We start from the raw sequence: 72,089 nt of genomic DNA, 5'->3' as shown, positions 1-72,089 counted from the left end.
TGCTAGATTCGTGTTTGCACTCAAAAGTGTAGTACTCGAGACTAATGCTTATTTTCTCTATATATCTGGTATGTCAACAAGTTTTGCAGGTCATATTGATCGGTCTCGTTCATTTTGGCTTAGTAGCACCAAATACATAAAGAAACCCTTGGAACAACATCACAATGAAGTCAAATTGCATATTATTTGATTTCATATTAATGTAGCCCTTAGCGAGGCGATCGAAAAACATATAGATTGCCTAACTTGGAGTACAGATGAAGATGTTATGATGCTTAGAAATCCTGAGGCTTGTAAAACCAGGCCATCCAGTTTTATATGCTAGACCACCCGATTTTGACCAAATCAGGTCATCTAATTTGGGAGTCCGAGAGTAGAGTTGTAGATCTGTTTTGGGTTAATTTGTGACGCATTTTAGGCATGAGTTGACCTCCCATAGAACAAGACCTCCCGGCCCACACTCTAAATATATAAAAGATTAAGGTCGATTGATATAGACCCAATCGAACCAATCCACTATGATTTATTCTTTTTACTTCTACTAGCAAATATGCCTGTGCAATGCAACGGAAAACAAAAAAAACTATCAAATGTTCAACTTGTTCACTTCATCTTGCTGCACAGCTACATCGGTTGCAATAGCTTAAATTCGTATAGTGCTATTTTTTATGTTATGGAGTGGTTTTTGCACCAATCACAAACGAACGGGCTCGTTAATGTAAACAAAAACGACAATGTCACATATCTATTTACATTTTATCCTTTTTATAAAATTTAAAAGTTATACTTTATTTTATGATGACCATGACATTCAAAATATATAGATAAACATTGTAATTCGTGTATTGAATGAAATATAACCTTGATATAATTTTTCATTATAAGGTGCAAAAATAATTACTCGTAAATATATCATAACTTTAGTTTTCATACTATTCATGTGTAGATGGAGTTAGATATCAAGTTCCTTGACTTCTATTGAGGACCCACAAAAATATGTAATTTTAATATGTCATTAAAGTCGGCAAGGGATTAGTCGTCACCGTATCAAGAATTGGTCTCTTTGTTGATGAGTACGAAGTATGAGGAGACTTTTCTCGATTTCCACATGTCATCCCTTGTCGAGAGTTGCTCTGGTATATACAAACAACTTGGAGATTTGCATTGGTATATACGACTAACTTGGAGAAACATTTAATTGATTAGATTAGATGACAAACTTCTCAAGATTTCAGTTTACAGTTTGATTAGTTAAGCCATCGGTCGATTCATGTTAATTAGTTAAGTCATCGATCGATTCATCTTATAATAATAATTTATTTTCTAATCAAAATTACATGGAACAACTTAATGATAGAAATATTTATTTATTAGGTAATCAGTCGCAGTTTGTAGGGCCCATAATACTGTTTTATTATTTAATTTTTATCTATATAGAAAAGCAGATTTACATATTAGAAAAGAAAATTTAAAATCATGATAAGGAAGGCACGGGACGCCACACCCACAATCCACTATGGGGGAACGCTTTCCTTGAGATGGGACGTACAGAGCACTTTCCATGAAACAGGCCGTACGGACTACCGACTAGTACGTAACACCTCCGAACATGAAAAAAAACGAGAGAACAAACGGAGACGGAAAACAAAAAAAAAACGAACACGGACAAAACACTATTTATCGGCCGGACGAAAATTTATTTGATGGTAGAAATTTTTGCTATTATGTTATGAAAAAGTAAAAAGCCGAGTTGAAAGAGACGCTTTGCTATATAGAAAGTAAAATAAGATTTTGACTAGTTTATTTTCTATTTGAATCTAGGATTCTTATTCCTATTCAGTTTATTCAGGCGGAGAGATCTATTTGTCCTAACTATCAAGGGTTATATAAGTTTAGATGGAAGAAACTCTCGACTACCGGTAGTTAGGGGAGGTAGATGAAAAAAATGGATGGACGAAAAAAATAGCTGAAAATTTTGCTTATTTATTGTTAGGTATAGAAATGCTAATCAGTCTTCCCAACCTCCATTTATGTTCATCTATGATCTCCATGATTAATTATAGATGACTGTCCTAGGCCTACTATGCTGCTAGCCGACCTAGGGCACACCGGCGATGTCCACACTCTGATGAGGTCCCTCCCGAACGACGGGTTTTGGCGGACTTTGATAGTTTGCTTGTAAACTAGGTGTTCGTCATCACGTAAGTACAATATTTACCATTTATAGGTGTGCTTGTAAACCTAGTCATCCACCATCATGTAACGGTGAGATTCAACCCTTCTCGGGAACAACCTGAGAAAATTGGATCAACCGGTATGCGGTATGGTTTGCCTGTCTGTTGGTTTAGTTGGTGCTACAACAGTGTAGGGTTCCAATATACCATTTGCAATTGAGATTTATGGTTTCTGTTATGTTGGGCACTCAGTATTTCCAAATATCTATCAGTTAGTGTCCAATCACACCAAATTTAACAGGGCACTCTACATATGGTATGTAGATAACTACATGTTAATTTGAATTGCATTCTGGTGGGCGTAACTCTTGTTGTTCAGTAAATATTTTTCTCATGACTGGTCATTTTAGAGCATAGCTACCATGCATATTGTTTTAGTTAAACGATCTATTTATAGTGAAAGCAAAATACTCCTGCAAGCATGGCATTGTGCCTCCTAAAGGTACCAAGAACATATGGAAAACACTTTATGATGAGGAAAACAGAAAACACCATAGACTACAAGAATATTTAACATTAAGAGCCTAAAACTTAGGTTAAACAATCTTAGTATATGATGACATCTAACTATCAGTATGTTCTAGTACTTAAATATTCAATATTCTTTTAGATATTTTTATATGATGATCAATACTTAAGGAGAGATGATGGAGTGAGGCGAGGTAGAGAGGAGGACGGAAGGAAGAGCGAGGGGGAGGTGGATGAGGGGGTCATGGGAGAGGGACAGAGGAGGAGAGAAAGGGTGAGTTGGAGAGAGAGAGAGAGAGATGATGATGATGATATTGTTATAAAACGATGATTAGAACTATAGACTTTGCATGATCACCTATTTAGATGGAAAGAATAGGCAAATAAGTTTGAATCATGGTTTTTTCTCTAACAAGATGGCATGTGTGATTTTATTAAAGCAATTCTTTGATTTGAATGGTTTAAAATGTTCGCAAAGCTCAAGAACAAAATCAATCTTTAGATCTTAGAATACAATCTTATTTTCATTTTTTCAATTTATGGTAGGATGATATAAATTTGTTAGTGATGATTGACCAGAATGTTTCATATAATAAAAAACCGAATGTAGTGTGTTGAATGATTAATAACAATCCATTAAACCATTTTATGTATATTTTAAATATTAATTTTAGGTTTTTAATCCAATCTAAATTAGATGATGTTCCATGTTATTATTTTTTATAAACTCTAGGATTTGAATTGGTAATCACATCTAAACTAAATGTATGTTTTTATGTTCTTTATAAAATGTATAATAGAGTTATGAACTTGGCACTAAATTATATTATGCTTGAAAAGTATTACTATTTGAGATGGATAAAAGCAAAACACAGTATTGATTACATTATATCAACATCATAGAGGTATGTACCTTGGCTATTTTCCATATGTTATAAATAGCTAGCAAACATGCCCGTTGCAACGTGAAAACTTGTATCTCTACTTAGTTACTAAATATATGTATATTTTGCATTTAATCCATCGGCAATGAAGAAATTATTACATTAGAACATTGAACGTCTATAAAAGTGCAATTTAGAATAATGCCAGTCAAATTAGAAATTTCCTTATGTCCTGCAAAATAAGTAGAAATATATAAATATTTTTAATTATCCATGAAAGATCGAAAAAGTTAAGTGGAAAAGAGGAATCCCTGCAGGCAGCCCGCGTCGCTCATTGGGGCTCTGCCCTAGTGGTCGCGTCTGCTTCACCGTCGCTTCCATAGTCGGTAGCTACCTCGTCGCCACCTCCTCCCCACCCCCTTCTCCTTCTCCGCTTGCCTCCCCACCCCAACAGGTCATCGTGGCTGCCTCGCTGACCGGCCGCCACTGCCTCCCACGGCGCCACATCTGCTGGCGACGCAACCCCCGTTGCCGCTTCCCGGTTAGATTGGACAATAAACTAGCCCAAGATTTTTGTTCATGATTTAATTAATTAGACCTATTAGCTGATCTAGGTTATAATAAGAATATTTTTTATTCGTAGTCAAATTACATCAATAATTTAATAGTAGGAATATTTGATTATAAAGAATTAGGGAAGGAAGAAGGATCCAAAGACCCATAATATCGTGTTTATTATTTTTTATGTTTATAACCCATAATATTGCGTTTATTATTTTTTTAATGTTTATAAAAATCATGAGAGAATCAGGAAAACAAAAATGACATGCAAAATAATAATGGAGAGGGCATGAAACGGACTTGATAGTCTAGAAAAGAAAAAAAAAGAAAAAGAAGAAGAAAAAACAAAAAAGGAAATCAGGAAAAGAGGTGGAACTAAAACGAAAATGAAAAACGAATTAGATATAGTAACGGGAGAGAGTCTAGAAAAAAACAGAAAAAGGCCGAAACACATTACAGAATAGGAAAAGGAAAAAAAACTGAATTTACTATATATAGTAATTGTATCGGGTATGGACTTATTTTTGCGCAGGAGTATATACTCTTTGGTTAAACATAGACCATACACAACCCAATAGTTTTGGAATCGGACTTCGTATCGCGCTAGACAAGAGCTATTCTAATTCAGTATAAGCACGGGTTATATATATAAGTCCGGACGAAAGAAACTCCACGCGTGGCTTTGCCGGCCACTTCCACGACAGGGGTCACGCACTGGGGCATGACACAAGAAGACAAGCTTCCCACGACCTCTAGGGGCTGGGCGTCTCCTAGGCCCAAGCATCAGCCCCTAAAGCCGACCTCCTTCGCCACCAAGAAGACTCCAGAAGGTCCACTCGGGGGAGGCCGGTCCAAGCCGACACAGCCTAACACGTAGAGTGTTAGAACAGAGCAGCCGAACGATGCCCAAAGCTTCTTCGGCTCTACGACACTACCAAGGCCCACAGAGCGCCGCTGCAAGACCCTCCTAGACTTCGGCACATGTAGACCGTAGACTCAGCTCCCCGAACCGCCATGTACCCGATATATCTCATTATATAAGGGATAAGGTCGGACCTAGAGGGGGAGGATGATCCAAGACAAATCATTCCATTCCATTCCATTCGCTCCTGCTCAACACCGAGAGCAATGCAACCCAGAGAGGAGCACCGAGAGCTCCTCCACCGCATCCCGTCGTCTTCCTCCTCTTTGACAAGGGAAAGGCTCCACCGGCGGCGAGGCAACCTTACGATTAGCACCGAGCTAACCCCCTACCAAACCTCTCTTTACACTCCATTGTAACATATTGATTTTGGGTGCTTTTGAGTATAAGGATCATCAGATGCTGGACATAGGGCATCGATTGGCCTGAATCAGGATAAACCATTGCGTCCTCTCTGTGATTCTTGTGTTCTTGAGTCCACCCGAGCGACCAGAGACCCGTACTCTAACACTGACTCTAACAACTATGCTTGCCACTATTCTGACCCCAGCACAGCTAATGCGCCAGGTAGGGGGCAGCGTCAAGTGCAATTCAGGCTCTACGGTGGCCGGAGCCACCTGCCTTGTCACCGAAGCAAGCGGCACTGCCTAGATGGTGGTGTCCGCTTCCCTAGCGAGTTCTTCTGTCATGGCCGACGCCTTTGCTCTGGGCCAGGTCCACAACTCTGGGAGCCTAGCCTACGTCGCCGACTGCTACGACAAGCTTTATCCACTCCATGGGGTTGCGCCAGTGGACAACAAAACCCCAGTGTCACCCCCTCTGTTGGGACTTCTGAGAGCAGATCTCAAGGTCCTGGCCCAATAGATCTGGCGTGGTCTGGGTCTGAGCCCCACCATGTTGGACCAGTGCCAGATGTTTTACATGCTAGACAACTGTCCACCACCAGATCGCCACCAGTCAAGGCGCTCCCACCAGCCTCACCGCTTCTTGTACAGCCTCCTGGATCTACCCTTCAGAGTCCAAAGCGTGGCGGTATCTTTCCAAATGTAGCTAGAGACCTCGTCATCCATGAGGCCCCTCGAAGCCCCATCCTCTCTGGCGCGGTAGGGGCCGACACTCCCCTCGCTATGCGCCTTCTTTAGGACTCTCCAAGGGAGTGATCTGAGTCACCACTCTGGCAACACCGGGCACTGACTAGCATGGTGCGCAGACCTAGAGGCCGCTAGGGGCAGGAGTACAAGCTTCAAAAATGAAAACTTGTGTGGCAACACTCTGCATGGGCCCCCGCGAGTGATGGCAATGACCACGCTGAGACCCTTGAGGGCTCATGACTGACATAGGGGGAGGATGATGCGGCACCGACGTTCGACATGTCTAGCCTCCAGAACACATTTGGTGCACCCAACGGCAGCTACGACATGATAGGTCCCTCCACCCAGGCGCCTGGTCCCCTAAGAGGGACTGACCCAGTCGAGGGGAGCTTTGTCCCTTCTCCCATAAGGGAAGACCTTCGCAAAGCTACTCCCCTGAGGGCCCTGACACCTGAACCGAATCAGGACGCCACCGCCTCTACCCTCTGTCGAGCACCCAGGAGAAGGACAGAAAGCTACATGATTCTTCCCCTTTATTTCGTGTATTTCACCTTCCTAGATTAAATATTAAGTTTGCTTCCTAGTTGCCGCTAATCCCCCCTTGGTAAGTGTGAAGTGCCGCACACACAGTTCGCTGAGCTGACTCAGCCTTCCCATCCTGGTCTATTTGCGTTTCTCAGCTCCCCGACCTAGTGCCAATGCTTGTGCACCATCGAAAGGGGTCACTGAAACCTGTCCACCCATGGCATAGACAAGGATCTCTAGGGAAAGGAGGCCCCAAATACCGATCAGAAGAAGGTTGAGCGCACCCTGAGAAGCAGAAAAAAGGGGCGGTAAAGAAATGGCAAACAAATGAACTTAGTATTTACAAAAACATTAAATTTTTCTAGGGATAGTACCCCATAGTGCGACCACAGAATGCATGTTGGTTAATCTCTTTTCTCACACTAGAATGGGGGAGGCACCACTGTGTGGCTGTCACCCCTCATGGTCCAGCGAAGGGCCACAGAGGATTGCCTCTAGTGGAGCGATCGCAAGGATGACATTAGCAACTTCCTCCAGGCAGGGCATCAGGAATGCCATGTCAGAGTCCCTGGTGTTCCCATGGAATCCCTTCCGCCACTTCGCTAACGTCCACCAGGCTGGGGAAGCGAAAGTGCACCATGGCCAGTGTCGAGGCCGCTCCCTGCCGGACGCCCTCCTCAATAGCCTCGTGGAAGCATGCTGGCACTGGCGTGGAGATGCTTGTTCACCTCTGTCACGTTGTCGCACACCCCCTGCGGGAAGAGGGCATGGCAGGCCCCCAAAGCCACAACACAAAGCTCCCTCAACTCCATTCCCCAGGATTCATGGTGGGCTCGCAGCCTGCCCGCCTCCTCCTAGGTCCCACGAAGCTGCTCCATCAAGCGATGGACCTCCTCCCTCGACCCTACATCTACAAGAACAAGAGATGTCAAAGCTGAACACTAGAAATGCAGTTTGTAGGTCGGCATCAGCAGAAAGCAAGAGGGGAATGGAATGATTCATACCTCTGAGCTCTGCCTCAGACAGGTCGCCTCTGCCTACACCATGTCACGGACATTCTTTGCCATCACCGTAGCCAATAGCTCCTCCTTGGCCTTCCTCCTGGTGTCTTTGGTGGCCCCAAGGGCATCCTCCCACTCCTCCTACAGTGCCTCGACCACCTCCATGGGGAGTACGAATGGAGTGCCATGGGAGAGCACTCTCGATGAGGGAGCACACCGATCTGATCTAGCCACCAACAGGGGAGGGTGGCAGTAGGTAGGGCCTAGCATTGGGGAGGCTCGTCGCCACTCGAGAAACCGACCTCAACAACCTGTCCTCCTAGGGAAAACCCTGCACATGACAAGAACATCGGCGTCAAGAATGGCGATGAAGATGGGGAGAAGCAAGGGTGACTCCTACCTGAACCTCTAAGGGGACAACGAGCGAGCTAAACACCACCCACACCTGGTAGGACTCCTCTAGCGCCTTTATGACCAACCGCCAACCTCCACCACATGGGCCGCCGGAGCAAAAACCACCACTGGAGCTAGAGCCAGAGCCGCTGTCCGGAGGTAGGCCTGAACACTAGCATAGGCACGTCCGGCCTCCCATTAGAGGTGTCACCATCCACACCCAGTACCACCTCAGAAGGTGGAATGGGGGGCTCTTGTAACACCCTAGGTGTTTGGCTTCCACATTTGCACTTCCTTGTTTCAATACATGTGATGCTTGATTTTGGTGTGACCAATGTGTGGTGTGGCTAATTATCCTCTTAAACAACTTAGCTACACTTAGAATGTCATTAGGAACAATGTTCATGTTGGCCATATTGCTTAATTATGCTTTCAAGTAATGGTTTGACTAGTGTTGACCCCTAGAGCTCTTTTGTTTGACTATTTAAAAAGTATATCTTAGAGTGTTTGCATGTCTGAGCAACCTAAAGAAAAGTTGTAGAAAATTTTATAAGGAACAAAAGTTATTTTATGACCATCTCATGAAAATGTGTAGAACATGCTCAAAAAGGGCCCACAAGTCAGTTTTGAGGTCTATTTGGAAACCCAGAAAAATTCTAAGTCTTGGAACTGATTTTTAGTTTCATGTGTCGATGTTTGGAGCCTTGTATCTCACTAACCAAACCAAACCAGCTCTAGCTCCAATTGGAAAAGTTGTAGTCCTCACCTAGATCTCCAACTTTGTCAACTATGCCATGAGCTAGATCATCACGGTTTAGGAGTTATGGAGCATGGAAGTTGCGCTATCAGTCGGCACCATCGAACACTGAATCAAAAACTTCAGACCGGCACAGTGCCGACCGCGTTAGAGCTCGGCCACCGTGTCAGAGCTTGGCCACCATGTCGATGGCCACGTGTCACTGCTGTGCTCCTCGGCCAGGCCACAATGGGCCAGAGAGCGCCACATCAAGCCCCAGCGCGCGCCTGTGACTCCACCGCGCTCACATCCCATTTTCTGCTCCTCCCTTCGCTCCCCGCAATGTCCGCCGCAGCACCCGCAACAGCCACCACTGTCACCATTGCTTCGTGTGAGCTCGCCACCGCGTCATTGCCGCCTTTGGCTAGCCACGAGCTTCGCCTTGCTTTGTGCCATCATATCCACCCACTCGCAACGTCGAGCGAGCCTAGGTTAGGGCCTTTGGCCAATTCCAACGCCACCGCCATGACCGTTACCTCACCGAAGTTGGAGCTCACCATGGCTAGCACAACATTGCTCCTCTCCTCCTTCCCTAGCTCTTGTCTTGTATTCCACATCACGTGTAGATGCTTAGGTGATGATGCTACTGACATTGCCGGTCCAGTCAAGGCATGAATAGTTTTTGAGTTATTAATTTCCCTTTCATCATTAGATGATCCTTGTATGAATTTTAGTAATTAATCTATGAATCCAATGCCCATGAAATTTATTGGAGGTTGTCCTAGTACCTTAAGGATTCTAAGAAAAATATAAAATCTATTGCTTCACACTTTTCACTAGGGTTTCCTATTTATGTTATTTTAAGCCTTTATACCTTGTCATTTTTGTGTAGGATGTTATACTTGTTCAAATGATGTGAAATTTTTACAGTGGCCTACTTTGAGTATGTAGTACCTACTATAATTTTTGTAGATTAAATGGTGTAGTTGTCATATATGTTTATCATTCCTCTTAAATAATTAAATAAATTAAGAAAGGCATTAAAAGAAATGAATTGGTGGTGAACACTTTACTTTCTGGTGTTCTTGTGATATGTGTGATAAGTGAGTAAAGTTAGTTTTATCCATTTATATGTTTATAACATAAGTTAATAATTATTCTCTTTCATTATGTCTTTCTGGACAGTTCTGGGAACTTTGCAAAGTTCACCATGATAATTTGGTTTTCTGAGAAAGTGGTGAATGCAAAAGTTGTAGATAATATATGTATCTAGCTCCTATTAAAAATTTGGTGGCATTTGGCCCAGTAGTTTAGGAGTTACAGTCGTTCAAAGTTGAATCACAGTTTTGCTTGCTCTCTGTCTTGTTTGGATCTGATTATGTGGTTATGTAAATTCAACCTGGTAAAGGTTGGAATAATGCCTTGAGGTCTGAGAATGAATTGTAGGAAATTTCATAACCTTTCCAAATTGTCTTGTTGCTTGTCATTTTGATTTGTAGATCTCTGGTTATGATCAGTTTACTGTACCACTGTGTAGTTCCTGTTTTCCTAAAATACGAATGTTTGTGTGTATGCTTGTTGCAATGTTCTTGTGATTGTTTAGGTGATAGCCTAACTTGAGAAAATGCTTAGGTGCAGGTGCTAGGTCCTTAACTGAAGATGAGAAATTGTACATTAGGTCGTATAAACTTAGTAAGTTAAAGTGATTTGAATAGAGCTTAAGTCGGAAAATGCGGACTGCAGTAAGCATGTGCATTCCCCGAGCATTCCTAACTTCGTTCATGTGCATCCATGAGATTTATCTTGCGCATACATGCAATAGGCGTGCCGGAGGGAGTGACACTTCTGGAGTTCAAGGGAGCGAGCCAGGAGGAGGAGCCCGAGGTTCAGGCAATCGATGAAGCAGCCACCGAGGAGGAGTTGCCCGAGTGCCCTAACCACCACCCGTCCTCTTTCCTGAAAGACAAGCCCCAGAGCATATTAAGTCTCCCATGTTTTTACAAATATCTTGATTATCTTTTATTCGTTGATGATGCATTAAGTATAGGAATTAGTTGGAACCAATTGTTGCATTATATATCTATCCTTGTCTAGGTATTGCACTTGAATCCTATTTAAGTTTAGGAACGGATTAAATGCTTAGCCATGTTAGTACGGTAGAAGTCGGGTGATTTCCTATCACCTGCGAGCTTTAGGATGAGGTGGATCATGGTTGGCTTTATTTGCTATCGTGGAAAAGAACCATGTTAATAATGAATTAAGATCGGGTGGAGTCTTGTGTCGGTTTGGACATAGTGACTCCATCTGTGTCGTTTAAGGACCGATACGCTATACGTCCTTATATCATGTTGAACGCAGCCTAACATTTAGCTGGCCAAATAACTCGTTCCAACCGTGAAGCCTAGTAGCTCGATTTAGGCCAGGGACGTGAGCAGTTGGTCGCAATCTGGATGGCAGTAAGGATGTGTGGAGAACCATTGGCGAAAGCCCAAGGGCAGGTTAAGTCACCGAGCACTCATGGCAGAGTGGTTCTCTGGTTTTGCGGCACTGATCAGACCCGCGACTCCTAAATTGTACCAAAGGTGACTTGCTTGCGACCCTAACAGGAGAAGCAGGGTTTGTGTTAGGAATACCATTCCAGCTAGATAGGAATCGATTCGAATCGCCGTCTCTCCTGGATAGTGAGAACTTGACTGAGCAGCAGGCAACATAGATTCACTTAATTTAACGATATAATTAAACGGAAAATATTGATAAAGTTGCCACAGTTTATACCTGCTATGGTTAATAATGTTTGCATCTTAATCAAGTGATTGCTTAGTACAGGTGCTAATATAGATGATAGGTTAATGGTTAAAAGTCACTGCTAGCTCAGGTTAAGAGTTGATCATTATTACTTATGCTTTTCCGCAAAAAGAAAGTGTCGGCCAAATCCACTAAATTAAGCTATGCATGATCCTTGGTGTCAATTATTTTGGTTTTCGATGGGTAAGTTTAGCTGAGTACATTCTCGTACTCAGGGTTTATTCCTTCTTTTTGCAGATGTCCTTCTTTATCAAGGGCTTCTATAAGTATTGTCTCCACCCGGTGGGTGACGAAGACTAGATCAGGGGCATGATCTCTATTCATCTTATCCAAATGCTTTTGTGGAATGTGATCAGCAACCTGGTACTTGTATTTGGACTCATGTGTGTGAGTTAAAATATTTGCTTCCGCTACTTTACAAGACTCGGTTTGTAATAACTATGAAACTGATGTGTTGTAATCTATCTGCAAACTATTTGTGAAATGTTGTAACATGTGATGTGTTATGTTGAATTACTGTGATCTTGGTTGTATGCAAGTTGGTTTGAAATCCTTCGAGGTTTTAGTTGACTACCGAGTTTATATGGGCTCAAGTGCGAGAATTTGATTGTTTCGGCGATTGTTTTTGTATTTGTCCTCTTATAAATTGAACGGTTCTATGACAGCTGGTATCAGAGCTAGATTCAATACTAAACATGTCCTACGGGTATTTAAAAACAAAAGCTTCTGTTGCGAAAATGGTTTTTCAACTTATAGTTATGTATAAGTGTTTCGAAATCTAAAATTTTATAGTGTGCTGGTGATCACATCCCTTGTAGCCCACATAAGGACTTTTAGGTGGCTTATATAATTACTAACTTTGGGGGAAAGTGATTGTTTCTATTTCGTCGCCCATGCGGCGTGCTATTGCATGGGTGCCATTCGCTCGAATAGTAATGTATGGATCAAGTGTGAGTTGTGAGAGCATGACCGTCCAACTGTCGGTCTAAGGGAGAGTTAGTTGTGGTTACTAGAATATTTGCATGTTACATACATGTACATATGAAGGTACTTAATTGTGGGTATATCCGTCGGGTAGTTTTGGATACCAAAGTATATATATCCAGGGATGTATATATAGAGAGTATCTTAGTTTACTACTTTCATTGTTAGCATTATATCTTGTTGGGTTGGGCTGCAATGAAATTTTCTACTGGTACGCTAACAACGCACCATGTAGATTGACTAGTTACCGCTATTCGAGAGAATGTGTGTATGCCACTGTACATTCCGCTAGAACTTAACTTTTCTTAGGTTTGTGAGGACGTATGGAACGAGCATGCATCATATTCACTCATGTCATTCGTATTGCATTACTCCCTCCCTTATAATTGCTTATCCCAAATATTAAGTTTCATCTCTCAACAAAATAATCCTCTCACGAGAGTTGCATCCCTTTTGATATAGATGGTTGCGCCCATGTTTTCTCCTGGTAGCAGCACCTTTTTGGACCAGTTTGGTACGCCTACCTTGCTCTAGAGGGTGCTAAGCTCAGTTGGGTACCCGGAGGTGCCCTGTTACACGTGGGTGCAGATAGTGCCATTTGGAGAGGTGCCATGGTACAATGTGACCTTGGTGGTGCCGTAGAACCCCAGATGTGCTTATGGACATAGCACAGAGTTTCAGAGATGAATTAGTAGGTGGACCAGCTATATCCATTCCCCAAGTGGCTCCTACAGATGCTGGGTGGACTCAAGAAGCTGGCCTAGGCCTTGGTTTGAGGCCATGGTGAACGTGTTTAGAGCAACAATGTGGGAATGAGTGCTATGATGGCCGTCTTGAAGTTTTGTCAAGTCAGGCAGGACACACTTTCTAGAGTATTAGAAGAAGCTGGCAAGGCAATGGCAGCACATCACAAGTTCAGGTTACGTGCCCACAAGTATCGCCGTAGGGCGGAGGCATGTGGGTAAGCTTAGCTAGAGGTAGATGAGATACAAGCATTGCAAATTATCTCCTGCAGCAGTGGGGGCAAGCAGCACAAGAGAGAGATGAGCTTCATAACCAGCTTATGAACCTCACCATAGAGAGAGATGAGGCAGTATAGGAGTTGGACCATGTGACCCGTCATAGAGATGCAGCTCTAGAGTTGGTAGAAGAAAGGCATCAAGGATGGATCATGGCGAACCACAATGCTTTTCAAAGGGAGCATGAGCTCCAAGAGCAGCTAGAGGAGTTTTAGGTTGAATAGCATCAACTAAACAACTGCATGTTTCCTATTCCTCACCCTCCACCAGTTTACCCAAATCTTGGACCTCAAGTGATTGAGGCCGATGAAGAGGAAGAGGACATGCAGATAGATGTCAATGCAGCTGAACCTACAGAGGAAGAGGAAGATCCTAAAGAAGTCTAGGGCATTTCTGATGTGGACAGTGACCACTTCGATGAGTAGTTAGCTAATAAGTCTCACTAGTTTAAGCTTTTACAGCCATTTGTGTAATGGACCAAGTACTGTGGTGGATGTTGGATGTATCTTTTAATTCGAACTTGGCATGTAATGTACCTTAATCCGCTCCCTATGGGATGCTTATTGGAGTTGATGAATGTTAAAACTTGTCATGTTGGAATGCACTATGAATGGTGCTAGTAATCAATTGATGATGTGGTGATTGGAGAATGAATTATTGCCTCTATTTTATTGCATGAATTTTACATTCTCTCCAGTAAATTCAGTTTGGTGTAATTACATTGTTCCTCTCCAATGTGCTAACATCACTAATAATTGCTGGTTGCACATTGTTGCAGATGCCTTGCACTCATTCCACTAGTGCGGCTGGTGATGATGATGATCTCCCACCACCACCACCACCACCACCCACACCAGCAGAATTGATGGCAATTCTTGCTGAAGGATAGCACACTATGGCTAAGGCTCTCCGCACGATTGCAAATCATGATGGGCGTGGTGCACGCCAAGGACCAGAACCAAATTAGTATAGCAACTTCAAAGATTTCCAAGACACTAAACCACTGATCTTCAAGGAGGATGAAGAGCCCCTCCAAGCTGATGAGTGGTTGAACACTCTCGAGCAAAAATTCTGTCTGCTTTGCTTGACTGAGGTGCTGAAGACTGAGTATGCATCTCACCAACTGCATGGGCCAGCTAGTATTTGGTGGAGTCATCATCGGTTCACTATGTCCGCTAATGCCCAAATCACTTGGGATCAGTTCAAGTCTGCTTTCAAGGGAAATTATATTCCTCCTGGTCTCATGGCAATCAAGCATATGGAGTTCATGAAGCTAACATAGGGGAACAAGAGCTTGAATGAATACCTGTAGGCTTTCAATAACCTTACAAGGTATGCTACTGAGTTTGTTGACACTGATACCAAGAAGATCGCTAGATTTCAAGTGAGGACTTAGCCCCAAACAGATGAAGACTATGGGGAATTGTAAGTGTGCTACCTTTAATGAGTTTGTTAGTGATGCTTTATCTCAAGAAAACAACAATGCTAGTTATGCTGCTTCAAAGAATCATAAGAGAGCCTATGAGGTGGGTGCCTCATAGTCCAAAGCTCCATCCTCTAGCATCAGCTGTGAAGTTCTGCTCGCCGCTGAAGAAGAATCCAAGCAAGACTAAATTTCACAAGGCTCTTACAGTTGCTCTTCCAAAGGGCACTACTAGTCAAGGTAGTTCCAATGTTCCTCCAAGCAACATGCCATGCTAGAACTACAACAAGCCAGGTCACTGGGCAAGGAAGTGTCCTTACCCTAAGAAGAATAACTACCAAGGTGGCCGTCAGGGGCAGGTGAACCACACTAATATTGCTGATATTCCTTCAGGAGAGGTAGTAACTGCTGGTAAGTTTTTGGTTGATCAACACCCTACAGTTGTACTATTTGATTTGGGTGCTTCTCATTCTTTTATTAGTCCCGCATTTGCATCCAAGTTTATGTAGAAAACATATACTGTTGAGGGTGAGGGTTATTGTATTAGGGCTACCAGTGGTACTATCCCAACCAAGCTCGTAGTTAGGGGACATGCAACTTGAAGATAGAGGGACGAAGTTATTAGGTTGATCTTGTAGTTTTACCGGGGCTAGGTATCGATGTGATATTGGGAATGAACTAGATGTGTAGACATGGGATGCTTATTGATACATCGACTAGAGTAGTCATGCTTAGAGATCCTAGTAATCAGGAAGGTTTTCTAGTGTAGCTACCTAGGGACATCAATCTTTCTTGTGCGGCAAATGCGGTGCAAGCAAAGGATTATGGCAGATATCCTAGTAGTGTGTGATTTTCCTAATGTTTTTCTTGATGATTTGCCCAGATTGCCCCCTGGATCGGGATGTGGAGTTCAAGATAGAGTTGCTATCCGGGTACATCGCCCACATCTAGAAGACCTTATAGAATGCCTCCCAATGAACTAGCTGAACTTAAGACCTAGTTCAATGAACTTCTAAAGAAAGACCTTATCCATCCTAGTTCGTCTCCATGGGGGTGTCCTGCTATCTTTGTGAAGAAGAAGGATGAATCACTGCGCATGTGTGTAGATTATTGGCCTATGAATGTAGTCACAATCAAGAATAAGTATCCTCTACCATGCATAGATATCTTATTTGATCAGTTGTCTAAAGCAAAAGTCTTCTCCAAGATTGATTTGAGATCTGGTTATCATCAAATCAAAATCCTGACCTGAGGATATTGCAAAAACTAGCCTTCTCTACAAGATACAGTCTTTATGAGTATCTTGTTATGTCTTTTGGATTGACCAATGCCCCCGCACACTTCATGTATTTGATGAATTCGGTGTTTATGCCCGAGTTAGGACAAATTTGTGGTGGTATTTATAGATGATATCTTGGTCTATTCTGAGAATGAAGAAAATCACGTTGAACATTTGCGAGTGGTTCTCACTAGATTGCATGAACACAAGCTTTATGCAAAGTTCAGCAAGTGTGAATTCTGGCTTTGTGAGGTACCTTTTCTCGAACACATATTGTCTGATGGTGGAATTATGGTGGACCCCACCAAGGTGCAAGAAGTGTTAGACTAGGAAGGCTCCAATCTTGGTGCATGAGGTTCGAAGTTTTCTAGGATTGGTTGGCTATTATCGTCGCTTCATCCTAGATTTCTCTAAAATAGCCAAGCCTATGACTCGATTGCTACAAAAAGACATGAGGTTTTTCTGGACTTCTGAATGTGATGCGGCTTTTCACACCCTGCGAACCCATCTAACATCGGCTCCAGTTTTGGCACAACCGGATATCGAGAAACCTTTTGATGTGTTTTGCGATGCATCAGGCACAGGTTTAGGAGGTGTTCTTATGCAGGAAGGTAGAGTCATTGCTTATACCTCTCGCCAACTTTGGAAGCATGAGGTGAATTATCCTACGCATGACTTAGAACTCGCTGCAGTTGTTCATGCTTTGAAGGCTTGGAGACATTATTTGCTTGGCAATGTGTGCAACATCTATACTGATCATAAAAGTCTTAAGTATATCTTCACTCAACCTGAGTTGAATATGCGTCAAAGAAGATGGCTCGAGTTGATCAAGGATTATAACCTCCAAGTGCACTATCACCCTGGCAAGGCAAACATCATTGCGGATGCCTTAAGCAGGAAATCTCATTGCCACTCTTTGATTGAAAGTGACCTCCATTTGTCATAGCTCCTACATCCTGCAATCATTCACAACATGACTGTCCGTTGTACTCTACAGAGTCAAATTATTGAGCTACAGAAGACAGATCCAGGTGTGTTCCACATCAAGCGCAAGGTGAAAGAGCAAGAAACCAAGCATTTTCGAGTAGATGAGAATGACGTGTTATGTTTCAAGGATAGGTTAGTGGTCCCAAAGGATAGAGATCTTAGAAATTAAATCATATCCGAAGCACATTTCTCTAAATTATCTATTCATCCTGGTAGTAGCAAAATGTATCATGATTTAAAGCCTCGTTTTTGGTGGACCAAGATGAAGAAAGAGATAGCCGCTTATGTGGCTAGGTGTGACACTTGTTGTTGGGTTAAAGCTGTGCACATAAAGGCTGGATTGCTTCAGCCACTCTCTATTCCAGGTTAGAAATGGGAGAAGATAAGTATGAATTTTATTATTGGACTCCCTACTACTCAGAGGAATTTTAACTCTATTTGAGTGATTGTAGACTGTCTGACCAAGTATACACACTTCATTCTCGTCCGCATAGATTTCCATCCAACTGACTATGCAGAGTTGTACTTCAATCAAATAGTCTGACTTCATGGGATACCTCGCACTATTGTCTCTGATAGAGGACCATAGTTCACTGCTCGCTTTTGGGAGCACTTACATGGATTATTGGGAACTAAGTTAGTAAGAAGCTCTGCCTATCATCCATAAACCAATGGGCAAACTGAGCGAGTGAATCAAATCTTAGAAGATATGTTGAGAGTGTGTGTCATCTCGTCTAAGGGTTCATGGGAATAGTGGTTGCCCCTAGTTGAATTCTCTTATAATAATAGTTATCAAGAGAGTATCAAGATGGCACCGTTTGAAGCTTTGTACGGCCGAAAGTGTAGAACTCCGTTGAATTGGGTTGAAGCCGGTGAAGGGAGATATTATGAAATTGATTTTGTTCAAGAAGCTGAAGAACAAGTCTGTACTATCCAAACCCATATGGCCGCAGCTCAAGCTAGGCAGAAAAGTTATGCTGATCATCGTAGAAAACCTATCGAGTTCGAAGTTGGAGACTTCGTTTATCTGAAAGTCTCACCCATGAAGAGTGTCCAACGCTTTGGTGTGCAGCGAAATCTTATGCCGAGATATGTTGGTCCATTTCAAATCATTGGACAAAGTGGTAAGGTAGCATATAAGATCCAATTACCTCCTGAGATGAGTGCTATCTTCAATGTCTTTCACGTATCTCAGTTGAAGAAATGTCTTCGCGTCCCTGAAGAGAGAGTTCCACTGGGGGATATCGAGTTAGAATCTGATTTGACTTTTGAAGAAAAAATGGTTCGAGTAATTGACACTCATGAGCGAGTGACTTGGAGTCGGGTGGTCAAGTTTTACATGGTCATGTGGAGTAATCAAGGTAGTGAACACGATGCAACGTGGAAAAGAGAAGATTATTTGAGGGAAGGTTATAAGGAATTCTATCAACAATGGTATGCTTGTCAAATCTCAGGATGAGATTTTTATAAGGGGGAAGGCTGTAACACCCTAGGTGTTTGGCTTCCACATTTGCACTTGCATTTCATAAACATGAGCATCATTCATCCATGCCTGATCTTTGATTGTTTGGAACATGCTTTTGAACATTGCAACATATGTTTATATTCCATGTGTGTTTATTTTATGAAATGAATAGTGTGCAACACTCAAGTGCAACATGTGCAACTCACTCTTAAAACATGTCACATACTTTAGTGAAACATGGTTAGTTAGTACTATGCAACAAACTCATGAAACATGGCTTTGAAACAAAAGTAACATTTCACTTGTGCTTCCTTGTTTCAATACACGTGATGCTTGATTTTGGTGTGGCCAATGTGTGGTGTGGCTAATTATCCTCTTAAAAAACTTAGCTACACTTAGAATGTCCTTAGGAACATTGTTCATGTTGACCATATTGCCTAATTATGCTTTCAAGTAATGGTTTGACTAGTGTTGACCCCTAGAGCTCTTTTGTTTGACTATTTAAAAAGTATAGCTTAGAGTATTTACATGTCTGAGCAACCTAAAGAAAAGTTGTAGCAAATTTTATAAGGAACAAAAGTTATTTTATGACCATTTCATGAAAATGTGCAGAACATTCTCAAAAAGGGCCCACAAGTCAGTTTTGAGGTCTATTTGGAAACCCAGAAAAATTCTAAGTCTTGGAACTTATTTTCAGTTTCATGTGTCGATGTTTGGAGCCTTGTATCTCACTAACCAAGCCGAACCAGCTCTAGCTCCAATTGGAAAAGTTGTATTCCTTACCTAGATCTCCAACTTTAGTCAACTACGCCATGAGCTAGATCATCATGGTTTAGGAGTTATGGAGCATGGAAGTTGCACTATCAGTCGGCACCATTGAACACTGAATCAAAAACTTCAGACCGGCACAATGTCCAACCGCGTCAGAGCTCGGCCACCGCATGGATGGCCGTGTGTTGCACCACTGCGCTGCTCAGCCAGGCCACGACGGGCTAGAGAGCGCCACATCAAGCCCCAGTGCATGCCTGTGACTCCACCGTGCTCACATCCCATTTTCTGCTCCTCCGTTCGCTCCCCGCAGCGTCCGCCGTAGCACCCGCAACAGCCACCGCTGTCACCATTGCTTCGCGTGAGCTCACCATAGCATCATTGCTGCCTTCAGCTAGCCACTGAGCTTTGCCTTGCTTCGCGCCATCATATCCACCCACTCAGCAACGTCGAGCGAGCCTAGGTGAGGGCCTTTGGCAAATTCCGACGTCGTCGCCATTTTCGTTACCTCGCCGGAGTTGGAGCTCACTGTGGCCAGCACAACATTACTCCTCTCCTCCTTCCCTAGCTCTCATCTCATATTCCACATCATGTGTAGATGCTTAGGTGATGACACTACTGAACATTGCCAGTCCAGCCGAGCTAGGAACATGGCCGAGCACCGCCGTGCCATGGCCGCCACCGGTGACCTCACGCGGCCATGCTCGACCGTTTCACCACAGCCAGTAGCAGTAGTCGCTGAGAGGTCCACCATGGTCTTAGGAAGCCTAATGCGTGCCTTGTCTAGGCATTTAGCACCGAGGCTCGTCGGAGCAACGCTGTGCGCCATGGCCGACATACCTAGAGGCCGGTAGAGCTTAGGATTAGGAAGTCAGTCGATGCGTGAGGTCGAGGCAGTCACGCTAGTGCCATCCTCGTCACCGGAGATGCCGTCGTCGGCGAGCTCTGCCGGTTTGTGTCGAGCAAGCCGCCTCCTCTATTTTGTGTCGATGACATGCGGGCCATACTGACTGATGGGTCCCAGCTGCCAGTGACCCTTAATAAATAAGCTAGTTCATTTGTTCAGTTTTGAATGTTGTTTTGTAAAAATTGTATCTCCAGTTTTGTAGATCCAAATTGGGTGGTTCCAATTTTGTTAGGATCTTGGTGAAGTATAGTATTTAGAAAAAAATATAATATGAGCACTTGTAGTAGAGTTTCTGGAAGAATTAAATTGAAACATGAAATATGTTTTTAAATGGATGCAAATTTGTTTAATCCATATCTAGAGTTCCTGTACTCCAAAAATTATGAAATTCGGATGGTGAGCTCTTCCTGATGAGTAGAAGCTCTGGTAAATATTTTAGAGTCAGTGCATGAATAGGTTTTGAGTTATTAATTTCCCTTTTATCATTAGATGATCCTTGTGTGAATTTTAGTAATTAATCTATGAACCTAATGCCCATGAAATTTATTGGAGGTTGTCCTAGTACCTTAAGGATACTAAGAAAAATATAAAATCTATTGCTTGATACTTTTCACTAGGGTTTCCTATTTATGTTATTTTAAGCCTTTATGCCTTGTCATTTTTGTGTAAGATGTTATACTTGTTCAAATGATGTGAAATTTTTACAGTGCCCTACTTGGAGCATGTAGTACCTACTATAAGTTTTGTAGATTAAATAGTGCAGTTTTCATATATGTTTATCATTCATCTTAAATAATTAAATAAATTAAGAAAGGCATTAAAAGAAATGAATTGGTGGTGAACACTTTACTTTCTGGTGCTCTTGCGATATGTGTGATAAGTGAGTAAAGTTAGTTTTATCCATTTATATGTTTACAACATAAGTTAATAATTATTCTCTTGTATTATGTCTTTCTGAACAGTTCTGGAAACTTTGCAAAGTTCACTATGATAATTTTGTTTGCTGAGAAAGTGGTGAATACAAAAGTTGTAGATAACTTATGATCTAGCTCCTGTTAAAATTTGGTGGCATTTGGCCCGATAGTTTAGGAGTTACAGTCGTTCAAGTTGAGTCACAGTTTTGCTTGCTCTCTGTCTTGTTTGGACCTGATTATGTGGTTATGTAAATTTGACCTGATAAAGGTTGGAATAATGCCTTAAGGTCTAAGAATGAATTGTACATAATTTTATAAGCTTTCCAAATTGTCTTGTTGCTTGTCATTTTGATTTGTAGATCTCCGGTTATGATCAGTTTACTGTACCACTGTGTAGTTCCTATTTTGCTGAAATACGAATGTTTGTGTGTATGCTTGTTGCAATGTTCTTGTGATTGTTTAGGTGCTAGCCTAACTTGAGAACATGCTTAGGTGCAGGTGCTAGGTCCTTAACTAAAGATGAGAAATTGTACATTAGGTTGTATAAACTTGGTAAGTTAAAGTGATTTGAATAGAGCTTAAGTCAGAAAATGCAGACTGCAGTAAGCATGTGCATTCCCCGAGCATTCCTAACTTCGTTCATGTGCATCCATGAGATTTATCTTGCGCATACATGCAATAGGTGTGCCGGAGGGAGTGACGCTTCTGGAGTTCGAGGGAGCGAGCCAGGAGGAGGAGCTCGAGGTTCAGGCAATCAACGAAGCAGCCACCGAGGAGGAGTTGCCTGAGTGCCCTGACCACCACCCATCCTCTTTCCTAAAAGCTAAGCCCTGGAGCATATTAAGTCTTCCATGTTTTTACAAATATCTTGAATTTCTTTTATTCGTTGATGATGCATTAAGTATAGGAATTGGTTGGAACCCATTGTTGCATTATATATCTATCCTTGTCCATATATCACACTTGAATCCTATTTAAGTTTAGGAATAGATTAAATGCTTAGCCATGCTTAGTGCGGTAGAAGTTGGATGATTTCCTATCACCTACGAACTTTAGGATGAGGTGGATCACGGTTGGCTATATTTGCTATCATGGAAAAGAACCATGTTAATAATGAATTAAGACCGAGCGGAGTCTTGTGTAGGTTTGGACATAGTGACTTCATCTATGTCGTTTAAGGACCGATATGCTGTATGTCCTTATGTCATGTTGAACGCACCTAACATTTAGCTGGCCAGATAACTCATTTCGATCGTGAAGCCTAGTAGCTCGATTTAGGCCAGGGACTGTGAGCAGTTGGTCACAATCTAGGATGGCAGTAAGGATGTGCAGAGAACCATTGGTGTAAGCCCAAGGGCGGGTTAAGTCATCGAGCACTCATGGCAGAGTGGTTCTCTAGTTTTGCGGACACTGATCGGACCTACGACTCCTGAATTGTACCAAAGGTGACTTGTTTGCGACCCTAACAGGGGAAGCAGGGTTTGTGTTAGGAATACCCCTCCAGCAGATAGGAATCGATTCGAATCGCCGTCTCTCCCGGATAGTGAGAACTTGACTGAGCAGCGGCAACGTAGATTCACTTAATTTAACGATATGGTTAAATGGAAAATGATGATAAAGTTGCCACTAGTTTATACCTGCTATGGTGAATAATGTTTGCATCTTAATCAAGTGATTCTTAGTATAGGTGCTAATATAGATGACAGGTTAATGGCTAAAAGTCACTGCTAGCTCAGGTTAAGAGTTGATCATTATTACTTATGCTTTTCCTGCAAAAAGAAAGTGTCGGCCAAATCCACTAAATTAAGCTATGCATGATCCTTGGTGTCAATTATTTTGGTTTCCGATGGGTAAGTCTAGCTGAGTACATTCTCACACTCAGGGTTTATTGCCTCTTGTTGCAGATGACCTTCTTTATCAAGGCTTCTATAAGTATTGTCTCCACCCGGCGGGTGACGAAGACTAGATTAGGGGCATGATCTCTGTTCATCTTATCCAAATGCTTTTGTGAGATGTGATTGGCAACCTGGTACTTGTATTTGGACTCATGTGTGTGAGTTAAAATATTTGCTTCCACTACTTTACACGACTCAGTTTGTAATAACTATGACTCTGATGTGTTGTAATCTATCTGCAAACTATTTGTGAAATGTTGTAATGTGTGATGTGTTATGTTGAATTATTGTGATCTTGGTTGTATGCAAGTTAGTTTGAAATCCTTTGAGGTTTCAGTTGACTATCGGGTTTATATGGGCTCAAGTGCGAGAATTTGATCGTTTCGGCGATTGTTTTTGTACTTGTGTTCTTATAAATTGGATGGTTCTGCGACAGCTCTGACACCATCCCGACAAATGGATGGCCCACAGGAGGGGGATGTTCAGTGCTGAATGGGGGAGGCCCGACGCCCTCCCTTGGGTACTCCGCGTCGATGGCTCTGATCCTCAACACTCTAAGCAACCCCTCTGAGATGGGATAGGGAAACTCCATCATTGGGTCGGTGCACCCCTGGTGCTGCCACAACAGGTGCTCTCGCTCCCTTAGTGTGAGGATCTGAAGATGGATGAAGGTGCGCACACCACCAGTCCAGTAAGCCCCTATGCCCTTAGGGCCTCGATAGCTTCCATAAGAGCAGGGGACATCCACGACCTCTTCTGCCAAGGGAACAACCACCATGACATCAGAGCAGCACCTCTTGGCCTCTCCTCCATGAAAGAAGGCAGCACCAGAACCAAGTTGGGGAGGTAGAACCAGTTCTCCCGCTAGCGCACTTGGCTGTCGAACCCCAACGGATGGGCGAGGGCAAGGTACCGGCCAGCAGCATGCAGACGCACCTAGATCTAGGCACCCCTTGCCACCAGGAACATGCCACCAGGAAATGATGACACCACCTGGAACAAATACCTCCACAAAGCAAAATGGGGAGCGATCCCTAAGAAGGCCTCGCACAGCGTGGTGAAGGTCGCAATGTGGAGGATCCCCTCTAGTGTCAGGTCATGAAGATAGAGGCCATAGAAGAACTAAAGGCCCTACGCAAAGGGGTGTAGAGAAAGGCCAAGCCCCAGCCGATGGAAGTTGGTGAAGAAGACGATATCCTGGTCATCAAGTTCTGGCGCCAGTGCCCTAACGGTGGGAGGGCGCCATCCTACTGCTAGGGCATTCTCTAGGGCCAGCCCATCCTCCTCCATCTCCTAGATCTTTGCCTCAGTCACCTCCAAAGGCTCACATTCTGCCATGGGAGGGAGGGACCAAGCAGAAGCAAGCGGTGGCGAGCGGGCGAATGAGGCCAGGTGAAAGCTGAGGTTTTTTGGAAGAGGAACGTTTCACCGGAAGTAGAAGGTAACTTCCCCTTTCTGCCTCCTCTATCTCTGCTTCAGTACTCCATAAACAGCGGCCGCCATGCTCCCACTATCCCACGTGCGATCATACAATGTGGCAGCGGTTGCTGCACCCGAGGCAAAGGCAAACCATCGCCTCCCAATCGGCATGACCCTATTTGGCTAACCCACGCATGCCGCCCACTCTATGCGCACCTCCTCGTGGGACCTGAGGGGATCCGACTCCCCTCAAGCCCACCAGTAGCCATCAACGGTCTGGATCTACACACACCAAGTGTCATGGCCCCTCCTCTGCCAGATCTGCTCTATGTGGCCCCGAATGTCCCATCTCCTAGACAAAGTGGGATGACACAGGGAGTGCATGCCTTAACTCCTCCATTAGGCACGATGGCCTAGACGCCATCAAACCACTTGCACGAAAGCGTCAGTGGATGGGACTGTGCCTAGAAGCCATAATGACCATTGACAAGGAGGCCCCATGATGGCCTCGGGGGTTGTGCTGGCTCCTTAGATGAAGCAACTTGACTCCCCCCAATTGAAGAGGCTCTCGGGTGGCACACCCCTAAAAAAGCAACCAACTCCCCGGAGTTGGGTCATTAGTCGCTAAGCGATGGACCCAACAAGGGTCCCCCCCAAGCTCAGCGCGCTCCCTAGTGCCCTGACCTATGGCTACAGAAGGTCAGCCCTAGAAGGCAATCTCAAGAGCATTGGGGCCTGCTATCGAAGTCCCAAAAGGGCATGGCACGTCCGAGTGATCAGGTGGCCCCTGAGACAGAGCCCAGACGCTCTCGATCACCCAACCCATGGTAGGTCCTGAATGAAAGGAAGGCTACCCCTAGGCCTAAACTCGATAACTCCTAGATGAGTTCACCGACCCCTCACTCGAGCCACAAACCAATGCGACATAGGAACAGAGAAGGGGTCAGCACCACTACCACTTAGCCCCAATAGCCAAGCTCCCCTATCACACTAAGGGCAATGGCCCCACATGTAGGGCAACTGCACTCCCATCAGAAAAAGCTACCCCTGCCATGGCTAAGTTTGATCACCAGAAGATCGAATTTAGCCCTTCGCCACCATCATGAATTAGGCCAAGTGAGGCCAAGAAGGGCTCAGGGGATCCCGACGAGATCCAAACATATGGATATGTTAAACCTCGAGATCAACGGTTCTCGACCGACACCTCTAGGATCAGCCCGGGAGCTCAGGAGATATACCTATAGGGTACGCTCATGTGCACCCTCTAACGAAGAAACCTGACCGAGCCTAGGCATGGCATAGCCCTTGCTCAGGGCTCAGGGGCTCACCTAGGCCTTAGGCTTCCGATTGATGACACGCTCGAGCTTAGGCCTTGGCTCCTACCTAGCTTGCAATGCTAGCCAAGGCCTAGGCACAAGAAGACAAGCCTTGAGCCATTGGGGCTTAGGGGCTCCCAGACACCTGTGCTCTAGGCATGGCTTTGCCCATCACTTCCATGACTAGGTCATGCATGGGGCGTGACACAAGAAGAGAGGCTTCCCACAGCCTCTAGGGCTGAGCGACTCTCAGGCCCACATGTCAGACCCTAGAACTGACCTTCTTCTCCACCAAGAAGACTCCAAAAGGTCCACCTAGGGAGGCTGGTCCAAGTCGACATAGCTTGACATGTAGAGTGTTAGAACAGAGCAGTCGAACTGATGCCCAAGGCTTCTTTGGCTCCATGACACCGCCACTGGTCCATAGAGCACTGATTGTAAGACCCTCCTAGACTTCAGCACATGTAGACCATAGACTCATCTCCCTGAACCACCATATACCCGACCAATCTCATTATATAAGGGATAAGGTCAGACCTAGAGGGGGAGGACGATCCAAGACAGATCATTCCATTCCATTCCATCCACTCCTGTATAGCACTGAGAGTAGGGCAACCCAGAGAGGGGCACCGAAGAGCTCCTCCACCGCATCCCATCATCTTCCTTGTCTTTGACGAGGGGAAGGCTCCACTAGTGGCGAGACAACCTCAGGATTAGCATCGAGCTAACCCCTTACCAAATATCTCTTTACACTCTGTTGTAACCTCCTAATTTTAGGGTGCTTTTGAGTATAAGGATCATCATATGCTGGACATAGGGCTTCGATTGGCCCAAACCAAGATAAATCATTGCTTCCTCTCCGTGATTCTTGTGTTCTTAAGTCCACCCGAGCCACTAGAGACCCGTACTCTAACACTGACTCATGACAGTTGGCATGCTAGGTAGAGGGCAGCGTCAAGTGTAATTTAGGCTCTGCAGGTGGCTGGAGCCACCCGCCTTGTCACCGACGCAAGCGGCACCACCTAGATGGTGGTGTCCGCTTCCCTGGTGAGTTCTCCATCATGGCCAGCGCCTTTGCTCTAGGCTAGGTCCTTAACTCTAGGAGCCTGGCCTACGTCGCCTACTGCTATGGCGAGCTTTGTCCACTCCATGGGGCTACTGCTAGTGGGCAACGAACCCCCAACAGTCGCCCCCTTCGCCAGGACTTCTGAGAGTAGATCTCAAGGTCCTAGCTTGACTGATCCAACATGGTCTAGGTCTGAGCCCCACTATGTCAGATCGATGCCTAGATGTTTTACATGCTGGACAACGTCCACCACCATATCGTCTTTGGTGAGGCACTCCCGCCGCCTCACCGCTTCTGGTACTACCTCTTGGATCTACCCTTCAGAGTCTAGAGCTGTGGTGGTATCTTTCTAGATGGAGCTAGAGCACCTTGTCATTCACTGAGGCCCCTTAGAGGCCCATCCTCTCCAGCGCGATAGGGGCCTGATGCCCCTCATTGTGTGCCTTCTTCAGGACTCTCCAAGGGAGTGATCCAGGGCACCACTCTAGCAACACCGGGCATGATAGGACACCCCACGAGCATCATCACAGTCGATGGCAAGGCTCCCGCTAGGGAAGCGCATGAGCTTGCACCACTGGGCCGAAGTCCCCACAGCCACGCAAGCCACCTCAAGGAGGGGGTGAGTTGCCTATAGGTGTGGCGAGTAGACCTAGGTGTCCGCTGGGGTAGAGTACTGACCTCCAAAAAGTGAAAACTTGCCATCTAGGGGCTCATGAGGACAGTGGGGGAGGATGAGGCCATGTCGATGTCTGGCATATCTGGCCCTAGCAACACTGTTCAGTGCACCCTAGCGGTAGCAGCAGCATGGCAGGTCCCACCACACAGGCGCCTGGTCCCCCAAGAGGGACTTGACCCAGTCGTGGGGAGCTTTGGCCCTTCCCCATAAGGGAAGACCTTCGCAAAGCTACTCCCTCGAGGACCTGACACCTTTACCGAACCTAGGACGCCGCTGCCTCTACCCTCTATCGAGCACCCAGGAGAAGGATGGAAAGCTACAGTGATTCTTCCCATTTATTTCTTGTATTTCACCTTCCTAGATTAAATATTAAGTTCACTTCCTGGTTGCCACTAATCCCCCTCCTTTTGGTAAGTGCGAAGTGCCACACGCACTGGTTCGCTGAGCTGACTCAGCATTCTTGTCCTCCTCCTGGGTCCCACGAAGCTGCTCCATCAAGCAACAGACCTCCTCCCTTGACCCTGTGTTGGTCAATTTTAACACATAGATAAATCCGCAAGCGCATGGATACCGCTGTAGCTTTCACCTAGAGGTATTCCAAGTATTGTATCCACTGGGAAATATGTGAGACTAACTACTAGTCTAACTTAACTAGGGGTAGCAATAATGTTAGGATAAATTAGAGCATAGAGAGGATAACTAAGGTTCTCTAGTTCTAACTTGAGTAAACTTATGTCTTCTACTTTTCAACTAGGGACATTACTAGGGAAAGACACCAGCAAAGGATGCTTTCCTTTGCAACCGTGTCCTACGTGCGACTATAGATAGGAGGTGGACTACAAAGGATCAATGAAGCTATATAGTATAAGCTATATAGAACTTATGTCACACACGCGATCTACCACCTTTTGGAATGCAGGGGGCATCCAAGATTAATCCAAGTCTAAACACCACAATTACACTTATGATTAATACTTTAACCTAGAGCAGTCTATAGATTAAAGCACTCAAAAGAGAGTCATGATCCTAATGAACAATATAAATAATTACTTATTTGAATTAGAAGTTGATTACCAGAGAAATCTTGAAAGCAAGCTCAAGTAGAACTTGGATACGACAAGGTACAAGCCATAGAGAGAGCACCGACAGGCTAGCACCTCCAAACTCTTCCCTCACTCTCTATCTCACTATTCTATTTATAAGACTAGATCCTATGAAGGACTAATCTTCTCCTGGTTGCTGGCTCTGATCCTAAAGATATGAATTAGGGTTTTAGGGATGTGCTGAGGTATGGGGGTATAGGGGTTGTTTATATAGGCTAGAGCGTCAATTTTGGACCCTTGGCTCAAACCGACTTAAAGAACGGCATAGATGCAACCTAGGAGGTTGTGGAGAACCGACATAATGAGGCGGAGGCTGACAGGTGGACCTAGAGGTTGGGTGGTCTAGTAGGTGGGGCTGGCTAGCCCCACCTAGCAGCCCCTCAGCTCCTACATCGGTGTGGTGTCCTCTGTAGTCCTCTAGAACCTTCTAGTGCTCATTTCATGTCAGACAAGCATGATTAATTCTGTTGGGAAATAGTGCTCATTTCATGTCAGACAAGCATGATTAATTCTGTTGGGAAATATGTGAGACTAACTATGGTCTAACTTAACTAGGGGTAGCAATAAGGTTAGGATAAATAGGAGTGTAGAGAGGATAACTAAGGTTCTCTAGTTCTGACTTGGGTAAGCTTATGTCTTCTACTATTTCAACTAGGGATATTACTAGGGAAAGACACCAGCAGAGGATGCTTTCCTTCACAACCATGTCCTATGTGCGCCTACAGACAGGAGGTGGACTACAAAGGATCAATGAAGCTATATAGTATAAGCTATATAGAACTTATGTCATACACGTGATCTACCACCTTACGGAAATGCAGGGGGCATCCACAATTAATCCAAGTCTAAGCACCATGATTACACTTACGATTAATACTTTAACCTAGAGCATCTATAGATTAAAGCACTCAAAAAGAGTCATGATCCTGATGAACAATATAAACAATTACTTACTTGAATCAGAAGTTGATTACCAAGAGAAATCTCGAAAGCAAGCTCAAGTAGAACTTGGATCCACTAAGGTACGAGCCATAGAGAGAGCACCGACAGGCCGGCACCTAATCTTCTCTTGATTGCTAGCTCTGATCCTAAAGATATGAATTAAGGGTTTTAGGGATTTGCTGAGGGAGGGGGTATAGGGCTGTTTATATAGGCCGAAGCATCAATTCTAGACCCTCAGCTCAAACTAACTTAAAGAATGGCATAGATGCAACCTAGGAGGTGGTGGAGAACTGACATAATGAGGCAGGAGGCTTATAGGTGGCCCCTAGAGGCCGGTGGCCTATAGATGGGGCCAGCCAACCCCTCTGCTCCCACATCGGTGTGGTGTCCTCAAGAGTCCTCTTGAACCTTCTAGTGCCCGTTTCATGGCTGAAAAGCATGATTAATTCTAACATGTTGGTCTACCTTGATAGTTTTCTGGATAAACCCTAGCAGAAAATACGGATTCACCAAAACTCGTGGAATTTGTTAGTCTAAACCCCGAGACCTTTGTTGGTGATCACAATTGTGCCTTTATACATGTTTTATTAACAGTTTATAATGGTTGTTAACTACCATCAACAAGCTCCCCAAGCTTAACATTTGCTAGTACCTTAGCAAAGCTATACTCAGTAAAAAAATGGATTAGGAGTTGCTACAATGCTTTCACTCCTTAAAAGTACACATGCGTTCAAACAAAAATTCTCATCTGGATTAGAATAAACTGGTCTGACTTCAAACTTACCCATATTACCTTCAACTAGTGGGCTTCTTAGCCTTCACTTGGGTCTTGAGCAATTGAAAGATAGAACGATCAAGTCAAGCACTATGTCTCAAGTTCTTTGCTCAACTATTATTCCAGAGTTTTTATAAGTTTTCAAAATAAAACTCAGAAATTCCATTGTATGACACTCTCAAGTCTCTGAATATATGTGGTATTTATGGATCCTCACCAAGGCAATAAAGATGTTATGCCTTTTTCTCTTCCTACCACTAAGGCTTATGTGAAGTTCATAGGTAGGGAGAAAGCTAGAGCATACTTGTAATGCATATATTGTAAAGTCAAACAACGGATCCAAAGAGAGTTGAGTCATACAATCAAATCAAGATGTGCAAGTGTGTGGATGTATGGTGGATATATATGGTGGCTAACCTAATTCTACTTTGCTCCTTGAAAACTTATCTCTCTTTTGAAACTTGGAAACATTTGCTAGAGAGCAGGGGCTATCTTAATCATCTCTTTTTTTCAGGCGGGCATCTAAGTACCCACTATTTTGGATATCTCGGACACTTGTCCATTTTTTCAACTTTTTTTTCTTTTCTTATTTTTTTATAAATAACTTTTGCATAGCCTCATGCCTATTTTCTACAACAAAACTTGAGAGATAGTAACAAGAACTTGGAGCATTTATTTGGTGGATGGAAAACCTATCAAGCATGTTTTTGTATTCACTCCTAGTGTAGGAGTAAAACATTTTTGGGTGGATCTAGATGGAAGGCATGTTTTTGCGCCTACCCCTAGTGTAGGAGTAGTGCATATGTGGGTGGTGTGTACGTGATCTTGATTTTAAGAGCATGACAAACCTATCATAAGGGTCAACAAAGCTTGACTAAAACTCAATGCAAAAACAAGCAGCATATATGTGAAAGTTTTCCTAGCCTAAATAACATGTATGGCTCTGGTGGGAATTCTAGCTTTGTCATACAAGGAACTCATCATGTAGAATTTTTGTGTTTTTTAAAAGATAAATCTCCTAGAACTTTAGTGTCACTTGGAACAAGATAAACAACAACTCAGACCTTCTCATATCATATCCAGTCAATTACCTAGACTTAGATCAAGCATATGCTACCCACAAGTTTTAAGTTCAGAGTAAATCCTTATGTCAAAACAATTTATCCAAAACTTGGGAGAATTCAAGGCTGAAAACTAGGTACTTAAAAGGAATTACAACTAGAGCAACTATTCATCATTTCCATTTAAGAGATTATTCTGAGTCCTCTTTATTCTATTCAGCTCTTAAAAACAAATTAAAGCAAACTAGACACACCTTTTACTTTGTTTTCAATTTCACTAGATCACATATTATTACTATAGCTATATATATTTATTCTAAAGATAACTTTTATTTTGTTTCATTCATCATTTTCTTAACTATTGAAAAGAAACTAAAATCTAAAACAAAAGGAGAAAGAATACTTACCTGGATACACGGGAATGCTTCTCCTCCAAGCTAGCTCTTTTGATGAGGGATTGGTATTGTAAGTCCTTCGAACCGGACTTCTTGTTGTGAAGTTCATTGATCAAGTACCTTGGTTTTCTCTGAAGATGAGAATTCTTGAGGTGGCGCCTCTAATGGTGATGTCACCTTCTTCCACCAAACCTGTCTTGATCTTGAGTTTTGATTTTGGTCTGATAGGTTTAGGACCTTCACTTGTAGAAATTAGGGAATTGACTAACTCCTCCACATTTTGCTTGAAGTGCGTCCTGCTATAAAACAAGGTAGAGATCAAGTGCATGGGTTTTGTTGGTGGAAAAACACTAACAGAACCAAAACTTTATTTATTCTTCTCTAACCCTTAGACGCATTGAACAAGATGAAGTTGATGTTAAGTGTTGTGTTCAATTATATCATAGGTGATAAGATCAGAAGATTGAGCATGAATATAGCATTTAAGCACATTTGGCCAAAAAGGGTTGAGTTTCTTAACCCTTAGAAGGATTGTCTATCTGTGAATAATGTATCAATATTTATATCAATATGACTATCATCTTCTAGAGATAAGATGTGCACTATTTAGCTTATTTGGTTAAGACTACGAGCTCAAGAAAGTGGTGCTAGGAACAAGCCTAAAGAACAAGACATATTAAGCTAGTCAGGTTTGATCAAATAAATTGTAACTCAACATATTTTGTTTCTTATTTATGTGCCTACTAGAATCAAGAAAAAGCTTTTTAAATAATGACCATTTACCTTAGGATGCAACCTTTGTCATTGGAGCGTAAAGACACCATATGACAAAGTGTAGATGACTTGTGACGGTCCTTTCTTTTTGCTTGAAGTTTTTCTTTTTTGGCTAGCCTCGCATCTTGAGTTGTTCATGAGCTTCTTGTCTCCTAGATTGCACCCTTTCTTTCTCATCCTTTTGTCATGCCAACTTTTTGCTCTTTGATCTTTTGACACCTTATTAGACATTTTGCCTCACTCATTATTTTATGCCTACAAAGGTTAGTGGACAACACATACCCGAAGGAATATACAATTTTAAAACATGGGTTGTTTGTCCTAGAATTTGGTAATTTCCCTCTATGCTAATGAAAAGATGGTGTTAGAATTATTTTAGCAGAATTTTTGTTTATCATGTTCTATACAAACATAGCTTCAAGGCAAAGGTAACTTGCAGCTAAAGACAAAGTGAATGATCTTTGATACTTACAGTTCTTCCATCCATGATGAATTTCTTTGTGCAATGTTATTGGAGTTCATCAGGTGCCTTGCTTCATCTTTGATTTGAATTTATCTCATGACTTACCCAAATTAAATTGAGAGTTTCCTGTAGGGGTTAGTCTAACAAAATATCAAGTATTTACGACAGCATACTTATCGGCTCAAAAATCAACCTAGACACCACGTCTAATTTGATTTAGGAAGACATTTTAACCTAAGCACCACGCCTAATTTAAAAGTCTTTGGAAGTAAAATCAGCACACCTTTTGGTTCAAGAATCAAACTAAACACCATGTCTAATTTAATTTAGGAAAATAGTTTAAACTAAGCACCAGCCTAATTTAGAAGGTGTATGAAAATACTTCAAAATCTACGCATACTATAGTGAACAAAGGTAGCGTGAAGGTATTATAGAGATTTATTCAATTGGAGATGAAAGAGCATGATTGTTATTGAGTATGATTTAAAGGTAGAGACAACCAAGATGAATTAGCAACATGGCAAAGATTTTTTAGAGAAGTTCATCCCCCACACTTGAATTTTGCAAAGCAAAATCATGTTTGGATGATAGAACTCTCATGTGTGAATGTGATTCTATGTTACATGATAATTGGTTGGACATACCTTGTGTTGTCATCCTTCATTCTTTTTGCTTCAAACCTGAAATGGTTAGTGACAAAAATGCCTGAAGGAATATTTTCACAACTATGTTTCTATGCTTATTTCACAAGGGTATCACAACAGAAGGTGAAAACTCATATTATCTCTCGAAAGTGCTTGCTTTAGGACAAAAGCTCATCCTTGGGAAACCATCTAATTGCACTCAAGTTGGTGAAGTGGTTTCCCCTCCAACACCAACCTTTATATACCTATCTCAAGATTCTCAAAATGAGATTTGCAATATTTATGATAAACATATGCATCTACAACCATCCTTTCAAAGTCTTTATGAACAAGGAGTATGAGGGGGTTGAAGATCTCGTGAGTGGCAATGTTAGAGAGACCAATTGATTCAGGAGATTTCTCATGTGAGCATGGATTTGATGAGGTGTTCACAAAATAGCTTCCATGCTCGTTGATGTTATCTTTCTTTTCAAGCTTTAAGGGTGTTTCTTTATAAATGTCTATAGGCGAAAACATTATCTCCATCATTCCATGCCTATGACAGTCATTGGACGTTTTATGGTCCAAGATTTCCCATGGATTGGTAGGCTCTCGGATTGATCTCGTCTAAGGCTTCCTCCAAACTTGGATGAGTCATGTTTATTAAAGATATTGATTCAAGCTCACTATTTGAATCTAGGCTAAGTTTGGATTCTACCCATAAGGCTTCGTCCTTGTCCATCCATTCTTTAGCAATCGGCATATGAATTCTTAATACATTGCAGCCAATTCTTAATACATTCCAGCCATTGTCGTTGCTCTTTCTTGGTCATCCTTATGGTCTTCATGAATCCTATGCTTTGACTATCTTAATGGGTCTCTAGGGTCATCATGAGACTTAGGAGAGAGAGCATAAGAGGGATCATCAGGGTCAAGGATGGGTTGAGAGATAGGTTCAAATAAGACATCTAATGTGGACATAGAAGGGGAGAGGATAGGAGTGGCTTCTAAATGGCTAGGCTCTCCTTCTATGGCATCACTAGACATGCCATCCTTGAATTCTTCCCAATGTCCCACATAGGAATAAGGACACTTTCTAAGAGATCCCTTCTTGAGAGGATTTGAATTATACTTGCTTGAAGGTCTCTTATGAGAATTTCATGCTCTCCCAAAATCAGCACCAAAGAGGTCATCCTTAATCTCAATAGGGATTTCCAAAGGTGAAATTCCTTCTTCTTTTGGTGGATTTTAGGGTATTGGTGGTTCAGAATTGATAGCTAAATCTTGGGATCAGATTGGTTGTGATTTGGCTATCAAAACTTCCTCTCCTTGTTTTGGAGAGGATTCCTTCTCTTCTTTGAGGAGTTCATAATGGATGCTAGTGCAGAGAGTTTTTCCACTAATTCTATCAAGCATAGCCGTTGCTTCACTAGCAGACAAATGAAGGAAAGCTCATCTAGAGGCTGCATCAAGGGATTCCTTAGAATCCTTGCTAAGACCTATGTAAAAATGTTGAAGAAGTATAGGATCTTGAATGGCAAGGTCCAGGTCAGTGATGATGAGTTCATTAAAATGATCCCATGATGTACCTAGGGATTCTTCTTCTAGTTGTCTAAAATTCAGAACCTCTTTTCGAAGGCTGACTACTTTAGAGATGGGAAAGAAATGTAAACATAATTTAGAGCATAACGTTTTCCAATCTCCTTGCATACTTCCTATGGTTTGACCGTACCAATGTTTAGCTCTTCCCATCAAAGAGAACGGAAACAACTTCTATCTTAAGGTTTTGTCAGACATGTCAGCGATACGCAAGCATGCACAGGTCTATTCACACTTTCGTAGGTGTGAGTATGGGTTTTCATCGCCTTCTCCCGAGAAGGATTTATCCTGAATTAGTTTTATTAAATACAAGCGTAGCTCATAACCAGGTGTTATGATAGGGTCTGAGGATTCTAGTGGCTTTAGGCTTATGTTCGTGGGTTTAGCATATTGATAGATAAGAGTGGAATCCATGCTAAACGAAAAAGTAAAACAAAAGAAAGAATAAAAGATAAAAGGTTAAGCTAGGCTTGAAGTTAATTCAGTGAACCGTTTCCCCGACAACGGCGCCAGAAAGCTTGTTGGTATATTTTAACAAACACAGATAAATCCGTAAACGCACAGATACCGCTGTAGCTTTCACCTGAAAGTATTCCAAGTATTGTACCCACAAGGAAACGTGTGAGACTAACTATGGTCTAACTTAACTAGGGGTAGCAACAAGGTTAGGATAAATAGGAGCATAGAGAGGATAACTAAGGTTCTCTAGTTCTAACTTGGGTAAGCTTATATCTTCTACTATTCAACTGGGATATTACTAGGGAAAGACACCAGCAGAGGATGCTTTCCTTCGCAACCACATCCTACGTGCACCTACAGACTGGAGGTGGACTACAAAGGATCAACAAAGCTATATAGTACAAGCTATATAGAACTTATGTCACACACGTGATCTACCACCTTCTGGAATGCAGGGGGCATCCTACGATTAACCCAAGTCTAAGCACCATGCTTACACTTATGATTAATACTTTAACCTAGAGTGTCTATAGATTAAAGCACTCAAAAAAGAGTTATGATCCTGATGAACAATATAAACAATTACTTACTTGAATCAGAAGTTGATTAACAGAGAAATCTCAAAAGCAAGCTCAAGTAGAACATGGATCCGCCAAGGTACAAGCCATAGAGAGAGCACCGATAGGCTGACACCTCCTCCAATCTCTATCTCACTATTCTATTTATAAGACTAGATCCTATGGAGGACTAATCTTCTCTTGATTGCTAGCTCTAATCCTGAAGATATGAATTAGGGTTTTAGGGATCTATAGAGGGAGGGGGTATAGGGCTATTTATATAGGCTGGAGCATCAATTCTAAACTCTCGAATGAAACTAACTTAAAGAACGGCATAGATGCAACCAAGGAGGTGGTGGAGAACAGACATAATGAAGTAGAGGTTGACAGGTGGCCCCAGGGGCCTAGCGGCCTACAACTAGCAGCACCTCGGCTCCCGCTTCAGGTGGTGGTGTCCTCTAGAGTCCTATGGAACCTTTTGGTGCCCGTTTTGCAGGTGGATAAGCACGATTAATTTTGACATGTAGGTCTGCCTTGATGGTTTTCTGGATAAACCCTGCAGAAAATACAGATTCAACAAAACTCGTGGAATTTGTTAGTTTAAACCCCTAGACCTTTGTTGGTGATCACAATTGTTCCCTTATATAAGTTTTATTGATGGTTTATAATGGTTGTTAACTATTGTCAACATCCTGCATTGACAAGAACGATAGACGTCAAAGCTAAACACGAGAAACGTGGCCCATAGGCCGGCACCGGTGGAAAGCAAGAGGGGAAGGGAATGATCCATGCCTTTGAGCTCCGCCCTCAGACAGGCCGCCTTTGCCTACACCGTGTCACGAATGTTCTCCACCATCGCCGTAGCCCACCGCTCCTCCTCGGCCTTCCTCCAGTTGTCCTCGACTGCCTCTATGGGGAATACGACTAGAGCACCATGGGAGAGCACTCCCATTGAGGGAGCAAGCCGATCTGATCCAGCCGCTGATAGGGAGGGCAGCAGTAGGTGGGCTCGGCATCGGGGAGGTTCGCCACCGCTCGAGGAACCAACCTCAACAACCATCCTCCTAGGGAAACCCTTGCACACGACAAGAACGTCGACATCAAGAATGGCGATGAAGATGGGGAGAAGCAAGGGTGACTCTTACCTAAACCTTTGAGGGGACGATGAGCGGGGTGGACTCCACCCACACCTGGTGGGACTCCTTTGGTGCCTTCGTGACCCACCACCAACCTCCACCGTGTGGGCCACTAGAGCCAGAACCACCACTAGAGCTAGAGCCGCTACCGAAGGTGGGCCGAATGCCAGCACAGGCGCGTCTAGCCTCCTCGTCGAAGGTGTTGCCATCCACACCTAGTCCACCTCAGAAGGGGGAACGAGGGGGCTCTAACACCATCCTAGCGAATGGATGGCCCGCAGGAGGGGGATGTTCAGTGCTGAAGGAGGGAGGTCCCGATGCCCTCCACCAGGTACTCCACGCCAATAGCTCTGATCATCAGCACTCTGAATAGCCCCTCCAAGATGGGGTAGAGAAACTCCATCATCAGGTTGGTGATCCCCTGGTGCTACCACAATGGGTGTGCCTGCTCCCTCAGTGGGAGGATCTAGCGATGGATGAAGGTGCGCACCACCACCGGTCCAGTCAGCTCCTGTGTCCTCAGGGGCTTGGTAGCCTCCATAAGAGCGGGGACGTCTGTGGCCTCTTCTACCAAGGGGAACAACCACCATGACACCGAAGCAGCACCTCCCGGTCTCTCCTCTGTGAAAGAAGCCAGCACTGGAACCAAGTTGGGGAGGTAGAACCAGTTCTCCCACCAGCGCGCTTGGCTGCCGAACCCCAACGGATGGGCGAGGGCAAGGTACCGGCCAATAGCATGCGGACACACCTAGATCCAGGCACCCCTAGCCACCGGGAACACGCCGCTAGGAAACAACTGGCACCACCTAGAATAAATACCTCCACAAAGCGAAATGGGGAGTGATCCCGAAGAAGGCCTCACACAACATGATGATGGTTGTGATGTGGAGGATCCCCTCTGGCATCAAGTCATGAAGATGGAGGCCGTAGAAGAATAGAAGGCCCTGTGCGAAGGGGTGCAGAGTAAGGCCGAGCCCCAGCCGGTGGAAGTCGGTGAAGGAGACGATCTCTTGGACATCGGGTTCCGGCGCCAACGCCCTGACAGTGGGAGGGTGCTAGCCCACTGCCAGGGCATTCTCCAGGGCTAGCTCATCCTCCTTCAACCTCTAGATCTCTGCCTCGGTTGCCTCCAAAGGCTCCCATCCCGCCATGGGAGGGAGGGACCAAGCAGAAGCAAGCGGCGATGAGTGGGCATACAAGGGCAGGCGAAAGCTGAGGTTTTTTGGAAGGGGAAGGTTTTGCTGGAAGTAGAAGGTAACTTCCCCTTTCCGCCTCCTCTGTCTTCGCTTTAGTACTCCACAAACGGCGACCGCCACGCTCACACGATCCCACGCGCGATCGTACAAGGCGGCGGTTGTTCCCGAACCCAAGGCGAAAGCGAACCACGGCCTCCCTGTCGAGTTGACCCACGCATGCCACCCACTCCGCGCGCACCTCAAGCGGGACTTGAGGGGATCCGACTCCCCTTAAGCCCACCAGCCGCCATCAACGGTCCAGATCTGCACGCACCAAGCGTCGTGGCTCCTCCTCCGCCAGATCTGCTCCACGTGGCCCTGACGTTTGATCTCCTAGACGAAGTAGGACGGCGTAGGAGCGCACGCCTTAACTCCTCCGTCAGGCACAACGGCCCAGACGCCATCAAACTGCATGCACGAAGCATCAGCAGACAGGACATGCCCAGAAGCCGCCATGACCGCTGACAAAAAGGCCCCACGACCGTGGACGGGACGAGAGTGTGAGGAGAAGCCAGATAGAGGGGGAAGGGGAGGCAGCACGAGCCACGGAGCTGGCGGCGGCCATCGGCACGCGCATCTCTAGGGCGCTTGAGGCCGATCCATCGATGTGAGTGAAGAAGGGAACGGGGCGGAACTCGAGGTCGACGTGCTTGAGGCTGGCTCGCACGCTATCGAGGAGCCCCCGGTGGGCAGCAGCGCTTCTAGGGCCTGGGCGCGTGGAGGTGAGGAGCCCCCCAGGCGAACGGCGACACTTCCAGAGGAGGGGGTGAAGCCATGGAGGAGCCACGGAGTTGAGCGGCTGGTGGCGCGGTGCGAGGCTACGGGCGTGCGGCCACATGAGGGATAGCGAGAACGCGAGATGCCGTTCGTAGCTACGTCCCCACCGCGACTGCACCACTGCTACGGAGGAGCACGAGATGGAGCAGGACGGAAAAGGAAATGTGGGAGAAGCAGAGGCTGCGGAGGGTAAAAAAGGCTGAGTATCAGGGGTCGGAGCCCCACATCGCGACAAAAGGCGTGTTGGTTCCACTAAGCGGTGGCCCCATGCCAGTACAGTCGCTCATGAATTTTTTTCATATTTCAATGATCAAAGTAGTGCTTTTTCTATTCTAAATTATAAGTTATTTTTGACCTTCATAAATATACATAGCTTTTGTTGCGTACCTTTTTTTTAATCTTTTGTTGTGTATCTAGTTACTACTTACTACACTATAAATGTCTACAACTCTACTACATACTTAGCAAAAGCTATGTACGGTAGAAAAGTCAAAATTATTTATAATTTTGAATAAAGGGAGTATATTAGATAGATATATGCTCCTGTCAACGAAAATAATCATGAAAATTTTGATTCCTTTTTACCTTATCACACCACGCGATGTCGATTATCATCTTACAAAAACTCGAACATAGAACACCTGTACATGGAGGGAAAAAATGACGTATTCTATACTGATAGCCCGTACAAATTTAAATAGTTGGAGAAAAAATAAACAAAATTTGTGTTGTGATACGTACTCAACAAGTTGACCAGCAGTAATTGATCTTTTGCTTTTTTGTTAACTGTCTTGGTTGACTCTTAATCAAGTAGGGAGAAAAACAAATTTATTATACTAGGCGCATGAATCGTTCAAGTCAGTAAAAAATATTCTTCAACAGATGAGTCATTCTCTGAAGAATATCAGCCTGGTTTCGAGTGGTTTTCTACTCTAATCCATGTCAACTGAGCATGGTAAACTAGATACTACGGACCTCAATTCCCTTAACTTTGTCGTTGGTTAGCTCAAAATTGAGCTAATTAGCATCATAGAAAACCTTTTGGCTTTGGGAGTATATTTTTGCCAATAAAGACTTGACGGAAGCTAGTAGATATTTTTCCTCCAAATAGAAGATTGTCGGTGCACACGATGCAGGCGTGATACTAAATCGTGTTTGCATTTTCAAAATAAAAAGGGAAATGACTCCGAACTCAGTGACACTAGGGACCTATAAAAGGCCTCCTTAAAAAGCCACATGATTTCTGGTTCTGGTTCTGTTTCAATACTTGTTTATTGATGGTCTCACCCACCAAAACCTAGAAATAAATTATAAGTTCTGAGCTAGCTAGTAGCACCACAAGATGATTGAATGAAAATCCTAGTACGTGTTTCCACAAAAAAAAAAGCAGGTCAAGATGAATGTTCCATGCCTCCATGGTCCCATGGACAGAGAGCATTATGACTTATGAGTGGGTTTTCTTGGAAGAAAAAAATATAGGGAGTGGACATAGACCTACAACGGCAACCGAGCGATTGCTAGAACAACTCCAAGAGACCCGCTATATCCTTCTTAATTACTATGAATAGATATTTTAGTAAAAAATTCTTTAACAACTTTTTTAAATTGGATATCCAGATATAACCGTCTTCTATTCTATATTTTTCGCTAGTAAAGATAGAAAGCGATAATGACTCTCCAAGAACATATAGAAAAATTACTTGAAGATTGAACAGATATCAAAAACGATTCGTATATAGATATTTTTGTAAATAATGATTGAAAGAGTGAGCTTTATAAAGACATTCCCAGATGCTCTTTTATGGTACGATAATAGCCGGTATGGGGCCACCGATCGCTGCTCCTTTGATTTTCCCTTGGGTCCTTACCACCCCGACAAATCTTTCACCAGCCAAACGGTGTAATCAGACCTGTCTGTACTGATGAATAAACCAACGTGCAAAGCGTCAAACCGAAGAAGGTTCGTCAATCACACCATCGTCAGTGTGATCTTTTTTTCCTTCCTTTTTGGCATTGCTTCACCTAGGCCTTGTTTAGTCCACGAAAAATTTTGGAAAATAGTATTATAGCATTTTCGTTGTTATTTGATAATTAAGTGTCTAATCATAGTCTAATTAGGCTTAAAAGATTCATCTCGTGAATTTCATCTAAACTGTGTAATTAGTTTTATTTTTTATTTATATTTAATGCTTCATGCATGCGTCCAAAGATTCGATGTGACGGAGAATTTTAAAAAATTTTGCAAAATGAAGTGCAACTAGCACACTAGTCTATGAAAAAAGTTAATCAACAGCCAAACACGTGCAGGGTTTGTACCTTCCGGCGACCGGCGGAGCTCCGTTGTCGGATCACCGACGAGATCGGAGCGCGGAACGGCCAATCGCTGATGTCGCTCGCTCGCGGATGCAGACAGCGTGCAGCTGTACGGGGTACGTCTGCTCCAGTGGCTGGTTGTTCACCTGCCGCTGTCGTCACGTGGCGTGCTCGCCTGCTCGCTTCCTCTATTCCAGATCGGCCGCCAGGCCAACCCCACAGCACCCGCTCGCCGCCGATGGACGGCCGCCCACCGCCATGGCCGTGCTCACCCTTACGCGTGAGAGAAATGGGATATAGTCACTCTCAATTTTAGAATGGGGTGGTTTTATCTCTCTATTAGAACAGGTGCCTCCGTCCGTGCTGGGTCCAGGTTGGTTACGCTTTTTTTTTTTTTTTGACAGAGTAAGTATACCCAAATTTAAAGGAATATTCCTTTTTAGAAACAACTACATCCGTCGTGTTATCAAATATCGAATGCTGCGTAACTTGTATCCTAAGGAACAGATGTATTCCCAAATCTAGAGAAATATTTCTCTCTATAAACAACTCCATCTCTTATGTTCCCAAACCAAATATTGGATGAAACTGTCTCTATCTGGCATCCAAACGAAACACATTATCACCCCCTGTTGCCGTTCTTAAACAGTTGCCTTCTTTCGGTGCTAACAAATATCACTACTCTGCTCAGAAATACAGTACAACTCCATGTGCCCACCACATCTAATCACCCTCTTACTGTCCACTCCACCTTAGGCCGCGTTTAGTTCGCCGAAGTTGACGCCAGTCAGATTCACTGTAGATCACTATAGAGCACTGTAGCATTTCGTTTGTATTTAGTAATGATTGTCCCATCGTTGACTAATTAGGCTCAAAACGTTCGTCTCGCAAAGTACAACCAAACTATGCAATTAGTTTTTTATTTCGTCAAATTTAGTACTCCATACATGTACCGCAAGTTTGATGTGATGAAGAATCTTCTTTTTACATAGTGCCAAAGTTTAGATTTTGGTGGAACTAAACATGGCCTTAACCACCGGATGCATTGTAGCTATGATAATCCATGTGGTCACAGGGATGACCACAAGGATGTGTAATTTCCGCTTTCCTACTCACGATTGAGGCGAACAATAATGTTCACCGTGCATCAAGTCCCGGTGACCAATTTTGCTGCTAGTTCAAGTTTGGCCAGCTGTGGAACCAACAGCAACAAAGATCCAGCCTGTCCATTCAGTTGCCAAATGCAGTATGAACTGTGCACCTTTCACAGTTGCTCAAAGGTCACACGAAACATTTTTGTTCACCACCTTTTACGGTACTCAAAGGTCACCAACAGAGCAAGCACAAGTGGACGGAGAAATGTGAATCTGTAATTGCGGCTGGTTACACAGGGGACACCAAAAGAGTAACAGTAACATACGAATTTGATAGATCAAAACTGCAAATCTCTCAGCAGTTTCAGTACAGACTCGAAAAGGGGAAGAAACAAAGAAAAAAAAATACCGGACGACCAAACTAGTAAAGATAAAAGATCAGCGTATAATCCTGGCTGCTGTCACACCAAATTATACCAATCCCTAAGCCGGCGGCGCCGACATGGCTTGCTGCGGCAATTGCCAAAGCCTTCTTCTTCATCCTTCTCTTCATTCATCTTCTATGGAGCAGCCAGTCACTGATCAAACACACATCCAGGAGCAGGCAGCAGCAGCAGCAATGCTTGCAGGTATCAATCAGCAGAGCCAGAGGAAGATACAGCACGGAGACACAGTCTCTTCATGTCCAATTTGACTTCCCAATAATCTTAAGCAGAGGCCTTGTCGAACTTGAGGGGCTTCACCACCTCCCAGGTGAAGTCGGCGTCGTCACGGCCAAAGTGGCCGTAGGCGGCGGTCTTGATGAACCTGTTGCCGCCCTTCTTGAGGTCGAGGTTGATGGTGATCATGCCGGGCCTGAAGTCGAAGTTCTCCTTGACGATCTTGAGGATCTCCTTGTCGGGGATGGTCCCGGTGCCGTACGAGTCGACGAACACGGACAGGGGCTCCGGCACGCCGATGGCGTACGACACCTGCACGAGGCAGCGGCGGGCGAGGCCGCTGGCCACGATGCTCTTGGCGGCCTGCCTGGCGATGTAGGCGCCGCTGCGGTCCACCTTGGTGGGGTCCTTGCCGGAGAAGGCGCCACCGCCGTGGGCTCCCCAGCCGCCGTAGGTGTCGATGATGATCTTGCGGCCCGTGAGGCCGGCGTCGCCGTGGGGCCCACCGATGACGAAGCGCCCGGACGGGTTGAGGTGGAAGATGGTCTTCTCGTCCAGGTACTTCTCCGGGATGACGGGCTTGATGACGTGCTCCTTGAGGTCGGCGGCAATCTCGTCGTTGGTGACGGTCTCGTCGTGCTGGGTGGAGATGAGCACGGTGTGCACGCGGACGGGGACCATGGCGCCGCCCTCGTTGATGTACTCCACCGTGACCTGGGTCTTGCCGTCGGGCCTGAGCCAGGCGCAGGTGCCGTTCTTGCGGACCTCGGTGAGGCGCGCGCCGAGCTTGGTGGCCAGCACGTGGCTGAGCGGCATCAGCTCGGGGGTCTCGTCGGTGGCGTACCCGAACATGTGGCCCTGGTCGCCGGCGCCGATCTCCTCGGGCCGCTTGGTGAAGTGCCCGTGCACGCCCTGCGCGATGTCGGGGGACTGCTGCTCGATGTTGACCAGCACCTTGCAACGGTCCGCGTCGAGGCCCACGTCGTCGGAGGTGAAGCCGATGGCGCGGCAGGTGTCGCGCACGATCTTCTCGTAGTCCACGGTGGCCTTGGTGGTGATCTCGCCTAACACCATCACCATGTTGGTCTTGGTGCAGGTCTCGCAGGCCACCTTGCTGTCGGGGTCCTGCGCGAGGCAGGCGTCCAGCACGGCGTCCGACACCTGGTCGCACAGCTTGTCGGGGTGCCCCTCGTTCACGGACTCCGAGGTGAAGAGGAAGCTCTCCGCCGCCATTGCCTTCTTCTTCTCGGGTGATAAATTACTCTACCAACCTCTGCAATTTTATTTTATTTAAAAAGCAATTCAGACAATCAGAAACCATCCGCAGATCCACCTCACATTCGAATTGGATGACGAACAAATAGTTAAACCGATGCCGTGAGATCTGAAAATCAGAGCACCACAGACAGCTCCATATACAGAGGCTACGAGATCTAAATGGAGAACCCTCCCTCCGAGAGACCAAAAATTTCAAAAAAAAAAAAAAATCCCAAATTTCCTCCGCTGAATCTCAAATTTAAACGACAACCCAGATCTACAGAACCGCTAAAAGGCTACGGAGTAATCACCAAACCCCACAACCGGATCCGCCATCCCGTGGCGACCATCAGATCCAACCGCAGCAAAAAACAAATGGGCATCAGTTACCCCCTCCACCGAGGAAGACCCAAGGTTTGAAGCATCTCCCCAAGCATGCGCACAAATGACAAAACCACGCACTAACGCGCAAACGCACGCACGAACCTCGGGAGAAGCACGACGAACGAAATAACGATCCAACGAGAGAGAAGAAGCAGGGTGCGGGCAAGCTGGCTCACCTTGCGCTGCTGCTCTTTATTCGGGACCGGCAAGAGGGAGGAGAAGATGCGAACGGGATGTGTGGCACGGGGTCTCGGCACTGCTGGGGCTCCGCCATTTATAGCCGCGCTGGCGCCGGGCGCGGATCCGGGGAGGGAGGTCAGAAGTGGGTCCGCGTGGGTGCGGGTGTACCTGAGTGTTGCGGTGCGGAAAGTATTTGGCGAGTCGGGCAGGCATGCACGGGAGGACATCGCGGGCGGACACTAACCGGATGGCCCCACGTCGGGGGAGAAGCCACCCGCTGGCGGTAGCCGGTAGCTGTAGCTTTGTTGTCCTCTCACCAACCCCACCACGGCCACCAACCCCATGTTGCTGGGCCCACTTCACCTAACATTTCTCTCTCCATCGTTTTCTTTGGTATAAGTATGTTTTATTAGTAGTATTTCTGTTATTTATTTCTGTCCTACAAGTTTGCCAGCCTCAACCTCGAAATGGAAAATAAAATTCTCGCCTCAACTACGCTTCTTTATAATCTATCTTTTTCAACTTGTTTTTTCAATCGAAATAATGTTTTTCTCTCACAACAAATCAGCCTGAATAGCGTTTCAGCTTATTTTTTCAGCGAAGCGAACAGGCCTACCACTGGTTTGGGAGGTGTTTTTTTTTTACTTTTTTATTTATTAAGTGAAAGTTCATTTCTTCTCTGGGGCTATAGTTGGGCAGAAAAAAGAAAAGACGCTTTCCCCATTCTCATTTGTAGGTTCGTACCTAGCGTGGCGGGAGACTGCATCACTGTATGAAAATGAACAATTTTAGCATCATTACTGTCAACGCCTAAAATTATATGAATTGTCCAAAAATTGTAAATACTTTTCAAACAATTTAAGTGGAGGTGAACATGTTGTATGGATCATGTGCTCTCCTGGACAGTGAGCAAAATACCTCACAAGCGTTACATGTATTTTTGGAAATGCATGAAATGCATTTTTTTTCCGCAAGATTCTTGTGTTCAGAATGGTGACTAGGAAAAAAAAAGAACGATCAAGGTCAATGAGAAAAACAATCTCACGATTATTGTTTTGTGCTTGATTTGCTTATCCTTGGAAAGTCGTTCTCATGAGAAAATTGTAGTACCATTTTCCACACACGTGTATGACTGTATGTACATATGTTGTGTTCTCGCATGGGAGCCAATTGTTTTTGTATAGTTATCTGAGCGGCAAAAAAGATGGATAATCATTATTTTTTGTTTGTCATGAATCATATGATAGGATGCAAGTGCCGGTCCAAAATAAATTCAAAAAGCCAAATATGCATGCCTCTGACTCGAAGAAGGAAGATCCGAACACAGAAAGTCTCGCGCTTGCGCATGCATCAGCCTGTTCGTTTGGCTGGGCTGGTTCATTGCTGATTCGTAAAGAAGTACTGTTAGCTGGTTTATGTGAGAGAAAAATATTGTTCTGGCTGAAAATTTACGATCGTTTACGACCGTTTCACCCCAGCCGAACAGGCTGCATGATCCCACCACTACCGCCGCACCTCGTGGCTCCATCTCCAATTGTGGGACAAATGCAGGGGATGAATGCTGGACTCTAGCTAAGTTTTCTTATAACAATAATTATCAAGAGAGCATTTGAATGGCATCATTTGAGGTCCTATATGGTAAGAAATGTAGAACACCATTTAACTGGGTTGAAGTGGGTGATCGTAATTATTTTGGACCTGATTTTATTAAAGAAGTTCGAGAGCAGGTTAGCATTATTCAGAGCCATTTGAAGCCAGCTCAAAGTCATTAGAAAACTTATGCCGATAAGCGAAGAAGGCCCTTGCAATTTGAAGTTGGTGATGATGTGTATCTCAAAGTGTCACCCATGAGAAGGGTGCATCACTTTGGTGTCCAGGGAAAGCTGGCCCCTCGCTATGTTGGACCTTACAAGATTTTGTCCCGGTGTGATTCTTTTGCCTACCGTATCTAGCTCCCGGATATTTTATCAGCAGTGCATAATGTCTTCCATGTTTTCTAGTTAAAGGAATGTTTGCAGGTCTCTGATGAAGCTGTGGAAATTGAAGGACTTCCCCTCCAGCTCGACTTGTCTTATATTGAGCATCTTGTCAAGATCTTAGATAAAAAAGAAAGAGTGACTAGAAACAATGTGATGAAGTTTTATAAAGTTCAGTGACAAAATCACTCGGAGGACGAAGCAACATGGGAGCAAGAAAGCTATATCTTGAAGCATTATCCCCACCTTCTTTTTAGCTTACCGATGTAATTGTTTAAATCAGAATTTATTTTTTATCTTTTTTCCCACACTAGCACATGAAATCTCGAGACGAGATTTTATTTAAGGGGGGTAGATTTATAAGATCATCGGTGTTACACCGTAAATTATTTACTAAAACATGTCATGAGCATCATGTTTATATGTTAATGCATGTAATAAAGTGTGTAGATCAATTTCCGTAACTCAAAATGATCAACTAAAATATGAAATAAAAAGTTGATTCGATAGTCGTGTTATATCACTTAGGGTTTAAAACTAATTTTTATTAAGCAAAAATGCTATAGAACATGTATGTGATACTTAAATAAAGTTTAAAGTACAAACTTTGTAGATGATAATGAAATACTTGCGATCAAAAAATGATATTACTAGCTAATATTTTCACTAGCTTAGAAATCGTAAATGAAAATCAAATTCAGCTAAAAACTTAGAAATTTTCAAGTCTGCCAACAATTAGACACTGCTATATTTAGCAATTTATTGTGAGAGATTGGGTTAAGGAGTGGCGTAGTGTTATAGCTCGATTTGGTAGTTTCATGTGCCATCTTGAGCATGGTGAAGATGGTTTAGGTACTAAAGCAATCGTTTGGTCGTGTTGAACGTTTTAAAATTCGTGCGTGTCACTGTCTCGGGTTGGTTGGCGCCGGGTGTGCGGTCACCGCGTGGCCTTCTCACGCCGCGCACATGGCCGTGTCCCGCGCGGTCAACCGTGCCGCCGCGCTTGGCCGATCGAGCCGCCTGGGCTTGGTCGAGGCCGTCCACAGCGACCCGCTGGCCCGCGCGCCCTGCTGCTCTACCTCGCGCTGCCGTTTTGGGTGTCGCCGTGACCAGTGCTGCGCTGCCATCGCGTTCGCACTGCCGACGCTCCTCGCGTTGCGACGATGCTGCTGCCATCGCATCGTCGTCGCGCCCGCGCCGGTCAGCTGCATCTCTGCGCTGTTTCTGGCCCTGTGCGTGTCGGCTCTGCCGCACGCACATGGGCGAGCCACTGTCGTCATGCCATTTATGGCACTACGGCGCGCGGGCCACGCCGGTCGGACGCGCGCACACGTTGTCCGTAGCACTGGCGCGTGGGCCTCCCGAGCTCGCCGCTCACGTCCCGCCAATGCAAGGACGAGCCGAGCCCACTACCGGGCTCCATTTCTCTCTCTCTCTCTCTCTCTCTCTCTCTCTCTCTCTCTTCTCTCTCTGCTTTCCGTCGTCGTCGAGTCGCGTCACAGCGAGTCAGAGAGCTGAGCACCTCTCATCAATTTCTCATGCTCACGTCTCCGCCTTCACGCCCCCTCTCCAGCCGACCCCACCCCTGCCTTGACTCGCGTCACGCCGAGCTCCAATTTTGGAGCTTTGCTTGCCGCCGTGCCGTTAAGGCCCGTCACTGCCCGCGCCGTGGCCAGCCTCCACCACTTCACCCCGTGCTAATTCCTCTGTACCACTAGCTCGCCTTGGCTCTCTCTCCACCATGCGCACTGCCAGTGGGAGCGCTACCAGTCTCCCCGTTGTCGCTGACACGGTCGTGTCCGCCGTGGCTTGTCGCTGTGCTCGCCGCGCGCACTTGGCCAGCACTACTCAGGTAGTCGCTGGCCGAACCAAAACTTCGGCCTAGTTCGCGGTGTGCCCCTGGTGCTTATCCCCTATCTCTACTGTCCTATAAGCGTTGTGGCTCACAGGAACGCGGTTGCTGCCGTTGTAGCTGTTGTGTGGAGGATTCTTCTGGTGGACACAGACGGATCCTTGTATCTTATCGTTAGATGTTTATTTTAAATTCCGTTGTTTAAATTCCGCACTTTGAGCTTGGTATTGTAATAATGTATTTCTGAGAACTTTTGTTGTATGAAATGGACTAAGTATTGTAAACTCGTTCTTATTATTGGATTCTAGAGGAAAAATGTGGATGGTTCGAGTTCTCTCTTGGGGTGTGCTCGACGGAACCGTTCGATATAGCTTGCTTTCAGGGTGCTTAGTGTCTAGTGAAAGACGAGTGCCTCCGAAGGTGCATTGTTTCGGACGGTTCTGCTACAGGTCTCTAACTTGTGATACAGTAATAAATAGAGGGAGGAAAAAAACAAGACCCAAAAGAACCAAGACCGACACCGGTTGAGATGGTTTGGACATGTGCAACGGAGACCTCCAGATGTACCGGTGCGTAGTGGAATCCTAAGTCAGGATAGTAACGTGAAGAGAGGCAGAGGAAGACCGAAGTTGACTTGGGTAGAGGCAATAAAAGGAGACTTGAAAGGATGGAATATACCCAAAGACTTAGCCTTAGATAGGAGTGCTTGGAAGACAGTTATTCACGTGCCTGAACCTTGATTGCTTCTGTTGGGTTTCAACTCTAGTCTACCCTAACTTGTTTGGGACTTAAGGCTTTGTTGTTGTTGTCGTTGGTTTCAGATCGGTCTAGTTTCTGGTGACCCATTTTTTATCTCCTTGTTCGATCTTACATATGGGGTACCAAAATCTTAAACCTCCCGAACTCTAGCTCACCTCCTATCTGTTATCCTAAATAGGTGACGACCTCAATCTAGCCTCTCGAATCTTGCATTCTCTCTTCCTGATCCACAGCTTTAGCCCGAGTATGAGAGGGCGTCGGGCAAGGAAAGGATCCAGAGGGCCAGGCCGAGCGGCCGGCTTGGGGGCTCTGTGAAGGCTGCGCAATATGTTCCGCGTGCTTGGTGCTCGGTGGCGATGGTGGCTACGCTAGCAGCAGCCGGACAGGCATCCTAGATGGTGGCGATTTCAACTTGCTCGGCGGTGATGGGCCCAGGATTAGGCACGGCGGGTGAGAGGTCCTCGCCATGTGCAGCACGAGCTCCGATGGGGTTTGCTCCCTTGCTGTCATAGCAACTGGCGAACGCCTTTCAACCTGTGCCGGCGTTCCTCGAGTGGGCCAAGGTGTGGTCGTACGATGCTGGTCTCACCGGCCAGTATGGATTGTCCGACTCAAGGCCACGTTTAGTTCCTCCTAAACTCTCAACTTTGGCACTGTACAAAAAGAAGATTCCTCATCACATCAAACTTGCGGTACATACATGGAATACTAAAAGTAGACGAAATTAAAAACTAATTGCATAGTTTGGTTGTACTTTGCGAGACGAACATTTTAAGCCTAATTAGTCAACGGTTAGACAATTATTACCAAATACAAACGAAATGCTACAGTGACACTACAGTACATTTTGCCAACTTTGCACATCCAAAATTTGGCAACTAAACAAGGCCTCGTTCGTCTCTTCCCTTCCCTTCCAAGTGTCCGCCACACTTGCAGATTGAGATCCTAGCACATCGGTCGCATAGATCAAAAGTGTGTGTAACACCCTAGGTGTTATGTAAGGCCGTTAGCACTAAACCTAAATTATTAACTTGATAATAATAAGATTACAATAAGATTAGTTACATGGGCCTTGTTAAACATGCAATCTTTGCTGCCTTAGGTACCACCAATTGGCACGGCCCCTACAGGAAGCCGAGGCAGTGGAGAGGGGGAGGGGGGGGGGGTTCTAGGAGGACATGGAAGTGGAGCGGAGGTTGCGAGGTCAACAAATAGGGAAAGGCAACAAGACCACATGGTGGCTACTCGTCCGTGTTCGGCTGGGGCGGGCTGGCTGGCTGGGCTGGCCAGCCCCCTCACATGGACACTGTTTCAATGAACCAGCCATCAGTACTTCTCTCTCACATAAACGAACCAGCAACGATACAAACCAGCCAACCAAACAGGCTGACTATTGATGAGACAAGCGGAGCTATAACGAAGAGAGGGCGAAAGTGAAGTCACAAATGATGGAGCGAACCAGGTAATATGATGAAAACCACTTACAAGATGGAAACATGGAAACCATATTTCGGTTGTTCAAAGAAACTTGAAACTTGGCACATCAATATGAGGTACAATGTTGCTGGTGGACCCACCACATCTAGAGCCGCTACCATGGATCCAACGGATATGATTCACTTCGGGCGTTCCAGTGCTAATATTTCTGAAATATAAATAACGCAGTTATGATTCGAAGACGACGAAAGGGATTCGAAGTCTGGATTGGCCAAACACAGCACGCATGCACGATTCATGACGCACATATATCAGCTCCTGTGTGTCTGTTTCTCAGTCCGGACAAGGGACAGGGGACATGGCATGGCGGATTGCCGGCCTTTCTTTCCTTTGGAAGCTTACCTAACCAGACGTCCGGGCACGCCGTTTTGGAGCATGCCGGCAGCTGACGTGTAGCAGAATAGGCTAGTTGTGCCTACACTAATGCAGGAACTAAAGTTTAGGGAATGTCACATCGGTATCACATAGAGTTATCACATCGAGTGTTCAGATAATAATAATAAAATAAATTACAGAAGTCTTCAGTAATCCGCGAGACGAATTTATTAAACATAATTAATCCGTCATTAGCATATATTTACTGTAGCATCACATTGTCAAATCATGAACTAATTAGGCTTCAAAAATCCGTCTTGCAAATTAGTCTTAATCTGTGCATTTAGTTTCGTAATTAGTCTATATTTAATACTTAATGCATGTGTCTAAACATCTAATGTGACAGGAACTAAAGTTTAGAAGAGAAACAAACGCATAATAGTGTAGCACAGAGGATCTGTCACACGAAAAAACAACAATTTAAATAAAATAATGTAAATTCATTTTTGAAGGCAACAAGAAAGACTAGCTGGTCGCGCGGTCAGCTGCATCTCTGCGCTGTTTCTGGCCCTGTGCGTGTCGGCTCTGCCGCACGCACATGGGCGAGCCACTGTCGTCATGCCATTTATGGCACTACGGCGCGCGGGCCACGCCGGTCGGACACGCGCACACGTTGTCCGTAGCACTGGCGCGTGGGCCTCCCGAGCTCGCCGCTCACGTCCCGCCAATGCAAGGACGAGCCGAGCCCACTACCGGGCTCCATTTCTCTCTCTCTCTCTCTCTCTCTCTCTCTCTCTCTCTCTCTCTGCTTTCCGTCGTCGTCGAGTCGCGTCACAGCGAGTCAGAGAGTGAGCACCTCTCATCAATTTCTCATGCTCACGTCTCCGCCTTCACGCCCCCTCTCCAGCCGACCCCACCCTGCCTTGACTCGCGTCACGCCGAGCTCCAATTTTGGAGCTTTGCTTGCCGCCGTGCCGTTAAGGCCCGTCACTGCCCGCGCCCTGGCCAGCCTCCACCACTTCACCCCGTGCTAATTCCTCTGTACCACTAGCTCGCCTTGGCTCTCTCTCCACCATGCGCATGCCAGTGGGAGCGCTACCATCTCCCCGTTGTCGCTGACACGGTCGTGTCCGCCGCTGGCTTGTCGCTGTGCTCGCCGCGCGCACTTGGCCAGCACTACTCAGGTAGTCGCTGGCCGAACCAAAACTTCGGCCTAGTTCGCGGTGTGCCCCTGGTGCTTATCCCCTATCTCTACTAGTCCTATAAGCGTTGTGGCTCACAGGAACGCGGTTGCTGCCGTTGTAGCTGTTGTGTGGAGGATTCTTCTGGTGGACACTAGACGGATCCTTGTATCTTATCGTTAGATGTTTATTTTAAATTCCGTTGTTTAAATTCCGCACTTTGAGCTTGGTATTGTAATAATGTATTTCTGAGAACTTTTGTTGTATGAAATGGACTAAGTATTGTAAACTCGTTCTTATTATTGGATTCTAGAGGAAAAATGTGGATGGTTCGAGTTCTCTCTTGGGGTGTGCTCGACGGAACCGTTCGATATAGCTTGCTTTCAGGGTGCTTAGTGTCTAGTGAAAGACGAGTGCCTCCGAAGGTGCATTGTTTCGGACGGTTCTGCTACAGGTCTCTAACTTGTGATACAGTAATAAATAGAGGGAGGAAAAAAACAAGACCCAAAAGAACCAAGACCGACACCGGTTGAGATGGTTTGGACATGTGCAACGGAGACCTCCAGATGTCACCGGTGCGTAGTGGAATCCTAAGTCAGGATAGTAACGTGAAGAGAGGCAGAGGAAGACCGAAGTTGACTTGGGTAGAGGCAATAAAAGGAGACTTGAAAGGATGGAAATATACCCAAAGACTTAGCCTTAGATAGGAGTGCTTGGAAGACAGCTATTCACGTGCCTGAACCTTGATTGCTTGTGTTGGATTTCAACTCTAGCCTACCCTAACTTGTTTGGGACTTAAGGCTTTGTTGTTGTTGTCGTTGGTTTCAGATCGGTCTCAAGTTTCTGGTGACCCATTTTTTATCTCCTTGTTCGATCTTACATATGGGGTACCAAAATCTTAAACCTCCCGAACTCTAGCTCACCTCCTATCTGTTATCCTAAATAGGTGACGACCTCAATCTAGCCTCTCGAATCTTGCATTCTCTCTTCCTGATCCACAGCTTTAGCCCGAGTATGAGAGGGCGTCGGGCAAGGAAAGGATCCAGAGGGCCAGGCCGAGCGGCCGGCTTGGGGGCTCTGTGAAGGCTGCGCAATATGTTCCGCGTGCTTGGTGCTCGGTGGCGATGGTGGCTACGCTAGCAGCAGCCGGACAGGCATCCTAGATGGTGGCGATTTCAACTTGCTCGGCGGTGATGGGCCCAGGATTAGGCACGGCGGGTGAGAGGTCCTCGCCATGTGCAGCACGAGCTCCGATGGGGTTTGCTCCCTTGCTGTCATAGCAACTGGCGAACGCCTTTCAACCTGTGCCGGCGTTCCTCGAGTGGGCCAAGGTGTGGTCGTACGATGCTGGTCTCACCGGCCAGTATGGATTGTCCGACTCAAGGCCACGTTTAGTTCCTCCTAAACTCTCAACTTTGGCACTGTACAAAAAGAAGATTCCTCATCACATCAAACTTGCGGTACATACATAGAATACTAAAAGTAGACGAAATTAAAAACTAATTGCATAGTTTGGTTGTACTTTGCGAGACGAACATTTTAAGCCTAATTAGTCAACGGTTAGACAATTATTACCAAATACAAACGAAATGCTACAGTGACACTACAGTACATTTTGCCAACTTTGCACATCCAAAATTTGGCAACTAAACAAGGCCTCGTTCGTCTCTTCCCTTCCCTTCCAAGTGCCGCCACACTTGCAGATTGAGATCCTAGCACATCGGTCGCATAGATCAAAAGTGTGTGTAACACCCCTAGGTGTTATGTAAGGCCGTTAGCACTAAACCTAAATTATTAACTTGATAATAATAAGATTACAATAAGATTAGTTACATGGGCCTTGTTAAACATGCAATCTTTGCTGCCTTAGGTACCACCAATTGGCACGGCCCCTACAGGAAGCCGAGGCAGTGGAGAGGGGGAGGGGGGGGGGTTCTAGGAGGACATGGAAGTGGAGCGGAGGTTGCGAGGTCAACAAATAGGGAAAGGCAACAAGACCACATGGTGGCTACTCGTCCGTGTTCGGCTGGGGCGGGCTGGCTGGCTGGGCTGGCCAGCCCCCTCACATGGACACTGTTTCAATGAACCAGCCATCAGTACTTCTCTCTCACATAAACGAACCAGCAACGATACAAACCAGCCAACCAAACAGGCTGACTATTGATGAGACAAGCGGAGCTATAACGAAGAGAGGGCGAAAGTGAAGTCACAAATGATGGAGCGAACCAGGTAATATGATGAAAACCACTTACAAGATGGAAACATGGAAACCATATTTCGGTTGTTCAAAGAAACTTGAAACTTGGCACATCAATATGAGGTACAATGTTGCTGGTGGACCCACCACATCTAGAGCCGCTACCATGGATCCAACGGATATGATTCACTTCGGGCGTTCCAGTGCTAATATTTCTGAAATATAAATAACGCAGTTATGATTCGAAGACGACGAAAGGGATTCGAAGTCTGGATTGGCCAAACACAGCACGCATGCACGATTCATGACGCACATATATCAGCTCCTGTGTGTCTGTTTCTCAGTCCGGACAAGGGACAGGGGACATGGCATGGCGGATTGCCGGCCTTTCTTTCCTTTGGAAGCTTACCTAACCAGACGTCCGGGCACGCCGTTTTGGAGCATGCCGGCAGCTGACGTGTAGCAGAATAGGCTAGTTGTGCCTACACTAATGCAGGAACTAAAGTTTAGGGAATGTCACATCGGTATCACATAGAGTTATCACATCGAGTGTTCAGATAATAATAATAAAATAAATTACAGAAGTCTTCAGTAATCCGCGAGACGAATTTATTAAACATAATTAATCCGTCATTAGCATATATTTACTGTAGCATCACATTGTCAAATCATGAACTAATTAGGCTTCAAAAATCCGTCTTGCAAATTAGTCTTAATCTGTGCATTTAGTTTCGTAATTAGTCTATATTTAATACTTAATGCATGTGTCTAAACATCTAATGTGACAGGAACTAAAGTTTAGAAGAGAAACAAACGCATAATAGTGTAGCACAGAGGATCTGTCACACGAAAAAACAACAATTTAAATAAAATAATGTAAATTCATTTTTGAAGGCAACAAGAAAGACTAGCTGGTAATCCGTGTATTTAGTTTCTTAATTATTCTATATTTAATACTTCATGTATTTGTCCAAATATTCGATGTGACAGGAACTAAAGTTTAGGAGAGAAAAACAAATACATAATCAGCATGTTCGCTTGTTGGTTTCAGCCAGAGCTTATCAGCCAGCCAACAGTGTTTTTCTCTCACGATAAACCAGCAGTAGCCGGACTTATCAGTCCAAAAACCGACCAGCGAACAGGCTCAATAGTGTAGCACAGAGGATCTATCACACGAAAAACCAACAATTTAAATAAAATAATGTAAATTCATTTTTGAAGGCAACAAGAAAGACTAGCTAGTAACCTGTTCAACTCGATGCAGGAGTAGATAAAACAGTTTATTCGAGTGATTAGCATAATCGTCGGATGACTAGCTGAGCCCACGTCGGTACAGAAGCAACCTCACTCCCCCGTGCTCTTCTGCACGGACCGAGCAGCTGATTTTTTTTTTTTGTTTGAACTAAACGGAGCAGCTGACGAGAAAGTACATTCTCTCTCCACCCGAGATGAAAGCAGTGCAGCGGTACCTCGGATCTCTTTCCGATGGATTCTTGGCCCTTTCCACCTCAAAATCAAAAAGTTAAGTTGCTACAGTACCTGTCACATCGAATGTTTACGGTCCGTGTATGGAGTATTAAATATAGACGAAAAGAAAAACTAATTGCACAGTTTGGTGGGAAATTGCGAGACGAACGTTTTAAGCCTAATTAGTCAATGTTTGGACACTATTCACCAAATAAAAACGAAAATGCTACAGTAACCCAAAATTCAAATTTCCCGGACTAAACAAGGGCTTGGTTTCTTGTCTTGCCACGGCTGGGTGGTCTCGAAGGAAGGTAAGGTGCGGGCCCCGCCAGATCATGCATTGGGATGGTAGGGGCGTCCAGGTTCGCCATGGAGAAGGACGTTATTACTAGTAATCCGGATAGTCAAATGCAGGTTGGCAGATATTTGGTCCCGCGTAAATTCTGGAGTAGCAGCTGCTGGTAAACCGTTGATAAAACGCTGATGCTAGTACTAGGGGCACATGCGACTTCCTGCAACCTCCTCTCAATCAAATCAAAGAAACAAACAAAAAGGATTTTGCTGGTGTCTGTATCTCTCCTATTTATCTCTTTTTCTAGTCTATGTAGAGAATCAGATCAGAGAAATAAAAAGATTCCCGGTCATCACTCCGGAGGTACTATTGACCACTTCAGAACCATGTGTTACAGAAAACACGATTTCAAAAAGATAGCACGATCATCCTATCCTATTTATTTTCCTATCCTACAAAAAATATGAAATATGCGATGGCCTTATTCGTTTCGCTAAAAAGTTAGGCTAAATACTAATTATTATTCACTGATTTGTTGTGAGAGAAAAATATTGTATTATGACAGATAAGTCAGGCTGATAAAGTTCAAGCGAAATAAGCTATATCCGTGAAGTACAAGTTATTTTAAAGTTCATCTATGGCTAATGTAATTTCAATATTATTAATGATACATAAAACTTAAGTTTAGTTAATTTTCACAGGGCTAATCATATTTATTAGTATTTTATTTTATTTATATACTTCTAGAATTTATTTTTATTTATTTAAATTCAGTAATTAATATATATTGTCTATAATTTTTCTTCTATTTTATATATACTTAATTATTTTAATACTGATTAAAATATTATATTTAGGTAGTTGTCTTTATCCATGGTGTTGTATAGTTATATTTTAAATATCTTCATCCATAATGATTTTATTATACTATGAAACTATCGATAAGCAAATAAATACATGTTATCTTCAAAATGAAGTTCGAATTCGAATTCTATATGTTTTGCATTAGTATTCTACAATATTCGTATCGTATTTGAATTCGAATTAAAATATGGTAAATAGTGGTATCCGAATCCGTATCCATCCAATCGCAAAAAAAGAAAAAAAAAAGCTGTATCCGTCGGATCCGAACCCATCCCCATGTCCATTTGTTCCTTTCTCTGTTTCCTTTTCGTTTTTTCGTTTCCTCCACCCACCGTTCAGTTCTGTATGTGACTTTTTTTTCACTTTTCTCTCTCATATTTTTTATAAACAAAAATGACAAATATATTATGGGTCTTTAAATTCTTTATCCTTCTTTAATGTAATACAATAATTCGTGACTAAAATCTTAAATAATTTATCATCCAATCTAATCTATATCTATATACCTATAGTTCTATGAGGTTTTTTGCTTTTCTTCATTTTTGTCTCTCATTTTTTATTATAACGAGAAAAAATAATCCATGATTGAAATATGAAATGTTTTATCTTTTAGTTTAATCTATATCTATATACCTATGGTTTCATGACATTTTTTGTTTCTCTTTTTTGTCTCCTATTTTCTCTTATAAACAAAATAAATAATAAATGTAGTATTTTGGGTCGTATTTTAACTCTCTTCTCTAATAAAGAAGCCATAACTAAAACCGTAAGCAGTTTGTCATACAATCTAATATATATCTATATACGTATACCTATCTAATGTTAAAGACGAAGAATTTCTTTTTTCATCGCTTCTAGAAACTCACCTTGAGGCTCGAGTCATCATCCACATGTCAATAAATTAAACCTAATCCAAATATGATATGCCAATCCGATCCTGCTCTTACTCTTTGGCCCTGTTTGGATGCATGGGTTAGAGCTAGTTTGGGCTAGTTGAAGCTCAACTAGCCTTAAAGTAGCCAAACAGGAGGGCTAGAGTGGGTTATTTGCAACTAGTCCACCCTAAAAAACTATCCCCCCAAAGAGGTGATTATTTGAGCTAGTTGGGGCTATTTGAGGTGGGGTCCACTGTTTTCTCTCTACTTTCACCCGCACCAATGATTTGAAAAGCACATTTATTATCATTTTAACCCTTGTATCCAAACATCTCTTAGGCTAGAGTTAGTTCAGGACTAGTCCTGAGCTAGAAACTAACTCTAACCTCTAGCTGTGCTAGAGTATCCAAACAGGGCCTTTATGTGTTATATATGTGACCTCGACTCATGATCTGCTCTCATACGAGTTAGAACAACTTGCATACAACAATTAATAGTATGAAATGTGATTTTAAGACGCATCGGGTCTGTTGCAACACACAAGCATGTTTGCTATACAAGTAAAAACAGCAATGTGTGCGTAACGACAGTACGTAACACGTGCCTGTCCAAGAGTTAGAACAATGTGTCTGTAGCGACAGTATGGAGGTCGACTCTAAGACGTGTCCATTGACCATAAAGAGACCAATTCCAAGGTGTATTGGAACATGTAACACAAACATTGAATAGATCCCTGAGCAGCAAATCGTTCCGTTGCAACACACGAGTACATTTGCTAGTAATCGAAAATTTATCTGCATATGGTTTTTTTTCTAACTTTATAACTGGTGGACAAGCATGTACGTGCCACACATGTCACGTCTTTTCTCTCTCGAAAACACAGGAGAGCTACGTCTCATTATATTAAGAAGAAAGAGGGGGTGTGGTAAAGAACTCCCAGTACAAGACACCCCCACATGTCACATGCCTAAAAAGTTATTTGAAGGAAGAAATAATAAAAAAAATTGAAGGAAGAAATAATAAAAAAAATTATAGCAGTCAATTCGTATATAACAAATGAAAAATAGCCAAGGTACATACGTAGGTCTATGATGTTGATAAAATTTAATCAATATTATGTTTTGCTTTTATTCATCTCAAATATTGATACTTTTCCAAGCATAATATAATGCAGTGCCAAGTTCATAACTCTCTTATACATTTTATAAAGAACATAAAAGCATACATAATTTAGATGTGATTACAAATTCAAATCCTAGAGTTTATAAAAAATAATAGCATGGAACATCATCTAATTTAGATTGGAATAAAAACCTAAAGATAATAATTTAAAATATACCTAAAATGGTTTAATGGATTGTTATTAATCATTCAACACACTACATTCGGTTTCTTTTATTATATGAAACATTCTGGTCAATCATCACTAACAATTTTGTATCATCCTACTACAATAAATTGAAAAAAAATGAGAATAAGTATTCTAAGCTCTAAAGAGTCATTTTGGTCTTGAGCTTTGCGAACATCTTAAACCAGTCAAATCAAAGAATTGCTTTACTAAAATCACACATGCCATCTTGTTAGAGAAAAATCCATGATTCATACTTATTAGCCTGTTCTTTCCATAGACATCGGTATATAGAGAATCAGAGAAATAAAAGATTCCCCCTCATCACTCCAGAGGTATTGACCATTTCAGAACCATGTGTTACAGGAAAGACGACCATCCTATCCTTTTCGGAGAGATAACAGCGGTCGAAAACTGCATTATGATACAATCATGTTCGTGCGTTGCGACGGGAAAACACAATGCAACGAGAAAGCCACGGGTTGTCGACAGTTGGAGGACGTGAAGGTGGCAGGGTAGGTCAAGGAGGCTGGTGCGGTGTCGTGGCACCCGGTGGTGTGGGCTGGGTGGTTTGTGTTAGATTTAATGTGTGGGCTAGGCCCATATATTCTCTAATTAAATCAAATAAAATCCAAGGCCCATATTAAATAATGTGCGCAAAATTATTTAGTCCCATATGGGATATTGACTAGACGTTGACTCAACCTATATGTGCGGGTTGTGTCTGTCTACATTGAGAAAGTTGAGAAGAAGCATGACCATGCCGTGACTTGGTCGACGCGACACATGCGGTGCGGGACTTGAAAAGTTTTGCCACTCAAGCCAATTATGGAGCCATCGGGAGTTTCTGACCCCAATAAAAAATAAATGGAAGGAGTTTCGGTCCCTAATCAAGCGTGGGCGCCTCCTCCACTCCTCCCATAGTGTCTCCTTGCTTCTGACTCTTGGTGATCCCCTGCGGTCCTTTGGCTTTCCTAGCTATGAGATAAAAGCAAAGCTCGCCTCTTCATTCTTCTCTCTTGGTCCAACGAGCATGCAACAATCACTTTTCTGCTGCCTCAAAGTTTCTTTGTCCCAGTACTTGCGCGCACGAGCTGGGAGAGTAGGCCTCGGAAGGCCTGCCGTCTTCGAGTTCGCTTGCTCGGGTGAAAGGCGGCAATCATGTTTTTGGAGAGTGTCGCTGGTGGCATGACTACTCGCTAACGAATGTTCTTTGGTGATTGACACTGCTACTTGTTTGCACTACGTTGAGCGAGATGATTACACCGGGAGGCACTATGTTTTTGAGTGCATCCGGCTCTACCGTTGGGTATGCTATTGTTAATCAAACCTTTCCCATAAGGTTTTTGGTTTCTGTCTTGTTCTTTAGTACGTTCTACACACTGGCCACAATAAGATCACACAAGCACATACATGATGTCACAAACCTTTTGTTTATTGCTATTTTCTGGACTAAATTATTATCAAAATTACCTAAATTTCTAACAATCCAAAAATGTGATAGGCAATTCTCGACAGTTGGCTTTGTGAGTATGTTGAAACTGAATGTTTTTAGAGCACTCATTACAAGAGGTGGCGGCAGAGGTATTGTCGGGTTCATAAATCCGGGCCCCCCATGTACTGGCTTCCTAGCAAAAGCTCGGCCCAGCAGACGATGTTGTGAATGATGCGTAACTCCTGGGCTAGCCAAAATACCTAACGACAGGCTAGAAGGGCGATCCAGTCTCTGACCGGAAAGGCCTGGCCAAGGAGGGACAGCGCCCACTTCTGACTCTTACCCGCCTCTCCAACCGAAAGGCCTGGCTAGGAGGAACAACACTCACTTCTGACTCTGGCCCGCCTCTCCGATCGAAAGGCCTGCCCAACGCCGCTTTCCGACTCTGATCCGCGTCTCCGACTAGGGATGCACTGAACCTCTGCTTACAGCTCTTCTCCGACTGGCGCAGTCGGAGCCGACTAGGACCAACCGACTAGGGACGCCCGCTCAGTGAGGACCCAAGAAACAAGTAGAGCAAGTAAGGCAGGGCGCTCAAGTCAAACCGCAATACCAAAGATCGTACCCTGTACACCTATAGGATAGTACCAATAGGGCATGTCAGAAGGGTGCCCTGCCACCTTTCAGGCAAGTTAGAGCCCCAATAGTATTATGGGCGCCGACGTTTGCCCTATAGTGTTGTGGGCGCCCTCAACTCCCATACCAGACGAATATGGTAAAACCCCCCACATGCCTCTGGGCATCAACAGTATGGTAGGCGCCGGCATTAGCCATACCAGAAGAAGATGACAGAACCTCCCACATGCATCTGACATTAAAACAATATTATGGGTGCCTACAATCATCTTGTACCTAATGGCGTGGGCAACAAGACTTAGTAGACGTACTCTCTCTCTCACTTATAAGGATATCCCCTTTATCTATAAAAGGGGATGCACTCTCTCCCAATAGGGGAGGACTCGACGGATCCATTCATGATCAATCTCACAAAACACAGAGCACTCACACAAATACTTAGCGAATGTAGGAGCTCCCTCGCTCTCGATCCTTTAGTCCGGAGTCTGACCAGACCTCTTATACCCCCCATCTTACTCCCTTTCGTTTGTAACCCCACAATAAACTTCGAGCACCTGGGCTCAGGAATAAAGTCACCGACCGACTCAAACTAGACGTAGGGCATGTTGCCTGAACTAGTATAAACCCTGTGTCATTGAGTGCTAGGCCACATCCGATCACAACGTACGATAAAACTACAAATATTTACGTGTTGGTCACTTTCTACACTGACAGTTGGCGCCGTCCATGGGGAAGACGCCGTACTAAAAGCATCTAGGCCCCTAGTTGGGTTTCAGTGATTAATGACAATACATGATTACTATGACTAACATGTGTTTTGCAGAGGCAATTAAGTTAGGTCATGGTAATGGAGATCGATTGGGCTATCATGGTGGTCATGCCCCTATGATGGAAATCGTTTCGATTTTCAAAGGATGGACAACAAGGTTAAGGATGGACTAGTTCTAAGTGTCTTTTGGAGTTAAAGAGACACTTAGAGTAGTTTAGGACTTTGTTGTTTTCCTTTGGCCATAATATTAAGGGGGGTATGGACGGGTAGCTTAACCTAGGTGAGTCTAGTAAGTTAGGTGTGGTGCACACTTGCTAAATCTAGCACTAGGTAGCTCCAAAATAGCCCTTAGATCTATTAGAGCAAACTTCATTCACGTATGATCGAAAGGTGGAAGTGAATGGAGGGTCAAATACTGACCGGACCCTGGCTTCGGTGTGACTGGACACTGGTGCAGAGTCCGGTCAGTTCATTTGATCAAGGTGAAGTCATTTGGAAGTGACCGAATGCTGAGAGGTGAAGTGACCGGACGCTGAGGGCCAGCGTCCGATCGACTCCAGTAAGGTTCTAGAGAGGGAAAATCACGACCGGACATGTCCGGTCAGTGCTGACCGAACATTGGCCAGCGTTTGGTCACACTGTAAACACTAGAGTTCAGGGTGAACTCATCGGCGTGTCCGGTCAACATGACCGGAGCGTCCGGTCACCCCGTAGAGGCACATAACGGTTCGTTTTTCAGCCTATGGTATAAATACTTCCTCCATTCATGTGTGGGGGTACTTTTGCTCATTTCAATAGCTGAGAAACACCTTTGAGAGTGCTAAGAAGAGCAAGGTCCTAGTGAGGTGATTGAGATTTGAGAATCCTAAAGAGAGCCCTCATTAGTGAGATCAAGAGTAGCAAAGTGTGCATCCACCCTTCTCATTAGGCTTGTCATGGTCAAGTGAGAGTCTGTGCTTGTTACTCTTGGTGATCGCCATCACCTAGACGGTTTGGTGGTGATTGGGAGCTTGGTGATCATCCGAAGAGCTTGTGGATGACCCAACTCAAGTTGTGAGCGGTTGTAGGTGATTCACCACGATGGAGTGTCAAAGAATCAACCCATAGAGAGCACTTGATCCTTGCACGGATCAAGGGGGAGCTACACCCTTGCGTGGGTGCTCCAACGAGGACTAGTGGGGAGTGGCAACTCTCCGATACCTCGGCAAAACATCGCCGCGTTCCTCCTTCTCTCTTTACTTTGAGCATTTACTTTGAACAATTCAATTCTTGTCATTTACATTCTTAGAATTGCCATGCTGGAGTAGGATTGGAACTTAGGGTGCTAAACTTTTGTACATTAGATCAATAGAAACACTTTCTAGGCACAAGGGGTTAATTGGGCTAACCGTAGAGTTTAATTATTGCAAAGAAATTTAGAATTAGCCCAATTCACCCCCCTCTTGGGCATCTTGATCCTTTCAATTGGTATTAGAGCCTCGTGCTCACGTATTTAGGCTTAACCACCTAGAGAAAGATGTCTCACAGGGATGGACCTCCTCCTATCTTTGAGGGGGATGATTTTTTATATTGGAAAATTTGCATGGAGGCGTACTTAGAAGCTCTAGATGTTGGAATACTTAGAGCCGCCTCACAAGGCTTCCCAAAACCTCAGGATGCTACTAACCTACAAGGCGATGGGGTGAATTATGAGAAATGGAATGCAAAGGCTCGAAACACCATCTTTAGAGGTCTTTGCAAAGATGTGTTCAACCAGGTGAGGAACCACAAAGACGCCCATGCGCTATGGTCGGACATTTGTGCGCTCCATTAGGGAACAAAGAGTGAGCGTGAAGAACACTATCATCTTGTCATGAAAAAGCTTAACTCTTTTGAGATGCTTCCTAAAGAATGTGCTAATGAAATGTATTCACGTTTGAATGTTCTTGTAGAGGAAGTCAATGGGCTTGGACTCACTCAAATGCAACCATCCGATGTTGTAAGAAAGATCTTGAGTGTCCTCCCCATTGACAAATATGGGCATATTGTGACCGTGCTTCATCAAGGTGATCTTTCCACTGCTACACCGACACAAATCTTGGGAAAGATCAATGCTTGTGAGATGTACATGCACATCACACCTCAAGATGGCTCATCCTCTAACAAGAAGAAAGAAAAGGACTTAGCATTCAAAGCTAGTCAAGAGAAGGGCAAAGCAAGGCTTGAGTATGAGAGCTCAAGTGATGTGCAAGCCTTGCTCTCATGGTGAGAAAAACCGCCAAGATGCTAAAGAAGCTCAACAAGAGTGGCATCAAGTTTGGTGGCAAGAAGAAGTTCTTCACTAGCTCTAGAAGGAAGCCAATCTCCGAGATGGATTGCTACAGTTGTGGAGAACTTGGTCATCTAGCTCACCAATGCACGAAGCCCAAGAAAAACAAGTTCAAGAACAAGAACAAGGGCAAGAAAGATGACTCAAGTGATGAAGATGAGAAGAAAAAAGACAAGCCATACAAGAAGAGAGATGGCAAGAAGAAGGACTTCCACAAGAAGAAGAGTGGAAAGGCATACATCATCGGTGATTGGCTCATGGACATTGATTCATCTAGTGGCTCATCTGATGATGATAGTGACAATGAGAAGGTGGCCGCCATTGTTATTAACTCTTCATCATCTTCACCGCCACCATCACCATCATCCTCTACACACCTATGCCTTATGGCCAAGGGTGAACGCATGGTATCAAATGATGATGAGAGTAGTGGTGATGAACATGCTAGTAATGATGATAGCGATAGTGATGATGATGAATATGAATCACCTTCTTATGATGATCTTGTTAAATTGCTAAATAAATACTCCAAGATCATTATAAAGACTAGAGCTAAGAATGACAAGCTAGAAACTAAAAATAATTCTCTTTTAGCTAAATGTGATATAGCCGAAAAGGCTAGTGTTGAGCTTAGAGAAGCAAATAAAGCTATGTCATCCAAACTCAAGGAGCTCAAATCTTCTAAGAAAGAGCTTAAAGATAAACATGATAATCTTGAGAGGATGCATAAAGAGCTCATCACTAGCCATAATATGCTAAAAGATGAATATACTACTCTTAAGATTAATCATGATAATCTTGTTATTGCTCAAGAATATTTATCCAATGAGCCACATAATGCTACTAACAATGTTGTTAAGATTGATATAGCTACATCATGTGATGATTTGATCATTGAGAGCATTGAGCAAAGTTCTAGTAGCAAGGGCAAGCAAGTGGTTGAGGCCGATGATTATGATGAGTTTGTCAAGCTCAAGAATGAAAATGAAAAGCTCAAGAAAGATCTTAAAGAGATCAAAAGTCACAACACTATTGTGCTAGAAACTCTTGATCATGATGGTGAGTTGATGCTTGAGAATGAGAAGATAAAATAAGAAAACAAGAAGCTCAAAGAAGAGAAAAACAATGATGCTCTTAAGGAAGAGAACAAGAAGCTCAAGTTGGAGAAAGAGCATCTCAAGATTGGATTGAGCAAGTTCACTAGAGGCAAGTATATTCAAAGTGAGCTACTAATGAACACCATCATGAAGATAGATAGAAGTGGCATTGGGTATATGGCAAACACAGAGAAGAAGGCTTAAGCTCAACAACAACAAAAGCCAAAGCCAAAGGAGTGTTTTGAGTGTGGACAAGAAGGCCACTTTGCTCATGAGTGCCAAACTCTACCACCACAACCCTTGCCCAAACATGCTAGACATTTTGCCTTCAATGCTCACTACATGCTTAGAAAGGATTCTAGTGGAAAGATAAAAGTCATGTTCTTAGGACCTCCCAACAAGAATAGGCCTAAGAAAATTTGGGTTGTTAAGTCACTTGTTGAGAAGGTGAAGGGCCCTCAACAAGTTTGGGTTCCTAAAGCTTGATCTCTTGTGTGTAGATGAACTACAAGACCGGTGGAAGTCATTGGGTTATTGATAGTGGTTACACACAACATATGATCGGTGATCCTCGTATGTTCACCTCACTAGATGAAGAAGTAGATGGACAAGAAAGAATCACATTTGGAGATAATTCAAAGGGCAAGGTTAAAGGATTAGGCAAAGTAGCAATATCAAATGATCATTCTATCTCAAATGTGCTATATGTTGCTTCATTGAGCTTCAACTTGCTATCCATTGGACAATTGTGTGATCTTGGTTTCCAATGCTTGTTCACCGAGAAGGAAGTTGTTGTATCTAAGATGGATGATGATCAAGTGATATTCAAAGGATTTAGATAAAACAACCTATATCTAGTGGATTTCACCTCTGAAGATGCAAATTTGAAGACTTGCCTATTCACTAAAACAATACTTAGATGGCTATGGCATAGAAGACTTGCTCATGTTGGGATGAGCTCACTCAAGAAGCTAATGAAGAATGATTTGGTGAGAGGGTTGAAGGATGTGAAGTTTGAGAAGGACAAGCTTTGTAGTGCATGTCAAGCCGACAAGCAAGTTGCAAATACTCATCCAACCAAAGCTTTCATGTGAACCACAAGAGTGCTAGAACTCCTTGACATGGATTTATTTGGACCAACAACATACACGAGTTTGAGAGGAAATCTTTATTACCTTGTGATTGTTGATGACTATTCAAGATACACATGGGTATTCTTCCTTCATGACAAATCTGAAGTTGCATCTTGCTTCAAGAAGTTTGCCAAGAGAGCACAAAATGAATTTGAAGTGAAGCTCAAGAAGATTAGAAGTGACAATGGGAAGGAATTTGACAACACAAACATAGAAGCCTATTGTGATAAAGTTGGGATCAAGCATGAGGTCTCCGCAACATATACTCCTCAACAAAATGGTGTAGTTGAGAGAAAGAACTGGACATTGATCAGTCTTGCAAGAATAGTGCTAGATGAGTACAACACCCCCGAAGCTCTATGGGCAGAAGCTATCAACACCGCATGCTATGCATCCAACCGCCCATTCCTTCAAAAGTTCCTTAGCAAGACACCTTATGAGTTACTCAATGGTAAGAAGCCAGACATATCTATTTTTAGGGTGTTTGGTTGCAAATGCTACATCTACAAGAAGCAGCAACACCTAGGGAAGTTTCAAAGATGTTGTGATATTGGTTTTCTTGTTGGTTACTCATCAAAGTACAAAGCATATAGAGTATTTAATCATGCCACCGGCTTGGTTGAAGAAACATATGATGTGGAATTTGATGAATCTAACGGCTCCCAAGGAGCACATGAGAATCTTGATGATGTAGGTGATGAACCATTGAGGGAGGCTATGAAGAACATTCCAGTTGGAGACATCAAGCCTAAAGATGATGAAGATGATGTACAAGTGATTGATCCATCTTCTTCATCAAGTGTGCCACAAGATGATGATAAAGATGGGAGAGTAGAAAATGAAGACACCCATGTCTCCCATGATCAAATGGTGGTACAAGCACAAGATGTTGATGCTCCACAACCTCCTCCTCAAGTGGTCAATAGAAGAAATACACCTCTACTATAAGATCATCCATAAGATCTCATCATAGGGAGTCCATCAAAGGGTGTAATGACTCGCTCACAAAAACTTGCTTCATTTGTTGCTCATCACACTTTTGTCTCTTGCTATGAGCCTATCAAGGTAGAAGAAGCTCTTTAAGATCTCGATTGGATAAATGCCATGCATGAAGAGTTGAGCAACTTCACCCGCAATGAAGTTTGCACTCTTGAAGAGCGGCCAAAAGGTGCAAGAGTCATTGGAACAAAGTGGGTGTTCCACAACAAGCAAGATGATCAAGGCATAGTTGTCAGGAACAAGGCAAGACTAGTTGTAAAGGGGTTCTCTCAAGTTGAAGGATTAGATTTTGGAGAGATCTTTACACCAGTTGCAAGACTAGAAGCCATTCGTATCCTCCTTGCATATGCATCACATCATAAAATGAAACTATATCAAATGGATGTGAAAAGTGCATTTTTAAATGGCTTTATTAATGAACTAGTCTATGTTGATCAACCTCCTAGGTTTGAAGACCCTAGATATCCTAATCATGTTTATAGGTTGTCCAAGGCATTATATGGGCTTAAGCAAGTCCCAAGAGCTTGGTATGAGCGCCTTTAGGACTTCCTCATTGAGAAGGGCTTCACCATCAGGAAGGTCGACACCACACTATTAACCAAGAAGCTTGATGGGCACATCTTCATTTGTCAAGTGTATGTTGATGATATCATCTTTGGATCATCAAATGAAGATTCTTGCAAAGAGTTTGGTGAATTAATGTCAAAGGAGTTCGAGATGTCAATGATTGGAGAGCTTACATTCTTTCTTAGTTTTCAAGTCAAACAATTGAGAGAAGGGATTTTCATCTCTCAAGAGAAATATACCAATGATCTTCTCAAGAGATTCAAGATGGATGAATGTAAGCCAATCAAGACACCAATGCCAACTAATGGACATCTTGACCTAGATGAGGGAGGTAACATGGTTGATCAAACTCTCTACCGCTCTATGATTGGTAGCCTGCTATATTTAACCGCATCTAGGTCCGACATCATGTTTAGTATGTGTATGTGTGCTAGATTTCAAGCTAATCCTAAGGAAACTCATTTATTGCCGTAAAAAGAATCCTTAGGTATCTTAAGCACACACCAAGCATTGGCCTTTGGTATCCCAAAGGAGCTATATTTGAGTTAGTTGGCTATTCTAATTTGGATTATGCCGGTTGCAAAGTTAATAGAAAAACCACATCCGGAGGGTGCCATTTGCTTGATAGATCACTTGTGTCTTGGTCCTCCAAGAAGCAAAATAGTGTGGCTTTGTCCACCGCCGAAGCAGAATACATTGCCACGGGTGCTTGTTGTGCACAAATACTCTACATGAAACAAACTTTGCTAGACTATGGTGTAGTTCTAGAAAAAGTACCTCTTTTGTGCGATAATGAAAGTGCGGTAAAACTTGCAAATAATCCGGTTTAACACTCTCGCACCAAGCACATATATATCCGTCATCACTTTCTTATAGATCATGTTGCTAAAAATGATATATCATTAGAAGGTGTAAGGATAGAGAATCAATTGGTGGATATCTTTACTAAACCGCTAGATGAGGCGACTTTTTGTAGATTGAGGAATGAGCTCAATGTTCTTGATTTTAGCAACTTTACTAAAAGATGAGCTTGTGTTGTCCATTGTATTGCATTGTAAATATATAACATGTTTAATCTTTGGTAATGCATATAGGGCTTATCTAACATGGTTAAGATAACCGCCGTAAAGCGTGTGAAGAAGCTTAACCTTGGATCAAACTTGACAAGCAACTAGATTTATCTTCAAGTATTGCATTGCATATGCATGAATGTTGTTTTATCGTTTATCTTCAATTGCCCTCTTATTGCCTATTTTCATAAAAAGAATTATAGCCTAAGGCAAAATATTTTTGAAAAACTTGAGGGTTTGAGAGAGGTCACTCACATCAGTCCCAATTGGTGTTTATTTGGATCTTATTGGAGTTGGGACTTGATTGGGAACAGGAAGCATGAAGGACTTTGAAGATTTGCTGGAAAAAGAGTGACCAGACACTACACCAAACTCTGATGTCCAGCGTCCAGTCAGTTCACAGGAGGTGAACCCACTGCGAAGGAGTGACCGGATGCTAAAACAGTGTTCTCCTAGCATCTGGTCAGATGGTGGCTCTGTTGAAAGGTCCTAATATGGCTAGAGGGGGGTCAATAGCCTATTTAAAAATCTACAAATCAACTAGAGCAATTTGATTAGTATGACAAATAGCGTAATGCAAACTTGCTCTAGCTCTACAAGGGTTGCAAGCCACCTATCCAACAATTCTAGTTGCAATGAATACTTAGGCACACAAACTTGCTATGTAATTACTCACTAAGAGCTCTCAACCTTGCTACTCTAAAGAGCTCAACTAGATGAATGTAAATAATAAAGCAAGCTCTCAATTCTAATTACACTAAAGAGCTTGTATGAGCTAGTTTGCAAGAATGTAAATGAGTGAGTAGAGTAATTATACCAACGTGTAGGGGATGAACCAATCACAAGATGAATATATAGCCAATCACCAGGAGAATGCCAAAGAAGAGAGACAATCGATTTTCTCCCGAGGTTCACGTGCTTGCCAACACGCTACGTCCCCGTTGTGTCGACCAACACTTGGTGGTTCGACGGCTAAGAGGTGTTTCACAAACCTCATCCACATGATTGGACACCACAAGAACCGACCCACAAGTGAGGTAACTCAATGACACGAGCAATTTACTAGAGTTACCTTTCGGTGCTCCGCCGGGGAAGGTACAACTCCCCTCACAATCATCGGAGACGGCCACGAACAATCACCAACTCATGCCGATCCTCCACCGCTGCACCGAGCCATCTAGGTGGTGGCAACCACCAAGAGTAACAAGCGAAATCCGTAGCGCAACACGAATACCAAGTGCCTCTAGATGCAATCACTCAAGCAATGCACGTGGATTCTCTCCCAATCTCACAAAGATGACGAATCAATGATGGAGATGAGTGGGAGGACTTTGGCTAAGCTCACAAGGTTGCTATGTTAATGAAAATGTGCAAGAGAGCTCCCTTGAGCCGGCCATGGGGCTATAAATAGACCCCAGTCAAATAGAGCCATTATACCCCTTCACTGGGCAAAACACGCTCTGACCGGACGCTCCGGTCATACAGACCGGACCCTAGACTCAGCGTCCGGTCCACAGATGTAAGCCACGTGTCATTCTAAGTTAAACTGGAGCCACCAGATCACAACGGCTATTAACTGACTGGACGCTCCAGCAAAACTGACCGGACGCTGAAGCCCCAGCGTCCGGTCATTTCCAGTAAGCTCCTCGAGGCATATTTTTTTGACCGGACGCATCCGGTCCACCTTGACCGGACACAGACCAGCGTCCGGTGCAATACCCTCGGTACTATGCAGACCCATCAGTTTGACCGGACACAGAAACCAGCGTCCGGTGCTTTCAGACCCAGCGTCTGGTCAGTTGACCGACGCCAGCGTCTTCGCGATCAACTCGTTTTCACTTCTAACTTCTTCACTCTTGCTCTAATGTGCCAACCACAAGAATTTGCATCCGGCGAAATAGAAAATAGACATTCCATTTTCCTGAAAG

The 72,089-nt window shown here is 44.1% G+C and overlaps 1 protein-coding gene across 1 annotated transcript; it reads right to left on the bottom strand.

The window, feature by feature from the left end:
• Positions 1-43,356: 43,356 nt before the first annotated feature.
• LOC136456002 (S-adenosylmethionine synthase 1) lies at positions 43,357-45,670 on the bottom strand. The gene is made up of 2 exons (XM_066455755.1): positions 45,521-45,670; positions 43,357-44,976 (listed from the first exon to the last, which is right to left on the bottom strand). The coding sequence occupies exon 2, from the start codon at positions 44,934-44,936 to the stop codon at positions 43,752-43,754; it is 1,185 nt and encodes a 394-aa protein (XP_066311852.1). The 5' UTR covers positions 44,937-44,976; positions 45,521-45,670; the 3' UTR covers positions 43,357-43,751.
• Between the last annotated feature and the right edge of the window lie 26,419 nt (positions 45,671-72,089).

The sequence above is a fragment of the Miscanthus floridulus genome, chromosome 6 (assembly GCF_019320115.1).
Source record: "Miscanthus floridulus cultivar M001 chromosome 6, ASM1932011v1, whole genome shotgun sequence".
Classification (NCBI taxonomy): domain Eukaryota; kingdom Viridiplantae; phylum Streptophyta; class Magnoliopsida; order Poales; family Poaceae; genus Miscanthus; species Miscanthus floridulus.
This window is presented reverse-complemented; position numbering and strand designations above follow the sequence as displayed.

Bases quoted from the DNA above. Each gene is read 5' to 3' on its own strand.
- LOC136456002 (XM_066455755.1), bottom strand. From the start codon at position 44,936: ATGGCGGCGGAGAGCTTCCTCTTCACCTCGGAGTCCGTGAACGAGGGG.